This window comes from Erigeron canadensis, chromosome 4 (assembly GCF_010389155.1).
Source record: "Erigeron canadensis isolate Cc75 chromosome 4, C_canadensis_v1, whole genome shotgun sequence".
NCBI classification, from domain to species: domain Eukaryota; kingdom Viridiplantae; phylum Streptophyta; class Magnoliopsida; order Asterales; family Asteraceae; genus Erigeron; species Erigeron canadensis.
The window spans coordinates 13,344,155-13,416,243 of NC_057764.1; the positions used below are offsets into that span (position 1 = coordinate 13,344,155).

Here is a 72,089-nt window from a genome sequence, read left to right on the forward strand (position 1 = left end):
TATTGATGATATGACCAAGATACTCTACCTTATCACCTCCAAAAGAACATTTGGACTTCTTAGCCTTCAAAGAATTATTCCTCATAGTATCCAAGACAACCTCTAAATCTTTTAAGTGTTGCTTCCAATTACCACTATAGACCAATATGTCATCAAAAAAATACAAGGGTAGTTTTCCTCCGTACCCCCATAAATGTGTGATTCATAAAAGCTTGGAAAGTAGCTGGTGCATAGGTGAGGCCATAAGGAAGGACCAAAAATTCATAATGTCCCTGATGAGTCTTGAATGCAGTCTTAAAAACTTCTTCACCTTGCAATTCATCTAATAAGTCCTCAATAAGAGGGATTGAAAACACATCCTTAATTGTAGCCTCATTCAATTTCCTATAATCAATGCACATTCTCCAACTTCTATCCTTTTTCTTTACTAGTACTACAGGAGTTGCAAATGAGCTAGTACTACTCCTTATAACTCCTGAATCCAACAACTCCTCAGTCATCTTTTCTATTACATCCTTCTGCAATTTTGGATATCTATAAGGCTTCAAATTCACATCCTGAATTCCTTCCTTAAGGTTGATCCTATGATCAATGGTTCTAACTGGTAGCAGTCCTTTTGGGACCTCAAACACATCTGAAAACTTGTGTAGTAGAATAGCTAATCCAATCTATGTGCCCTGTGCTTGCTATACCTAGGGATGGCAAAATGATTCGTACCTGAGGGAGAAAACCGAAACCCGACATTTTTGGGCCGGGTTCGGGTCCGGGTAAGCGGGTCTAGGGGCGGGTATGGGGATGATATTAGTTTTTTTCAGGTTCGGGTCCGGGGATAGTTTTAGTTTAAAACCCGCATACCCGATCCGTATACCCGAAACTGCCCCGAACCCATATACCCGACCCATATATGTTACATTATATTATATTAATATTTCTATTTCTATTTTCAATATGTATATAAAACTATGTAACGCCATTTGAAGTTAATAGTAATCACAAATACACATCTATATAAATATGATAATATGAAATGTATGAATGCTTTTTTCTGTTAGCTTCATCGCGAATAGAAGACTTTGGCCACATTCTAAATTTTTAATTCATTGTTAACTTAGCATTTTGAATATACAATCTTTAAGACTTTAATACATTTATATTTTAATATCATAAGCACCTGTTGGACTATATAGTATATATGTTGCTTGTGAATGAATTTCAAAAACCCATAAATATCTTAACGGATCCCCGATTACCCGTGGGGAAACCCGTTACCCGAAAGTTAGTAGATAAATGGGGACCCGTCAGGTCTCGGTCCGGGTTTGGGACGGGGATTTTTTATCGGGTCCGGGATTACATATACCCGGCTCGTTGCCATCCCTAGTGTACCTCCACTACAGGCTGGTATAATTCACTCTCTTGTTATGAATTATGTATAGCAAATAATTGAGCCTAAGCCACTTTGGTAGAAGTAGATAATAATGATGTCAGCTTCTCAATAGAACATAAGCTCTTTCCTTGGTGTTGACTCCCCTTAAGGACCACATCCTTCTCATTTATCTTATATTGCATTGTCAAATGCTGGAAATTCCATATGATATCTCCCAATTGAGATAGACATTGTACATCAAGCACAATGTCATAATTGTTCAAGGCTATCACTAACATGCCATTGTACATCAAGCGATGTACCAATTACCCTGCATACTCCACTCAAATTCCTTATAAAGATTGGCACAATCTATACTATTACCATTTGCCACTGATACTAACATGTTAGAAACATGTTGTATACCCTGCCTCACCTTTTCTGCCACTCTTGTGCTCATGAAATTATGGGTGAAACCACTGTCAACTAATATGTGCAGTTTTCTAGTACCAATAGTTCCCACAATTTGCATAGTATTGAAGGAAAGGATTCCGAAAATAGCATTTCTGGAAATTTGTGGATTGCCTTGCATAGTTAATAATGTAGGAGTGTTTGGATCTATCAACACTCCTTGAGTCATCACCTCTTCCTCTTCATCCTGACAATCATCCACCTCAACCAAAAACAACTACCTTTTAACCTTACAGACTTTATTGTGGCCAGCCACAAACTTCTCATTGTAGTAAAAGCACTCACCCTTGGCTCTTTTCTCCTCCATAAACCTACTAGTAACGTTCTAAGGAACTAAGGCATTGGAACAAAGTATATTCACTAGGGTACATAGGAGAGATTGTTTGGCATTACTAGTCAATACATTAGTCCTAGTATTTGCATTTCTAGCAATAAAATTACTAGTAAATCCTTTATACTTGTTGCCTAGAGTTTTTGAGGCATTATCCTGTAATTTTGCTAAGGAATATGTTTCTCTTAGAGTTTTAGGCCTAAACATTCTCACTACACATTTGATTTTAGGCTTTAATCCTTCTATAAACAAGCTCACAGCCTACTCCTCACAAATTGTAACCTTATTTAATAGAGCATCAAAAACGTCTCAGAAATCATCGAGTTCACCTGTTTGTTGAAGAGCTTTCAAAGCTCCCATGGCATCTGTAACACCCGTGAGTTAACTATTTAAGTTTTCGAGACAAAATAAAGTTTTCAGTGAATACGACCTCGTAATTTGGACTCAGACTCGTATTTAAGTCGACATCGTAAATTAAGTGTAGCATCGTATTTGGAGATTAGCCTTGTATTTGTGCCGGCCTCGTATTTGGTTCGGCCTAGTATTAAGGCCTTGTATGGAATATTATATTTTATCCTACATAAAAGTACTTTTTTTCTTTCACCATTCCTCATTCCCACCAACTTAGCTTCCAAGAAAAACAGACACAAACCCTTACTACCTCCTTTTTTGCTACCCCAAATTGCTACCTTACTTTACTAACCCATTCTTACAACCTCACCATTATTATCCCATTTTACATCAAGTTTTATAAAAATCCAACCTTATTTTGTTTAGATTTAGCTTTAACAATAGTGTTTTTACGTCCTAAACATCTTAACAAACATATATTTTACAGATTCAAGGTAGAAAATCAAAACCCACTTTATGCTTTTCTTTTTGGTATTTTCGGTTTTTCTTTTAATACACACGCTACATCCGCCAAGTACCAAACGTTTTACGTCCAAAACGTTTAGAATCTGATTTGTCGTATTTTATACCCATTTCCCACGGTTAATATAGTTAAGTTAGCATGTTTGTTGAGTCGTTTTTGTATACAATTGTTGCGTTTATGGTATTTGTTAGTGTTTCAGGTATCTGACAAGTATGTGAGCGTAAATCTGGAAAAAATGACTTTTTGGAGCTAAAACAAGTGCTAACGGATGAATTCTAGAGCGTATGGATAAAGAAATCAGTTGGTCAACGAAAGTCAAATGCCATTGCGCCGCAACAATTAAGTTAGGGAATCTAGTTGCGCCACAATGAAACGATGTTGCACCGCAATACATCCAGTCTTCAGTCAGATCGAGTCAATGAAAGTCAAAATCAACGTGAAAGTCAAACTTCATTGCGTCGCAACCACTTGTTGCGCCGCAATGGGGGTCGGTTCTGCAAAGAATTTTGGAAACATATATATGGCGTTTTTCATTATTCTAAATCCCTATCTTGCTTCATCCAGCCGACCTTTAGCATACTTTTGAAGGGTTTTTCATCTGAAATTATTCTTGGAAGATTGCTAGCACGATTGGAGATTTGTTTAGCCATTGTTTATCATTATCAAACGATTTCTACATTCGGTACAATATGTTTTCATATATTATTGGTTGTTTTATTCGTACTTTAACATGAGTGGCTAATCGCCTTTTCATCCATCTTGATGGAGTGAGACAATATGTAAAGATTGCACAATATTTTATAATTCAAGTTGATTTAATTTAACATTGTGTCGTGATCTTAGTTTATTAATTCTTTGTTATTTAATTATTGGTTGCGGATAATTTTTGCACAATCTTAGTGGCAACTTGGGTTGGGTAGAAGTTATTTTGATCGCTTGGTTAGAAGCGATTGGTTCTATGACGGGTACGGTAGAAAGTACTTAGTAATTAATAATGATTAACGGGTTAATGGTTGGTACAATCAATAGACATAATTGTTATTTAAAATAACCAAAACCATTTTCAAATTAGTAAATTTATAAAAAGACGTCTCGGGGTACCGGTCTTAATAATGGAACTAGTTTAAACAAGAGAGTCAAATGAAATTATTAAGTTGACGGGTACGGGGTTGGCAATCAATTTGAGTCTCGGTTATTCAATCAATTAAATTGGATTTGAACTTCATCAAATGTGCAATCTTAACATATTGTCAAGCGAAATCAAGATGGGTGACCTTTAAATTATTGTTTTAATCAAAACTCTCTTTTTCGATTAATCCTGAGGGATTACTGACTGTTTTCACTAACTGCTTGCAACGTGGCAATTTGGCCACAAAAACCCCCCATTTTACTTGAATCACTTAATTTATACAATTGCATGTAAAAGTCCTTGTGAACGACCTCGGATTTACCGGTTTACCATACTGCATACGAACGGGTTCACTGCTTGTAAGTGTGTTGTAGTCAGTTTTCCAGTGATTTGTGTTTATAAATTTTATAACTAGATTTCACACATCAAGTTTTTCGCACCACTGTCGGGGACTTAAATTAAGTAGTTGTTCGTTTTGTGGTTCGATCCTTCCTTGCATTCATTTGTGAGGAAGTTATTTACTTGTTTTTTAATTGATAGATTTCTTTTTTGTTTTAGTTTTGTTTTTGTTAGTTCCTGGTGCGGTTAACGGTATTTCTTGTGGTGCGTGTGCAGGTGCTTTGTTAGTGGATGAACACAAGAGCCTCTAGTAGACCTTTGCTTAGTCCTCAGTCTAATCCCGGGAAAGCCAGAAGACACTTACTAAGATCAAACAACACGGAGCCCTCGAACACCGACAAAATAGATTCAGAAACCGAAAACCGTGACCAACCAGACGTAGACTTGGATCAACACTACTCAAAGAAGGATTCAACGTCCGAAGTTCACTTAAGCACCAAATTCTCCGAAGGTAGTGGTTTGTTCAAAACTAGTGATAGTTCAGAAGAAGAGAATAATCAGGACAAAACTCATAAACCAGATTCAACAGTAATTCCTCAAGCAAATCCTCGAGTAAATCAACCAGTTAGAGCAAGGAGAATGGGTGATCAAGAGCAACCGGTCAACCCCAACAACCGTCTCTACGGTGACCGAAGAAGAAATGTAACGACTAATTGGGGTACTCCCATTCGTTCTCCTACAACCGGAATAAACTTTTCGCTCAAGGGAAATCATTTGAAAAGTATTGAAGAGGAGAAATTCGATGGTGTAACAAACGGTGATCCTTATGGCCATTTAGAAAGATTTGAGAAAATTTGCAGGTTTTATCATTATGGCAAAGGACGGGATGATAACGTGAAACTGGAGCTTTTTCCACTTACTTTGTGTAGAGAGGCTAAAGAGTGGTTGAAGTAACAACCGGATGATATCTACACCACATGGGCTCAACTTCGTGAAGGATTCATTGACGGGTTCTATTCTGTGAGAAGTCAAAGACAGCTTCAGAATAAAATCAGAGCTTTCCTTCAGTTAAAGGAATGCTCAGAAATTGTCGTGGGCATAACTTGAATACTGAAGTAGTGGTAGAGATATTTTATGATGGGTTGTTAAGGAAGACAAGAAGAGAACTTGCAGGTGCATTCGGGGGTGGTTTGAATAATGTGACTCCGAGTGAAGGCTATAAAATCCTAGATGACATGGCTAAGGAGTTCTATGTTCGTGAGGAACCTAGAGATAGGAGATCTGTTGGTAAGACTGTTGCAAAGCTGGAAAGTGGTGAAGAGTCCAGTTTGGTTGCTGAAGTCAAAGGAGTCTCGAACCAGATGAACGAGAGATTTGACAACCAAGACATGACGTTCAAAAGCATTGAATGAGATGTGAAGGTGATTGCTGATGGGTGTAACTACTTTGGAGACATGCATTATTCAGAAGATTGCCTGGATAAGCTGGCCCAGGAAGTTAACTATGTACAAAATCAGCAAGGGAACTTCAACCAGAATACCGGTTATCAGAACCGGCCATTACTTCTTTTTCCTCTTCCTCATTTAATAATGCTAATAATTCTGGTTTTAGTGGAAACAGGTTCAGCAGAATTCAAATGCTAAATTAAGAGAGATCATGAAGGATTTGGTTGGCTCTCAGAAAGCCACCAATGAGAAGGTAGAAGAACAGAACAAGAAGATGGCTTCTAAATGGGATGCTATGACTACTAGATTGGACGGGTTGGCTAATAAGCTGGAGCAGAGTACAAAGAGTACTCAAGCAACATTTCAGGATATAGAGGCTAAGATTGAAAGGCTAGGAACATCAAACAGGTAGCCTGGTACACTACCGAGCAATACTCAACAGAATCCTAAGCCTCAGCAGAATAGCCAAGGATCTGGAGCCAAGTATAGCCACCCGAATGCTCGAAATGAGCAAGTCAATGCGATCACAACAAGAGCAGGTAATACTTATAATTCTGCAAATCCTTTGCCTAATGATGTTACTCCTCTTATGCAGGTTGAAGCCGATGAAGCTGTTGATGATGAGATTGAGATGGAGCCGAACCCAACCGTGAAGACACCGACCATTCCATCCAAGATTGCTGAGAAGTCTACTGTTGAGAAACCACCCGTTAAGCCGTATCAGCCGAAGATACCATTTCCTCAACGATTGAGGAAAGCGAAGATCAAGGAGAATTTTAAAAAGTTTGTTGATTTGATTCAAAATGTTAACATTACTATTCCTTTAGTTGATCTTCTTGCAGGTATGCCCAATTATGCGAAGTTTCTCAAAGATCTCATTTCGGATAAGAAGAAGCTAGAAGAAGGGAAGACGACAATTATGAGTGTCGAGTGCTCCGCCATAATAAAGAACGAGATACCCCTAAGCTAGATGATCCAGGTAGTTTTCTTATTTCTTGTTCTTTTGGCATTGAATTGTATAAAGCTTTGGCCGATCTTGGGGCCAGCATTAACTTAATGCCTTACTCGGTTTATAGAAATTGTCTTTAGGTGCTTTGACCCCAACCTGCATGAGCATTAGGCTTGTGGATAGATCATTCCAATATCCCATGGGGATAGCGGAAAATTTACAGATTAAGGTGGGTCATATGATTTTCCCGGTTGACTTTGTTATATTAGAAATGGAGGCGGATATTAATGTCCCTCTAATTCTAGGCCGACCTTTCCTTATGACTGCGGATGCTATCATCCGGGTCAAGGCTAAGGAAATTTCTTTGGGTGTTGGCGAGGACTGGGTTGTGTTTAATGTTGATAGAGCTCTTAAGCATCCTTACTCATGTGATGAATCTTGTTTCAGGATCGATGTTGTTGAAGAGGAAGATGTTTTAGAAAAGGAGTTTATGGACTACTTGGATATGGAAGAAGGACAAGCTTTGTTAGCTTGTAGTGAAGAAGAACAAGGATTAGTTGATGAGATGATGTAGAAGATCATGGCGTTGAGTGTTAATGAAACGCCACCGGAAGATGAAACATTTGAAGAGATCACCATTGATGATAGAAGACGAGTGCTAACTTCGGTAGAGAATCTTCCTACCGATTTGGAACTCAAGCCACTTCCGGACCATCTAGAATATGCATATCTTGAAGGTACCTCTTTCTTGCCCGTTGTCATTTCGTCCTCACTTTTGGAGGATGAAGAATCTAGACTCATGACCGTCCTTAAGGCCCATAAAAGGGCCTTTGCATGGAAAATTTCCGATATTCCGGGTATAAGTCCAGAATTATGTAAGTACACCATAAATTTTATTGATGATGTTAAATCGGTTGTGCAAAGGCAACGTAGGTTGAACCCGAACATGAAAGATGTGGTTAAAAAAGAGATAATTAAATTGCTTGATGCGGGAATCATATTCCCTTTTCGGATAGTTCATGGGTAAGCCCGGTACATTATGTACCGAAAAAGGGTGGGATGACCGTAGTTTTGAATGAAAAGAATGAACCGATTCCCACTAGAACTGTCATGGGGTGGAGGGTATGTATTGATTATCGGAAATTGAATGATGCAACCTGGAAAGATCACTTTCCCTTGCCCTTTATTGATCAAATGCTTGAACGGTTAGGCGGAAACGAGTTTTCTTGCTTTTTGGATGGGTTCTCCGGGTACTTCCAAATACCCATTGACCCCAAAGACCAAGAGAAGGCCACTTTTACTTGTCCCTATGGCACTTATGCCTATAGGAGGATGCCATTCGGTCTTTGTAATGCACCCGGTACTTTCCAACGGTGTATGATTGCCATTTTTCAAGACATGATTGAAACCTCCATGGAAGTTTTCATGGATGATTTTTCGGTATTTGGTAGTTCATTTGAGAATTGTTTAGAGAGTCTTGATAGGATGTTGGAAATGTTTGAACGGGCACACTTGGTTTTGAATTGGGAAAAGTGTCACTTCATGGTTAAGGAAGGTATTGTTTTGGGATATAAAGTTTCTAAAGCGGGTCTAGAGGTTGATAAAGCAAAAATTAATGTCATCGCTAAATTACCTCCACCTACTAATGTCAAGTCAATTAGAAGCTTTTTAGGTCGCTGGTTTTTATCGAAGGTTCATAAAGGATTTTTCAAAGATAACCCGGCCAATGACCAAGTTATTAGAAAAAGATGTCCCGTTTGTGTTTAATGATGAGTGTCTTAACGCATTTAACTTGTTAAAGAAAGAATTGATTAATGCACCAATTATGACTTCACCTAATTGGTTATTACCCTTTGAGTTAATGTGTGATGCAGTGACTATGCCTTAGGGACCGTTTTAGGCCATAGGGAGGATAAACATTTCCATCCCATTTCTTATGCTAGCAATACCTTGAATCCGGCCCAACAAAATTACAATGTGACTGAGAAAGAAATGTTGGCCGTTGTGTATGCTTTTGACAAATTTCGTCCCTACTTGGTCCTTAACAAGACCATTTTTTACACGGATCATTCTGCCCTAAGGTACTTGTTTTCAAAACAAGATGCCAAGCCCCATTTAATCCGTTGGGTCTTGCTTTTGCAAGAATTCGACATCGAAATAAAGGACAAAAAGCAGGCTGAAAATGTGGCAGCTGACCATCTAAGTAGGCTCGAAAACCCTCACCGAGAGGAGTTACAAGAGCATGAGATTAATGATAATTTTCCTGAAGAATTTTTACTGCAGATTGGAGTCGAGGAAGCACCTTGGTTTGCCGATATTGCTAACTATCTTAGTGCAGGTGTGATTCCCGAGGAGATAGCATGATAAGGAGGTGTGTGTCGGGAGGCGAGACCCGACAGATTCTTAATGATTATCACATGGGCCAACCGGTGGACATTATGGACCATCTGTCACCGGCAGGAAAGTGTATGATGCTGAATTTTATTGGCCAACGATCTTCAAAGAAGCTCAAACTTTGGTAGAGGTTTGTGATGTGTGTCAAAGACAAGGTAACATTTCCAAACGTGATAAAATGCCTCAAAACTTTATTCAGGTATGTGAAGTTTTTGATGTTTGGGGCATAGACTTTATGGGACCTTTTCTTGCATCGAATAGGAGTTTGTATATCCTTGTTGTTGTTGACTATGTTTCAAAGTGGGCCGAGGCTAAAGCCTTGCCAACGAATGATGCACGTGTTGTCATTTACTTTCGGAAACAACTTTTCTGTAGGTTTGGAGTGCCCAAGGCCTTAATAAGTGACCGCGGAAGCCATTTCGTGAATCACCAACTTGCTAAGGTGCTAAAGAGGTACGGTGTCAGTCACCGTTTTTCAACCTCTTATCACCTGCAAACGAGTGGCCAAGTTGAGAATACTAATCGGGCATTGAAAAGAATTCTTGAGAAAACCGTAGGAGACAACCCGAAGTCTTCGTCCACCAAGCTTGATGATGCTCTATGGGCATTTAGGACCGCCTATAAGACACCGAATGGGACTACTCCATTCCGGTTGTTTTATGGCAAGACTTGTCATCTACCTATAGAAATCAAGCATAAAGCCTATTGGGCGCTCAAGAATTGCAATATGGACCTAATGGAAGCCGGTGAGTTAAGATCTATGCAGTTGAATGAATTAGATGAACTTAGGTTGTATGCTTATGATAACTCTTTACTTTACAAGGAACGAACTAAAGTTTGGCATGACCGTAGGCTTAGAAAGAAGGAATTTAAAGCCGCTGATAAAGTTTTGTTGTTCCTTTCCATGTACAAGTTTAAGCAACCCAAGTTGACATCTAGGTGGACCGGCCCTTATGTGATCAAATATGTTTATCCGTCTGGTTATGTTGAATTGTTTAAATCGGATGGAACTACTTTCATTGTTAATGGTCACAGGTCGAAGCTTTATCATCAAGAAGAGGAGAATGTGGGAGTCGTCATTGACGAGCTTCCATATTTCGAAATAAAGCAATGATGAAGGACTTCGAGTCAAGCTAAAGACTCGTAAATAAATTAAGCGCTTCGCAGGAGGCAACCCGTGTTTCTTGTTTTGTTATTTGTGAACATTTTTGTTTATTTGTAATTGGTATTGTATTTGAATAAGAGTTACAGGTAGAAGCCGCTCTCACGCTGTACGGTAAGTTGTTTCGTGGAAGAAAGCAAAGGTAAGTGTGTAGGGGGGACAAGTTGCGCCGCAATGGTTTCTTGTTGCGCTGCAATGAAAGGATGTTGCGTAGCAACTACAATTTATGTAATATGCATTGCGCCGCAATGTATTGTATTGTTTCAGAAAATCAGGAAAAATAATAATAATAATAATAATAATAATAATAATAATAATAATAATAATAATAATAATAATAATAATAATAATAATAATAATAATAATCAAATAAGGGGTCATTGTGCCGCAACCCCAGTCAGATCTGGTCAAACATTTTTAAACAAAAAGGGACCGGCTTAGGTTTCTACACCTATACAAACACTTAGTAAATTCTTGGAGCCTCTTTTTCTCTCTTCTTGTCTGCCAATCGAATACCCTCCCTAATCACCTCTTTTAATTTTTCGAAATTTTAATCTTTATCTTCATTCCTAATCACCATGACAAGGCAAGGAAAGGTTAGTTCTTCTTTCTATTTTCTTTTGATTCTATAAAAAATGACTTCAATGTGTTCTAGTTGGTTAATTCGAATTTGTTTGGATTTGGGATAGATTGCCCTTTGAATGTGTGGTTAAAAAAGATTGAAATAATGAGGGGTGGGTAGATTTGTTTGAGAGATTGATGTTTTGATCTATGAAAGGTGCTTTGATAAATTAGGGTTTATTACTAGTTGTTTTTGGAGAAACCCTAGAAAAGATTTCAGGATTTGTATATTGGGGATTTTTGTTGTTCATCCCTGATGACTGCTCGTACCAGACCCAGAAACAGAGCCATTGCGCCGCAACACATTGTTGCGCCGCAATGAGGAAGAGAGGGAACGAGGTTGCGCCGCAACCATGGTGTTGTGCCGCAACAGACCAGCTTTCGACCCTGACCAATTTAAGCTTATTTATTTGTATGTTTATACCAGGGTTTGATCGTTTCAATGTTTCCTTGTATGTGTAGGACGCCGCTACTTCCAGCCGTGCAGGACGAGGTAGTTCTCGCACCTCGTCGGCTGTTGCACCTGTTGGAGGAGCTGCTACTGATCCAAATGATGGTCTCACACCTGAGGCTCTTGCCATGGGCACTCCTTCTCATACTTGGTTGACTTTTTCTCAAGTTGGAGCTGCCAAGAAAACTGAATTTACCAACAGGTTGGCCACTCTTTACTGCAAAGATATTGTTGAACCAAAGTATATGAAACATAGTATGTTGGAAACCCTTGAAATTCTTGATGATATTCGTAATTATTTGCGTGTTGTGGGGACTTCTAATGATCCTGATGGAAATGTAATTGATAAGTGTAACACCCCAACTAAGCAATTTATCACATTGAACATACGAAACAATTTCATTTCATAATCATATTATCAAAAATCATTTCATATATGTATATAAAAGCAATTTTCATTTATATATCATGCTTTTCACCCCTATAGTTAAACACAAAAAATAGTTTGAAAGGAGGCTATGACTCACCTTGATATGCCACATATTATATTCACTTATCCAAAATGGGTACTTCCCATCAATCGCTCCATCATACATCCGTCACATTTCAAAGCTAAGACTATCCCTACGATAGGACTAATACACGTAAGTTCCTATCTTAAGCCATCACTTAGAAATGCCACTTTTATTATGTTGCTATCAATTGTGGGATCCAAGTGTATTGCCAACATTCGCATCATTTTGGTTGTAGAGATTGATGGTGTAAAAGGTTACTTTCATTACATGCGTAGTTATAAGTTGTTAGATTTTCGGTAACTTGGCTTCATTTGTGGTTTCACGTGATATAATTAGGTTATCATATAGAGGTGCCATATTAAGTTGTGTTATCCTTATTCATCATTTGATGTGTAACCGATTTTAGCGTGAATTAACATTTGTGATATCAATATATAGCTTGGTCAACATAATTACTTATGTCTATCTCACTTAATTATTTTTTTTTTCATTTTGATTACACTTATCTCATGAAATTCGTTTAAGTGTTATGGGCCATTATCACTTGGGCCTAAATGATATGGGTTTTTAAGTGACTTGGGCTTAGTTTAGTTATTGGGCTTAATCTTATTTGGGTTATGTGCTTAATGGGTTATATTGGTTATTGGGCTATATGGTTTGGTTGGGCCAAGTGGGCCTACTGATTTATGTTCCTTATGGGCTCATTAATTGGGTCGGGCTAGCCCATTATGGTCTTTAGTCCATTACATAGCCCATTACACGAACCATTAGTTCACTTCACAATTTTCTGTTTTAGTTCACATTTTTATGAAATGTTGGCCACTATTTTGGAGCCAAGAAGAATTATTTGGACCTTCATGATTTTTACACAGTGACTTATATGTATCCATTATTTTTTTGAATTTTTGGTGAATTTTTAAGCATCGTTTACTATCTATAAAAATTCCATGAACTCAACCACTCAAGATTGTTGCGGTTTGCGCAACCAAAACTTTTATAAAAGTTCAAGGTCTAACATAGCTTTCAAAAATCCCATGATTTTATTTTAGCTTCTCAACACATCATATATGATCCCCATAAAGTGAAAAGTTCTGAATCTTTACAGATTGAAATAAAAAAAAATCCATGAACATGACCCATTTTAAAGGATAAAAATCAGTTTGACCATTGTGCACTTAAAAATTCATAACTTGAGTTTTACTTCGTCTTTTAATCAGATTCCAGTGGGAGGTGAAATTTAACTCAGGAGGCTTCATTTCATATTTTATGAGTTTCACCCAGTTCGTCCTTTTTGAACCACTTTTACATGCTCCAAGTTCAGATACAGATTCTGTGAATTTTCTTGATAACTCAAAAGCATATTTGCTTTATTTTAAATTACCCAATCACTTATTTTGGTATCCCCAATGCATTTTATTCATCCTCACTCATCCACTAACATTTCATTAGTGTATTTCCAGATTTTCTTTGTATTTTTCTTGAATAGATTGCTTATCAACAACTTCTATGCATCTGTTCTATTTGATACTGGTGCTGAAAAATGCTTTGTATCTGAAGAATTCACCCCGTCACTAGATACAATTCCAGATAAATTAGATGCTAAGTCTACAGTAGAATTAGCTAACGGAAAACTCATGTCTACCGACAAAATATTTCAAGAATGTACTATAAACTTAGCCGATCGTCCTTTTCCAATAGACTTAATGCCTGTAAAATTAGGAAGCTTTGACATAGTCATCGGTATGGATTGGTTGTCAAAACATCATGCCGAAATCTTGTGCCGCGATAAGGCAATCCGAATTCCTCTCCCGAATGGAGAAGTGATTATCATACAAGGAGAGAAAAGTGGCACACCACTAAACATCATATCGTGTATGAAAGCTCGGAAGTACTTGAAGAAAGGATACTTTTCTATCCTAGCACACGTGAAAGAAAAGAATTCAGATAAGAAACGATTAGAAGAGGTGCCAGTAGTCAAAGAATTTCCCGACGTATTTCCAGAAGAATTACCAGGACTCCCACCATCTAGACAAGTAGAGTTTCATGTTGATTTAGCACCTGGAGCGAAACCAGTAGCTCGAGCACCTTATCGTTTAGCCCCGTCAAAAATGCTTGAATTATCTAATCAGTTACAAGAAATGTTAGATAAAGGATTCATTAGACCAAGTTTCTCACCTTGGGGAGCTCCGGTCTTATTCGTTAAGAAACAGGATGGATCCTTTAGAATGTGTATCGACTATCGTGAGTTGAACAAACTAACGATTAAGAATAGATACCCTCTTCCGAGAATTGATGATTTATTCGATCAACTTCAAGGTTCTAAGTTCTATTCAAAGATAGACTTACGATCTGGTTATCATCAGCTGAAGGTGAAGGAAGAAGACATACCTATAACAGCTTTCAAAACTCGTTATGGCCACTATGAATTTCTAGTGATGCCATTTGGCTTAACAAATGCACCAGCTGTTTTCATGGATCTGATGAACCGCGGATGCAAACCATACTTGGATCAATTCGTCATTGTAGTCATCGATGACATTCTGATATACTCGAAAAGCAAGGAGGAACACGAACAACATTTGAGGAAAATCTTAGAACTGCTCAAGAAGGAGCAACTGTATGCCAAATTCTCAAAATGTGATTTCTGGATTGAGAAAGTACAGTTCTTAGGTCACGTTGTTACCAGCAAGGGTATTCACGTGGATCCTGCAAAGATAGAAGCTGTGGAAAAATGGGAAGCACCCAAGACACCATCAAAAATCCGCCAGTTTTTAGGTCTTGCTGGCTATTACCGACGATTCATCGAAGGTTTCTCTAAAATAGCTCAGCCATTAACCTCCTTAACTTAGAAGGACAAGAAATTCTTATGGACTGAGAAACAAGAAGAAGCATTTCAAGAGTTGAAGAAGATGCTTTGTAGTGCACCGATTCTTGCATTACCAGAAGGTAACGATTTTTTGTCGTATATTGTGATGCCTCCTATCAAGGGTTAGGTTGTGTTTTAATGCAATGACAAAAGGTCACCGCTTACGCATCACGACAGTTGAAGATACATGAGAAGAATTACACAACTCATGACTTGGAATTAGGAGCCGTGGTATTTGCCTTAAAGATGTGGAGACATTACTTGTATGGTACAAAGTGTACAGTTTTCACTGATCACAAAAGCCTCCAACACATCTTCGATCAAAAAGAGTTAAACATGAGGCAACGGCGTTGGGTAGAATTATTAAATGACTATGACTGTGAAATTCGTTACCACCCAGGAAAAGCAAACGTAGTTGCTGACGCTCTCAGCAGAAAAGAGAGAAACAAACCTCTAAGAGTTCGAGCAGTGAACATCATGATTTAGACAAATCTCACCTCTCAAATTCATGATGCTCAACAAGAAGCAATCAAGAAAAAACATGAAAAGGTAGAATCCTTACGAGGAATGGATAAGAACTTTGAAATCAAGGAAAATGGAAGTAGATATTTTATGGATCGGATATGGATACCTAGTTATGGAAATTTTAGAGATTTAGTGATGAATGAAGGACATCAAAACTAGGTACTCTATACATCCGGGATCCGATAAAATGTATGACGGTTTAAAGGAATTATATTGGTGGCCAAACATGAAAGCAGATATCGCTACCTATGTCAACAAGTGTTTGACATGTTCTAAGGTAAAAGCTGAATATCAAAAACCCTCAGGATTGTTACAACAACCAGAAATACCCCAATGGAAATGGGAGGGAATAACAATGGATTTCATCACAAAACTACCCAAGACGACTAATGGTCATGACATGATTTGGGTGATAGTCGATCGTCTCACCAAATCAGGACATTTTCTGCTAATGAAGGAAACCGACAAAATGGAGAAATTAACTCAGTTGTACTTGAAAGAAGTTGTCTCAAGGCACGGAGTACCACTTTCTATCATCTCCGATCGTGACGGTAGATTTACATCAGACTTTTGGAAGTCACTGTAGAAGCACTTGGTACTCGTTTAGATATGAGCACCGCATACCACCCTCAGACCGATGGTTAAAGTGAACGAACCATCCAAACCTTGGAAGATCTGCTACGAGCATGTACTGTAGATTTTGGAAATGGTTAGGATAAGCATTTGCCTTTAGCAGAATTCTCATATAATAATAGTTATCATACTAGCATTAAGGCAGCACCTTTTGAGATACTCTATGGAAGGAAATGTAGATCACCAATTTGTTGGAATGAGCTTGGAGAAAGTCAACTCACAGGTCAAGAAATTATACATGAAACAATGGAGAAAGTTGTACAAGTCTAGCATAGGCTAAAATCGGCACAAGATCGTCAAAAGAGTTATGCTGACGTTAGAAGAAAACCGTTGGAGTTCGAGGTCAACGATAGGGTGATGTTAAAGGTATCACCATGGAAAGGTGTTATCCGATTTGGAAAGCGTGGGAAACTAAGTCCCCGATACATAGGTCCATTCGAGATACTTGAACGTATTGGTCCAGTTGCTTACCGTCTGAAACTACCTCAGGAATTGAGTAGCGTTCATGACGTTTTTCATGTTTCAAACTTGAAGAAGTGTCTATCTCAAGAGAGTGTCATCATACCTTTAGATGAGATTCAAATCAACAAGCGACTCCACTTTGTTGAAACCCCGGTGGAAATCATGGACCGTGAGGTTAAACAGTTGAAACATAGTCGAATCCCCATAGTTAAAGTCAGATGGGATTCAAAGAGAGGTCACAAATTCACATGGAAACTTGAGGATCAATTCAAGAAGAAATATCCGCATCTATTTGTAACACCCCGACAGCGGCGGAAAACTCGGGATGTAAGACAAAGCACACGCGCACATGGATGTTACATAGGAATTCTAAATGAGTGCATACATTAAGCATAAATAGTCAATTTCATAACCAAACAAGCATAATAGTAGTCATCACACACAAGTTAAAACAAGTATTCAAATAGAGATGAGATAAGTTCCCACGCACGGGAAAAGGTTAGGCATATTGCCATCAAGCATAAACAAGAGCATGCAAACTTCAAAACCTAGCCTGCAGTCTGCTAAAAGTCCCATGCTACTGACCCTAGCCACGATTTGCTTGATTACCTGAAAGGCATACTTAAACGTGTCAACACAAAGGTTGGTGAGTTTGTAGGTTTGAGTACATAGATAATTTGTATAAATGTGTTTTATGCCGTCAATAGAATTTGAGAAATAAGTAGTATAATGTGGCTAGAGACCAACTTTGCACATAAATATGTGTTTGTGTATAATCGTGCACTTATGGTACCTGGCTAGCATAAATCAATCGTGCACACACAGTCATCAACATGACCGGCAAGTATATATATCAATCGAGCACTCACAGTCATTAATATGACCGGCTAATATGTATCAATCGAGCACTCACAGTCATCCGCATGACCGGCTAATATTTATCAATCGAGCACTCACAGTCATCTACATGACCGGCTAATATGTATCAAAGTAGTCAAACAGCCATAGCATGATGAAACAGTTACGGCATACATAAAAGCATATGTAGTATTCCTTTCACCCCAAAACATAAATAATAGAAAAAGGGGCTATGAAGACTCACAGTGGTCTGGTACAACATAGTTTACAAGCACAGAGAACAAGCACAGATATAAGTAGGATATATCTATTTGAATCCAAGTATGTCTTGATGTCAACCTAATCACAAGTCATTGAGCATAGATGAATACATGTATTAGTTCTTGTGATTACTTATTCACTGAGTTGTCCTTGATGAACTGATGATTTGGTCCTTTGAAAATTCTTTGAACATCTTGACTCAAAAGTCTTTTAAATGCGCTTTAAATACATGAACTGGACTCGAAATGAACGTCTTTGAACTCACACCTAAATACTTATCGTGTTAATGAGTTAAACATGACTTTAGTAATGAACTTTAGCCTTAGAACTTATCTTAGTTGTTCATAGAATTCGTACTTTAATGATCGAGATAGAACATCTCCTTAATGTACTCAATTAGGGTTTGCACTATAATCGTTGTTCTAGATCGATTCATGAATTAGTTTTGATGTTAATGTGTAGCCTTGAATGTGATTAATCATATGATAATGATGTTATGGATTGGTTTGGTGATCGAATACATGTTTAGATTGATTTAGGTTTAAGTATATGAAGTTATAGAATAAGTTCATGTTGTTTTATGTTTGCACAAAATCGTCCTAGGGTTTGGGATTCAAGACCGTCCTTCTAGCTTGGCAAGATCGTCCCATTGTACAATGCTCAGGATCGTCCCATCTTCCCCTCCAGATCGTCCTAGCTGCTAGCTCAAGGTTGTCCTAGTTACTTGCTCAAGATCGTCTCATGTGTATCAAGGGTTCAAGATCGTTTTAAGGCTTATGAAGTGAAGATCGTCCTAGCCTCTAACTAGCCAAGATCGTCCTAGTTTCCAACTATGAGGACAAGTGTACAAAATCGTTTTAAGAGCAAGTGTTTGAGCTAAACCAATCCAAAGGATCGATTACCCATTAAACGTACCATCAACCTCACAACACCACACGAGATCGAGCAAACAAAACCATGAACCAAAGGGCTGACCAGGACGATCTTGGGGACCAAGATCGTCCCAACAGGATCGTCCTAAGGTCCCAAACGGCTGAACAACATAAGAGCAAAAATACGAAGGTCTAGATCGATTCCGGGACTTGTTAGAACATGAAACTAGTACATATCTACATAATAACACTAACCATTAACACTTTTAACGATTTCATGACCATCTATAACATGAACAAGGTGTGGCACATCAAGAACAAGTTTTCCCTAATTTTCAAAAATGGGTTTGTAGATTTAGCATGTTATGACCCAAATTTGTTCACAAAAAGGTTACTAAACACATTTAGACACAAACCCATTAGCTATTAACACGTTTTTCATTCAAAAATTGAACCAAATCATCAAGAACATAAACTTGAAAAAGTACACTTTTAATTTGATCAAAAACTCAAAATTTGTTGTTGTTACCTGAGATTTAATGCTAGGAATATGTTTTGATTATCACAAGGATGCTAAAAGTACAAATGGAAATCAAAAGATGATTTTTGTGTGTGTGAATGTGGCTGCAAGTATGTGTTTTAGAGAGAGAGAGGTGAGATGAAGAAGATGAAGGAATGAGTTTCTCTCACTAAGTTCTTCTATTTATAGTTTTTCCAATAATAATGATCTTAATAATTGTAGGGACTATTTGTGAATATTTTAGGGCTAGAACTTTCATAAATACGATCGTTTACGACTCGAAATCTAGTATTTTATCATAATAAATTATGAACTCGTCTTAGAGTTCAAGGTTTAAGATAAAATTGACCTTCATGTGAGCACATATCTTAAGTCTAAAGCACGTCTAGAACTTAGATAAAATTTGTGGATTTTATTTACTACATTTCTAAGACGGTTGTTACATTCTCCCCTACTTAAAGGAATTTCGTCCCGAAATTCTGATTACACTTCATGTTTCATGTTTCGATTGCACACCAAGTTTACATGCATTAAGTTGCATGTTAAGTTTCAAGTATGTAATCACACACAAATAACAAGTAGCATGCTTCACATTGAGTTTCAAGTATCATATTGCATAGCAAGTGTCAAGTGTTAAGTTAGGAGCTAAGCTCTTAGGTTTTCTCACTAGTTTGAGGTATCGGGTTAAGCGAAAAGGTGTGGATACTTAAGCTTCATTTGATCTTCTCGTTCCCAAGTGAATTCTGGGCCTCTATGGGAGTTCCAACGAACTTTCACAATGGTATACTTATGTCTCTTGAGCTTTTTGACTTCTCGTTCCAATATTTCGACGGGTTCTTCTTTGAAGCTTAGATTACTATATACTCGTATCTCGTTCAAAGGAACATATGTCGTTTCATCGGCTAGACACTTCTTAAGGTTCGATACATGGAAAACATCGTGTATGTTACTCAACTCTTGAGGAAGTTTCAAACGGTAAGCTACTGCACCAATGCGTTCTACAATCTCAAACGGTCCAACATATCTTGGGGCTAGTTTCCCCCTCTTAATGAATCTGACTACGCCCTTCCAAGGCGAAACTTTAAGCATCACCCGATCACCAACCTGAAACTCTAAAGGTTTCCTTCGGTTGTCTGCATATTTCTTTTGTCTTTCTCTTGCTTTCAGAAGATTCTCCTTGATTTGAGCAACTCTTTTGGTAGTTTCGAGAATGATTTCTGGACCTATTAGGTGCATGTCTCCGACTTCGTGCCATGCAAGCGGGGATCGACATTTTCTCCCATACAAAACCTCAAAAGGCGGACACCCAATACTTGCATGATAACTGTTGTTATATGAGAATTCGACTAGTGGGAGGTGAGTATCCCAACTTCCTCCAAAGTCTATGACACAGGCTCTTAGCATGTCTTCTAGTGTCTGAATCATTCTCTCACTCTGTCCATCTGTCTGCGGATGGTAGGCTGTGCTCACATCGATTCGCGTTCCCAAGGCTCGTTGCAACGATTTCCAAAATCCTGAGGTAAATCGACTATCCCTATCACTAATGATCGATACTGGAACGCCGTGTTTAGATACAATCTCCTTAAGATACAGACGTGCATACTGCTCCATTGAGTAATCCTCACGTATGGGTATGAAATGCGCTGACTTGGTCAGCTGATCTACCACCACCCAAATTACGTCCTTACCACTACTTGTTCTTGGTAACTTCGTAACAAAATCCATAGTGATCTTTTCCCACTTCCAACTGGGAAGCTCTGGTTGTGTTAGTAGTCCTCCTGGTTTCTTATGTTCTGCCTTAACCTTCAAACACGTTAGGCAGTTGCTCACATAGACCGCCACATCGTTCTTCATTCCTGGCCACCAAAATAGATCTCGTAAGTCTTGATACATCTTATCTATCCCTGGGTGAATAGAATATCTTGCTTTGTTTGCTTCTACTTGTGCCCCAATCACTCTATCCTTCAGACTATTGTGCACGGTAATGCTCAAAGCTCTAATTCGTCTTGGTCTAACTCTCTCCTTCCTACTCAAGGCGTCTGCTACTACATTTGCCTTCCCGGGATGATATCGACTCTCACAATCGTAGTCGCTAAACAACTCTAGCCATCGTCTCTAGCGCATATTAAGATCTTTCTACGTGAAGATATGCTGAAGGCTCTTATGATCTGTGTATATCACACTCTTAGTCCCGTACAGATAGTGTCTCCAACATTTGAGTGCAAAAACGATAGCTCCCAACTCCAAATCGTGTGTCGTGTAATTCTTCTCATGAATCTTCAGTTGGCGAGAGGCATATGCAATAACCTTGCCTCGTTGCATCAGCACACATCCTAAGCCTTGACCCGACGCGTCGCAATAAACAATAAAATCTTCGGTTCCTTCTGGAAGACTTAAGACCGGTGCATTACATAACTTCTCTTTCAAGATTCTGAAAGCTTCTTCTTGTTTCTCTCCCCAATCGAAACTCTTATCCTTGTGTGTCAACAATGTAAGTGGTTGTGCGATCCTTTAGAAGTTCTCGATAAATCGGCGGTAGTAGCCTGCTAAACCAAGAAACCGTCTGATCTCAGTCGGCATCTCTGGCCTTCTCCAATTCTCTACTGCCTCCATCTTGCTGGGATCAACCTTTATTCCATCCTTGTCAACTACATGACCCAAAAACTTCACCTCTTCTAACCAAAATTCAAATTTCGAGAATTTTCCGTACAACTTTTCAGCTTTCAGAAGTTCTAAAGCTTCCCTCAGATGACCTTCATGCTCTTTCTTAGTCTTCGAGTAGATAAGGATATCGTCAATGAAAACTATGATGGACCGATCTAAATAGGGTTTGCATACGCGATTCATCAGGTCCATGAAAACGGCAGGCGCATTCGTCAATCCAAATGGCATCACTAAGAACTCAAAGTGTCCATATCTCGTGCTAAATGCTGTCTTTGGCACGTCTTCTTCTCGAACTCTTAATTGATGGTAACCTGAACGAAGATCGATCTTAGAGAAGTACTTGGCACCTTGCAGTTGATCAAATAAATCATCAATGCGCGGTAAAGGATATCGATTCTTAACGGTTAACTTATTTAGCTCACGATAATCGATGCACATGCGAAAAGATCCGTCTTTCTTCTTAACAAATAGTACCGGTGCACCCCATGGTGAAGAACTTGGTTGAATGAAACCCTTGTCTTGTAGCTCTTGTAACTGTGTCGTGAGTTCTTGCATATTAGAACGAGCTAAACGGTATGGTGCCTTTGCTACTGGTGTTGCATTAGGTAAGAGATCGATTCGGAATTTAACTTGTCGAGACGGAGGCAATCCCTGAACATCATCAGGAAATACATCGGGAAAATCACGGACTATTGGGATATCGGCCAGTTTGATTACTTCGGTTGCCGTGCTCATTAGGATTCGTTTGTGTGACTCGGGTCTTTCACCTTGGATTTCTAGTACGTCTCCCCAGTTAAGGGAATTCTAAGGATTTTTGCGCGACATAAAATCGTTGCATCTACCATGGATAACCAATCTATCCCCACTATTACATCAAAACTACCCATTTCAAATGGGACTAAGTCTATGTAGTATGAATGAGTATCGAGTGTTAGCACACATTTAGGCACAATTTGGTCAAGTTTAGAGATTTCCACCACTAGCTACCTCTATTTCATAACATGCATGTGTACGAATGGGTTTCACGTTAATAGTGCACACAAAGTTAGTGGAGATAAAGCTGTAGTCGGCACCCGAATCGAATAACACAGTAGCTAGATGATTGTTTAAGAGAAATGTATCCGTGACAACGTTCAGATCGTTAGCGGCTTCCACAGCATTCAAAGCAAAGACTCGGCCCCTGGCCTGCTGGGCTTGGTTAGCTCTTGGGATTTGGTAATGCAATCTGTAGAAGATTCTGATTGGCTGCGGCTGGGGCGGGTCGCCTAACAATTCTTGGGCAAGCATTGCAGTAGTGCTCAGTGCTACCACACTCATAACAAGCTCTTGGATTAAATGGAGGATTTGTAATGTTTCTTGGTGCGACATTCAGTGGTGCTGCGGGGATTCTGGCTGCTCTGCAATCTCTAGACAAGTGCCCAAATTTCTGACAGTTCTGACAAAATCGACATGGCACTGTTGTTGGATGATGATAAGTACAAGTAGCACACTGAGGAGAATGGCCAACATACGCCCTCTGTCCTGACTCAATTACTGCAAACACCTTTCCAACTCTGACTCTCTTGTCAGCTCTGAATTCCCTTCTTTTACTGGGTTCACCAAAGTCCCTCTTCTTCTCTCCAGATTTAGTCAGTGTTCCAGCTCTAACCAGGTCATCAGTCATAGCACTGGTCCTTCGAATGGCCTCTTCAATCGAGTAAGGAGGAATGCCAGTCATAGTGTTACGAATCTGAGGAATGAGGCCATAGATGTATCTCTTAATCAACTTAGACTCGGAAGTCACCAAATGAGGTACCAATCAAGCCAACTCTTGAAACTTGCTGGTATACTCTGCATGACCAGATCCCACCATGGTGTGGTGCCAAAACTCTTGTTCAATCTTCTGCATCTCATTCAGTGGACAAAAGTGGTTCTTCATCATCTCCTTAAACTGGTCCCATGGTGTTTCCAAGGTAGCAGTTCTTCCACGGGCTCCTAGCAAAGTATTCCACCATGACAGTGCATCATCGGTGAAGGAACCTCCAGTGAATCTTACTCTCTGATGGGATGGACATTCACTTATGTCCATGACTGCTTCCAATTTCTCTAACCACTTCATAAATACCCCTGCCCCTCCTTTTCCATTATAATCTGGTGGACCACACTTCTTGAACTCAGTATAACTACCACCTCTTCTCTCCACAGCATACTCATCATTCCTGGGAAACCATCTGGGTCCAGGGCCCACATAAACACCATCCCCAACAAACTCCACTTCGGGGTCAAAATTCTCTGGTTCTTGATTCACTTGTTGCGGTGCAACTCTTACTGGTTCAGCTTCAACTTCAGGTGCTCTTCGGTTCTGATTCAAAACAACACCCATTGCGGCAGTCACTTTTTCGATAATAGTAGGCATTGAAGCCGCCAACTGTTCAGCGATGATAGTGGCCAAATTAAGGTTTTCAACATGCCCCAAGCCATCACCACGGCCACCACGACCCCTACCACGGCCTCTCCCTTGCTGACCTCCACGACCACCTCTTGAATTGCCACGACCACCTCCAGGGTTACCACGACCAACTCCCTCAGCTTGAGCCTCGACATTCGGGTTTGCTCTTGCGCGCACCATTTTCCTATATTAGGAAAATACAGGATCAGTGTTAAAATGAGGAAATAGTCGTTCGTGACGTCATTTACGCACTCTCAAACACACTCGTGTTACTTTTCTAGAATCCTATACATTTATACTTCCATTATCGCATGTAACTCAAGAAATCAAGTATTACGTCTGAAGGTGAGCATTATCATCAATATCAATCATGCAGTACAAAGTAACATTACAATAAGATATTCAATTCATGAAGGATAGTTCGCAAGATGAATAATATAACCATTTCAACTTAAATTTAATTTTTAAATCCAATTAACTTTTGACAGCCAAAATGCGGTCCGGATCTAACACCTACATTCGTTGCACTAGCGGTGTATGTATACAGGGTGTACCAGCGGCTAACCCTCCACACCCCTAGTACATCTAATGCAAGGTCGGTTCACGGTACTGATATGCTCCCTAGGTATTGGCAAAGGTATGTATACAGGGTGTACCAGCGGCTAACCCTACACCCGACCAACACCCATTGAGCATCCCAAGATTGCTACCACACTCCAACCATCTTAGGCACGATCCATGTTGCCATCAAGTCCATAGAAAATTTACCACACGCGAAAAGTTGATCAGGCTTTTCTGTGATGATATATCGTCATACTTCCTTGCTAACAGCACGTCATTTCGCTAACTTATTATCATTATTTAAGTTTAACACATCTCATAGTTCGAATACCAATAGCATGAATGTACGTGGCAAGGTAGCATGGTTCTAAGGTCTGCGCATGTATGAATATAATAGCATGGATATCGCAAATATAGATAAAATTCATAGAGGTTGAATGCACACATAATTCCTATCATGCATGCTACGTGCGGTTCCTAAGTTATAGTCTAGGAAAATCCACCTAATTCACTATAACCACGGCTCTGATACCAATCTGTAACACCCCGACAGCGGCGGAAAACTTGGGATGTAAGATAAAGCACACGCGCACATGGATGTTACATAGGAAATCTAAATGAGTGCATACATTAAGCATAAGTAGTCAATTTCATAACCAAACAAGCATAATAGTAGTCATCACACACAAGTTAAAACAAGTATTCAAATAGAGATGAGATAAGTTCCCACGCACGGGAAAAGGTTAGGCATATTGCCATCAAGCATAAACAAGAGCATGCAAACTTCAAAACCTAGCCTGCAGTCTGCTAAAAGTCTCATGCTACCAATCCTAGCCACGATTTGCTTGATTACCTGAAAGGAATACTTAAACATGTCAACACAAAGGTTGGTGAGTTCGTAGGTTTGAGTACATAGATAATTTGTATAAATGTGTTTTATGCCGTCAATAGAATTTGAGAAATAAGTAGTATAATGTGGCTAGAGACCAACTTTGCACATAAATATGTGTTTGTGTATAATCGTGCACTTATGGTACCTGGCTAGCATAAATCAATCGTGCACACACAGTCATCAACATGACGGCAAGTATATATATCAATCGAGCACTCACAGTCATCAATATGACCGGCTAATATGTATCAATCGAGCACTCACAGTCAACTACATGACTGGCTAATATGTATCAATCGAGCACTCACAGTCATCCACATGACTGGCTAATATGTATCAGTGGTCCTTTCACCCCAAAACAAAAATAATAGAAATAGGGGCTACGAAGACTCATAATGGTCCGGTACAACGTACTTTACAAGAACAGATATAAGTAGGATATATCTATTTGAATCCAAGTATGTCTTGATGTCAACCTAATCAAAAGTCATTGAGCATAGATGAATACATGTATTAGTTCTTGTGATTACTTATTCACTGAGTTGTCCTTGATGAACTGATGATTTGGTCCTTTGAAAATTCTTTGAACATCTTGACTCAAAAGTGTTTTAAATGCACTTTAAATACATGAACTGGACTCGAAATGAACGTCTTTGAACTCACACCTAAATACTTATCGTGTTAATGAGTTGAACATGACTTTAGTAATGAACTTTAGCCTTAGAACTTAATTTAGTTGTTCAAAGAATTCGTACTTTAATGATCGAGATAGAACATATCCTTAATGTACTCTATTAGCGTTTGCACTATAATCGTTGTTCTAGATCGATTCATGAATTAGTTTTGATGTTAATGTTTAGCCTTGAATGTGATTAATCATATGATAATGATGTTATGGATTGATTTGGTGATCGAATACATGTTTAGATTGATTTATGTTTAAGTATATGAAGTTATAGAATAAGTTCATGTTATTTTATGTTTGCACAAAATCGTCCTAGGGTTTGGGATTCAAGACCGTCCCTCTGGCCAGGCAAGATCGTCCCATTGTACAATGCTCAGGATCGTCCCATCCTCCCCTGCAGATCGTCCTAGCTGCTAGCTCAAGGTCATCCTAGTTACTTGCTCAAGGTCGTCTCATGTGTATCATGGGTTCAAGATCGTTTTAAGGCTTATGAAGTCAAGATCGTCCAAGCCTCTAACTAGCCAAGATCGTCCTAGTTTCCAAGTATGAGGACAAGTGTACAAAATCGTTTTAAAAGCAAGTGTTTGAGCTAAACCAATCCAAAGGATCGATTACCCATTAAACGTACCATCAACCTCACAACACCACACGAGATCGAGCAAACAAAACCATGAACCAAAGGGCTGACCAGGACGATCTTGGGGACCAAGATCGTCCCATCAGGATCGTCCTAAGGTCCCAAACGGTTGAACAACATAAGAGCAAAAATACGAAGGCATAGGTTGATTCCGGGACTTGTTAAAACATGAAACTAGTACATATATACATAATAACACTAACCATTAACACTTTTAACGATTTCATGACCATCTATAACATGAAAAAAGGTGTGGCACATCAAGAACAAGTTTTCCCTAATTTTCAAAAATGTTATTAAACACATTTAGACACAAACCCATTAGTTATTAACACGTTTTTCATTCAAAAATTGGACCAAATCATCAAGAACATAAACTTGAAAAAGTACACTTTGAATATGATCAAAAACTCAAAATTTGTTGTTGTTACCTGAGATTTGATGCTAGGAATATGTTTTGATTATCACAAGGATGCTAAAAGTACAAATGATTTTGGTTTAGCAACCCAAAATCAAAAGATGATTTTTGTGTGTGTGAATGTGGCTACAAGTGTGTGTTTTAGAGAGAGAGGGGTGAGATGAAGAAGATGAAGGAATGAGTTTCTCTTACTAAGTTCTTCTATTTATAGTTTTTTCAATAATAATGATCTTAATAAATGTAGGGACTATTTATGAATATTTTAGGGCTAGAACTTTCATAAATACGATCGTTTACGACTGGAAATCTAGTATTTTATCATAATAAATTATGAACTCGTCTTATAATTCAAGGTTTAAGATCAAATTGACCTTCATGTGAGCACATATCTTAAGTTTAAAGCACGTCTAGAACTTAGATAAAATTTGTGGATTTTATTTACTACATTTCTAAGACGGTTGTTACACTATTTGAGAAGCCTATATCACCGGAGGCTACACTTTGAATTTCGGGACGAAATTCCGTCTAACGGGTAAATACTGTGGCATCCGTTAAATTTTCACTTTATTAATTTAACCTAATTATATGCAATTAGGGTTTGATTATATTAATTAGGGCATTTTAGGCTAAGATAGGGCATGATTAAGTGTATTAGTATGTAATAAGTTTTCTTATTTGGTTGTGTGATTAATCGAACTACTAATGAACTACCTTAACAAGTTTAAAAACCTTGATGATGATCAACTAGAAAATAAAAAGTTCAAATCTCCCGAAAATTCGTAAAACACCTATTTTTCGCATAAGCTTTTCTCGTATGAACTTAAGACTTGGGGAAACATAATTCCTAGTATTTCTACACTCGATTATGACTTTTAATCCATAAAATAACACACTCGAAAAATCGGAAAATCTAAATAATTATAGTGAATAGTAAGGAGGTTTAAAAGCTAGTTAACTTACTAGATATTTATTTACCATAAGAATTGACCACATCACCTCCTTTCTTTTACCACCACCATTTTTCTACCACATCACCACCCTAGTAGAAAGTTGATGAATCACCTCCCCTAGCCCTCAAAACCCACGGCCACACCACCATCATTTTTACCATTCATTTTCCAAATCTTTTTACTATAAATAGCAAGCATCCCTTTTCATTCCAATTTGCTAATTCACAACATCAAACTTCTTCTTCTTAAATCCCTATCATTCCAAGATCCATACTTGTTCAAGTTCAAGCATATCTCTCACAACCTTTTATCATCCCAAGCTTTCGATTCAACCAAAGTTGTCTTGATTTCGTTGGTTTCGAAGTTGTAAACACGAAGTTGTTATCGGGAATTCTTACAAGATCATCAAAAAGTCTAGTTATAATGGCCAATTGGAGTTAGGATTTATTCATTTTCTTCAAGTAAACAAGTCCAAGCTATATTCAATTTTCTCAAGATCTTCTTCGGAGCTCATTCCTAGATCGTTACTTTGATCATAGAATTTTTAATTCTCCGAACTTGTAAGTGTTTTCATAAAACCTTACTATACTTTTCTCTTTGATTTTAGAATTATATTTTATCTATTAAAATGCTTGTCAACTTATTTATACTCATTTTAATACATACTTGCATTTAAATACGTTGAATATGTCTTTTATACACATAACAAATTGTTGGTACTTTTATAGAATTGAAGTACATGATACTTACACTTATATAAATCTCCTTATGTAATTCCAATGAAGTATAAATGAATATTTATATAATCGCTATTCACCATCTGTGAATTATTTTCGTCTTCTTGAATTGTCGGATTTATGGATAGAATATATCCTTGATAGCCTTTTTACCATACTATATTTCTAAACGTGATTGCCATTGACCTTGGGCATCTTTGGGGTATAACAACGGAGCGGATTGTAGTTCGCAAACGGTTTGCTTTCGCATTCTAAACGCAACTTGGTTCACCGTTGGGATACTACATGACCCACGTCAACCCTAACACAACTTGAAATATAATATTGGTTTTTCTTGCCATTTAAGGTATCTCTTCATCCTATGATTAATACATTTTGTATTAATTATAGTCCTACTATTTAAAGTATCTCTTCGTTATATGTATATAAATATATACACACTCGTATTCGTCTTCGAATATATTTAATATCAATTCAAAGAAACACTTTCAAATGTTTTCTTATTCTCATTCATATCTAAAGCTAATTGATAGCTTAAATTTGTATTTTTAACAAAAACTTATGAAAGATTTTTATAAAGATAAAATGAGAAATCATTTATAAATATTTTAAAAATAAAGATTTTTTAGAGAACCCAAAGTTTCTTACGTTGACAAGCGTATTGATAAATAACATTATAAATAAATTAAGTTTAAACCAAGACTATAAATCAAATCATATTTCTATTAGGATAAATTGCTCATTCATCATCATCGTCATCCTCAACCTTTTTACGTTACTAATCAATCACCGATCTAAGGTGAGTTTCATGGATCGCTATTTACTATTTTTGGGACTGAGAATACACAACTGTTTTGTTTTAATGGTCACAATTGCTTAAAATGATCCATGCTTATATTTTTATTACAATGCTCTGGCTCGAAATCCCCTATATGGAACTTGGACCGATTAAAATTTACAACGCGAATGCGAATATTATAAATAGTACTACTGGGTTGACACCCCTATCCAGGTTAGTCGCACTAACACTTGCAATGGATAATTAATATTCGAAATATATCGTGATTGTGTTGAGCATTTTAGCATCACAAGAGGGGTATTATTTTTATATATACGTGAATCGTATGATGTTAAGGTATTCGGTTTCCAAGGTATAAGCATGTGATAAATATTATTGGTTTGAATAACCATGTTATCTTGATATTCGCAATGCATGCGATATCTTTATTAAATCTTGTGATCCAAAGGTAAATTCTTATTATAAAGACTATGAACTCAACAACTTTATGTTGACATAATTTAAAGAGTTAAGTACTTTTTTCGTCCCTGTGGTTTGTCGTTTTATCACTTTTCGTCCTCGCCGTTAAATTTTGGCTAAAATCATCCCCGTGGTTTGCATTTCGTCCTTGATCCATTAACCCAGGGGCATTTATGTCTTTTCATCCATCTTAAGTGCAAAATTTGTCCTTATGGTTTATCGTTTTTGCATTTTTCATCCTTATCTTTAACAAACCTCCAAACAAGAATTTAATCAAAAATCAAAACAAAATCAAATCAAAAACCTATATATACATACATATGAAGATGTAATTTAACACCAGCGGTACGACTAATTTAATTTAATTTATAAAAATGTTATAAAATTTACTATAATTTAACTCAATTGTCAAAATATAATTACTATTCACTCAAAAAATGCAAAAATACCAAATAGGTACTTTGTTATAAAGTATAAGTTTTAAAGTTAAAAAATTAAAAAAATATAATATTAAAATATTGCAAAAAAATTCTTAAAAAAATTCAAAAAAATAAAAAATGAGAACACCGGAACGGTATTACCGAAAAATATCAAAAATGCCAGACATAGTTGTACCGGAGTACCACCCCCATACCGGTATTGCCGGTAACACCGACCGGTATATACCTGTATTTAAAATATATATATGTATATATAAGTTTTTGTTTTGTTTGGATAAGTTGTTACCATTATTTTTTTTATTTTTTTTTTTAACGGAGAGGATGAAAAATGCAAAAATGAGAAACCATAGGGACGATTTTTGCACTTAAATGGGTGAAAAGATGAAAATGCCCCTCACGTGACTTGCATGTGAGGGGGTTAACGGCAAAGTTATAACGGCAGGGACGAAATGCAAACCACGGGGATGATTTTAGCCAAAAGTTAACGGCGAGGATGAAAAGTGATAAAATGATAAACCATAGGGACGAAAAAAGTACTTAACTCTAATTTAAATGTGTATTCTCAGGTACTTGAGCTATTTGATGCATATACGTGATGCATACTTTTAGAGTCACGACATATATTAGGAGAAAACATTTCGAGATGTCTTTAGTTTTTAAAGAATCTCATTTGTACTTGTTGTATGCTCATTTCCATCTTTTGTAAGAACAAATGGTCATTATTAATGAAACTTTCTAAGACGTCTCATTATAGAGGTCGTTTATTATAATTTGTGTTGTGATTTCCTTTATTGTTCACTCCTTCCGTTTCTGCAAAATAAAATATTTTGGGGGTGTGACAGATTGGTATCAGAACCACAGGTTATAGTGAACTAGGTTGCATTAGTGGGCTTAATATATATGAATTATTAAGTTGCATTAATAAACTTAGTCTATAACAGTTTTGTGACAATGTGCTCATACATGCTTAGAATATACATTTTCATGCCTTAGTTCACAAAAGCCTTAGTTCAATCATGCCTTAGTATTTTTGTAAATACATAAATGGCTGATAATCACTATGATTCAAACTCTGATGATAGCATCAACCAAGTAGTCCCTTATTTGGATATCAGTTCAGATAGTGACAATGAAATGGAAAACCCTCAAGATGAAACTAGTGATCTAGAACAACCCCTAGATGATGATGAATCACCTCCCGACTCACCAACTGTGATTGACCCTTGTGTTAATCCCGATGATCAAACTGAAGTCCCTTCAATTCTGGAAAAATGGAGAGGAACTATGGGATGGCCTGAATACAACAGAGCGCCATTCGAGCCAAGGGATTTTCCCATCACTCGTGAGCCACCTCAGCATGTTGTGCCCATTCTTGTGGCAAAAGTCCATGAATTAGAAGCCAAAAATTGCCACGACCAAATATGAAATGGAATGCCTAGAAAACTGACACAATGCTGCCATACAAAAGGATGGAGGTATGAGGGAAATTTTCACTAACTTCACTGGAGAGTACAATGACAACATGCATGTCCTAGATGAACTACAAGGAAATCATGAAAAGTTGCTCAAGGATCTCAACAAAGAGAGGAATATCGATGTTAGGAAAAAGAAAAAGATGTCTACCAAAATCAAGACTTTGCAAAAGAAGATAGATAATCTCAAAACCGAGTTGCCCTCCACATCTGGAACCAAGAAAAAGAAATCCCACTCTAAGAAAAGATCTTGAAGAATGAACAAGTTATTAGAAGCCTATTTATAGTAGGAAATATATAAAAGATGATGAAGTAGAATCCCCTATTAGGAAAAATATATATATATATATATATATTAGGATAACGTAATTTAAGTTCAAGAGTAGGCTAACTCTTCGGAAAGATACGGTTCTCTAAATTTTGATGTACTAGAGAACTCGTATATGTTAGATCAATGTACTATGTAAACTTTTCCAAGTATAATGCATGAGTACTTGGTTATACAAATGTGTTATATACTTGCAAGTCTTTGCTTTATTTTAAGAATTCTATTATTTTGGAATTTACTTGGTTAAGTATTATTTAAGTTACGATTTTAGTATATTTCTAACAAACTTACTAACTTGAAACATTTTCTTTATCTAAGAAAATGGCGCCTCCTAAGAACGCGACTCTACTAAGAAGATCATCCCGAGCTAACCCCGATCCAACAAAAAGAAAGTCGGAACCTGCTAAGAAAAAGAAACCTGAACCAGCCAAGAAAGTAACTCAACCTAAGCCGGCTAAGAAAACAAAACCAATTGTTCAGCCGAAGAGTTCTAGTGATGAAGAGGAAGAAGAAATCATCCCCATGACACAAAGTGAAATCGACAAACTAGTCGCCGAACAAATTAAAGACATCATAGCGGCTAAAGCAAGTAAAAACTCTGGAAAGAAAGAAACTGCTAGTCAGACGAAAGGAAAGGGCTTGGTTGCAAGTAAGACTAGTCAACAAGTAGGAGGAAATTCTAATAGGGTCGGTCTATACAAGGATTTCCTGAATTGCAAACCAACTTTCTTCCACGGTACTGAAGGGGCAGTAGGCCTATTACAATGGTTCGAGAAGACTGAGTTAGTTTTTCGATTAAGTGAGACTCCTGATGGAAATCGAGTCAAGTATGCCACTGGTACTCTTCTGAGTGGTGCTCTTACTTGGTGGAATGCATATGCTGTTGATGTAGAAATTGATAATGCTAATGCAACTCCTTGGGACGAAGTTAAGGAAATGATGAGGGAAGAATATTGTCCGAGGAATGAGATTCAAAAGTTAGAAATGGAGTTTTGGAGTTTGACGGTGAAAGGAAACAACATTGCTGCCTATACTAGGCGTTTTCATGAATTGTCGGTATTATGCCCTACAATGGTTAAGCCATTGTACAAACAAGTTGAGCGATACCTTTGGGGACTTCCTCAGTCTATCCAAGGGAATGTGATGGCATCAAAACCCGTTACGCTTGCAAATGCTGTTCGTTTAACTCATGAGCTCATGGATCAAGCAATTCGTCACGGAGCAGTAATCAAGACTGCGGAAGTTAGGAACTTTGATAATAAGAGAAAATGGGATGGGAACCAAGGAAGAAACTTTACTCCTCGACCGTTCAGGAAGCCTGATAATATAAGAGCCTACAACGCGAGCCTGAGCAATAACATGCCAAACAAGGGAAACTCGCCAGTTTGTGGCCAGTGCAAGCGTAATCATCAAGGACCTTGCAAGTACTGTGAAAAGTGCAAAAGGTATGGCCATCTTACAAGAGATTGTAAGACTACCCCACCTACTAATATCAGAACCGCACCTGGAGGTTGTCACCATTGTGGAGATAACGGGCACTGGAGGCCAAATTGCCCAAAGCTGAATGTCATGAATGTCCAACCAGCTTGTGGGAGAGCATTTGTTATCACACCAGAACAAGCTCGGAATGACCCTAACCTCGTTACGGGTACGTTCCTTATCAACAACTTCTATGCATCTGTTCTATTTGATACTGGTGTTGAAAAATGCTTTGTATTTGAAGAATTCACCTCGTCACTAAATACAATTCCCGATAAATTAGATGCTAAGTATACAGTAGAATTAGCTAACGTAAAACTCATGTCTACCGACAAAATATTTCAAGAATGTACTATAAACTTAGCTGATCGTCCTTTTCCAATAGACTTAATGCCTGTAAAATTAGGAAGCTTTGACATAGTCATCGGTATGGATTGGTTGTCGAAACATCATGCCGAAATCAGTCATTGGTGGCTACTTACTCCCATTGTCACGTTGTATACTTTCTTTTTTCGTTTTCTTTCCCAATCAAAGAATCGTTCCAACGACTTCTCGCCTACTTTCATCCCTCTTTGGCATGACGTTGGACATGCTTGCCGCTACTTGAAAATATTGACTTCTTGTGTGACTAGATTTACCCCCTTAACAAGAGTGATACTAATCCATCATGCCGGGTTACACTAAAATTTGCAAAGGTACATCTCTGTAGTACCTCATTTTAGGGTTTTCAACGTCGTCCTTGTTGTTTTATGGCGTGCAAGGGAAATCGGTCATGTATAGTTCCATTTTACTCCTCATGCTCGCCTTTGTCCTTCGACTTTGTCCCCTTTTTGAACCTCTTTCGTTATTCGCCAGTCACATAGTTACTCACTTCTATCTTGCTCTGGCTGATATTGGCTTTCAAATCCTTTTATGGGACCTCTAATAATGTAGAAGTATTACCCTTTATGACACATTTCAGGCTAACTCCTTTTCAACATTGCACATATAACCTCTTCCATTTCTACTCTATTCCTACGCAATCCTCACGGTAGAGTTTACACAATCCTTGTGCTTACAACTAATCATATCAAATCCTCACCATCTTGGTAAGCCGGACACTTCAAACCCTTATTAGTATGGATCCCTTCTCAAGGACAATTTTTCTTAGGTCCTTTCAGGCCTACACAAAACTTCCAATGACCTTGCTCTCTAAAGCCTCATATCTACTTTTAGTTTTCTAAGCTAAGCTTCTTTTCAAGTACACTAGCCTAATGCTTGTAGGATTCGCGATGTAACATAATTTAGGTGAAACTTCATGCCTCATCCTTCCCTCAAGCATTTAGTTTTCCCCATTTTTCTTTCGTGTTCTTGTGGATCACCATACTCCTTACCATTTCGCCACTCAGATCTATCTCTTACCGGAGTAATTGTCATCTTAGATGACACACGCGCAGTCGCTAGTCCTCGAAGTGAATTCAGGGGTACTTGTCAGATCATAGTTATAGGGACCCTTGAATCCCAACTCATCACAGATGTATGTTATCATTATCACACTTTCGTTCCAGTGTTCCATAAATAGCTCTTCCCGGAGTTTGTAGTTTCTTGAAAGTTAATTCAACGACCAACTCCCTCAATCGTTGTGGTGGTATGTGCCTTGACTTCTAATGTTATATTCCTTATTTGCTTTCACTACTAACTTAGCGATTTCATGTTGTTTTCATTCTTTACTTTTCTTGGTCGCACCACTTCGTGGGTCGATGGTTCTTGACTGTTCACCATGTGTTCTAAAATTTTCTCACTCGGGTTTGCCTCGTTTTAGCTTACTTCCCTATGACCGTTGACCTTGAGGGGATAACCATCACAGGTCATTGTCCTTCCTCTATTTATCGACCATACTTCTCCTTTTTAGTAAAGCTAGCTTCCATCGGTGTTAGGCACATACTGCTTTCTCTTGGCTTAGTTGATATGCTCTACTAATAGCTTGTCTTTCGAATGAGGCTCTCCAAGTGATATTTAAGGAATAACACGAGGAGTGCTATAAAGATGAATACCTCCAGCACTACATCTTGTAGGTGACGTCAATGTCCTCACTTTACAGTTTGGGTTAAATCGTCTTCCTTTACTTTACCTTCTACTTTACATCACCTTCAATGATGCTACTGAATAACTCTTCTTGAACGATAACGTATAGTCTCGCGCTTCATTCTCCATGTTCGAGTATCTTCTTTTGTTGTGATTACCCCCTTAACATTTTGCTTCTAGAAAAATGTAAGGGATTTCATGCTCTTCGTTTCATCTCGCTTTCCCCTCTAAGCAAGCTCATTACTCACCTTCTTAAGTAGGTTCCTTGAACCACCTTGCTTTCTTACGTTCTTTGGCAGTTTTCAATCCGTCAAATCTTCTTATCATTTTCGACTACCTTCAATTCGCCAGATTTCCTAATCCTACTTGTAACTACTCTTGTCCTCCAGAGTAGTCCCAAATCATTTTTCATTTATCTTCAAATCGCGGGGGTCACATAATTTTTATATAGCTTCTTATCCTCCTTAATTACATCTTCGCTCAATGGTAACTCTGGAATTTCTTCTAATTGCCGTCAAGGCTCCATTTTTACGTGGATAGAATGGACCTTCAATTCCTTTATCGATTTGAGGCCTCAGTTCAATTGCCTCTTCACTTACTCACATGTAGACCATATCCAAGGCATCGCTTTCATTAGGTATACTAGTCTATAGTATCTTCTATACTATACTTTTCTATCTCACTAGTTTCATGAACTTCCTTGTATCGAGTGGGTCCTTCTCTTAACGTTGTTGTGAGTGGGTGGTATTAGTTACTTGGTCTCAGCACTTTTCAGGTGTTGCGTCGAGTCATTCGTGGATTAATGGAATCGTAAATCTTTGGAAAAGAATAAGAACCATGCTTTCATCGTGTTTGGTCCTCCAGATTGTCGAAATTACTTACATAGCTCCAATGTGGAAGTGGGGAGTAAGAGTTCATAGCAAGAATAAGATGACTACTCAAATTGATATTCTTAAGTGAGTTAAACGGATTACTTCAACACCGCTTGTGAAAATTTGCTTCCTTGTACTTTGATTGTGCGTAGATCGCATAAAAAGGTTGTGCGTAGATATCTTCAAGCCGTGTCATATCTTGGGACTATAATCCTTAGAGTATATCGTCAAAAACTCGTGAGAGGATGCTTTATGGGTGATATCGCGTCGTCGTATGTAAATAATGAATAGCGGTGTCATAAGAAAAATGATATTGAATAGTTTCAAAAAGCACGAGTGAACGAATATCGGAGGGGTACTTAATGACAACTTTCATACTTAGAAAATTTCTAGTTTATAATGAATTTCCCAAGGGCAATCACTAGTTCTCAAGCAGTCGAATCTCAACATACAATATCTATCTTGATAGTAAGGACTAACCATATTATCATCATATCAAGCAATTACTAGTTCTCAATTGTCACATCTTAGAGCATCATAACTATCTCATAATTAGGCACAACTATATAGTCATTACATCATCTACGCACTAGTCCTTACATAGCTCAACCTTAGGGTGCAATAAGTATCTCAATAGTAAGGCATGACTACATAATCATCGCAATATTCACACGCAAATTTCAAATAGCTCGAACTTAGAGAGTAAGGGCTCTTATATCCATATTTCAAATAGTCCAAACTTAGAGAGTAAAAGCTCTTATATCCATATCGGCTATAGAATTTCATAGTAACTCGTCGTCATACCTATATCCCCTTTCGGTTCATTCTTAAATAATCAGTCTCATCACCCAATAACTTAAACAAGTCATATTCGAAAATAATTTCATGCTTCATAATAATCACATTATTTTATAGTGCATATGCTACTTAAAGTTCAACATCATAACTCATAAATCTTTTGCGCATGCATTTCTCACAAAAATTTCACATTGCACCTTTAAACTTTCACATTGAAAATACAAGCTTTCACATTGCACACTACAACTTTCATATTGTACCTTATAACTTTCATATTGCAATCAAATCAATCATGCCCAAGTTTGCATGTTATAGCATAGAGTAGCATGTATAAACAAATATATATTTCAATCTTAGATTCGTTTCACTTTTTTGGTTAATGGGTATACCCCTGTAAATTTTATACCATAACCAAACCTTACAAAACAAGTAGTATGGCTGAAGTACCATACTAGTTCATATGCATGACAGGCCATACATATGTGAAACAAATCAACTATCGAACACAATAAGACTACTACACATCAGCACCTAATCGGTAAATGTTATCATCAAATAAACTACATCAGATATGCGCCGATTATGTATGATCAAGCACCACAAGTTCACGTGGCAAATTCCAAGCTTTTATAAAGGATCCCACTTGAATTGTATTCGAAGGTCTCAATGTAACAAGCTTCAACCGAACCGTAGCAGCAATATGATCAGCAAGTACTTCTGGTGATCGAGTATTATTGGTAAATAGTCGTTGATTGCGCTCTTGCCAGACAAAGTATGTTGAGGCTGCTACAAGTAACCTTCCGATCACACTCTTTGCAGAATTTGAATTGGCTCAGCTACTTAGCTGAACATATATATCATCCCATTTTGAATCCACATGCTCCAATTGTGCAAGATGTCTAACTTTGACCCAAACCTGCGAAGAAACACTACATTCAAAAAATAAATGGTTATGTGAGTCCGGGCCTTGTTTGCATAAGGGACAACAAACAAGGTTGTAGTTCATATTTCTTCCACCATGCCACTGTATCATGATGTCTTGAGTTTTAAGTTTTCGATTTACAATAAGCCACATCAAGAAAGCGTGCCTCGGTATTATATGCTTCGACCAGACAATCTTGTACCATGGCACTTCTTCCCTTTTTTCTCGTAATGTATCCTAAGCGATTGACGAGTTAAAACTCACATCTTTCCCAATTGCATCTTTCCAATACAGTTCATCTTTTTTATTTGGGTTTAGTGTGACGATAGGAAAGGATATTAAAACTGGAAACAAGTCCAGCCAAGCCGTAGGCCATTGCCACTCCCCATCATAGCAAACATCAGCAACCTTCGTATTCAAGTTATACCCAGCTTGAACAATCTGTCTAAGGGATATATACGCATTTAATGGGCAACCATCTGCCCATTTTCCAAACCAAGCTGAGGTGTTACGACCATCACCGATTTTCGACCATAAATAGGGACGAATTTGATCTCTAAGTTGTAGCATTTTACGCCAACCCCAGCTACAATTAGATGGGATTCGAACATCCCAAAAGTTCCTGTCTTTTAACCGATAAGAATGTATCCATTTTACCCATAAAGATTCTCTACTATTCAAAATACTCCAGATATGGGTAACCATTAGTGCTTTATTTACATCCGCAATTCTCCTAATGCCGAGCCCCCCTTCCTCTTTTGGAACACATATCTTCTTCCAAGAGACCAGCATTTTACCTTTAATATACTGTCCTTGGTTCCAAAGGAAGTCCCGCATTTTAGATTCTAACTCATCGATAATGCGTTTCGGAAGAATAAATACAGATGCCCAAAAGATATGTAAAGATGACAATACCGACCTGATTAATTGAAGACGACCAGCAAATGACAAGGTCCTATTTCTCCAATCTGTTATCCTTTTCTCCATCTTTTCCACCAGCACTTGACAATCTTTATACAAGAGTCGGGATGAAATAAGTGGAACACCAAGGTATCTAACCGGAAGATTACCTTCAGCAAAGGGCATGATATCTAGGATCACCTGCTTTGTATGATCGGGAACATTGCAGAAAAACAAAGTACATTTAGGCAAGCTAGGAAATAGTCCCGACATATCACTAAATGACTTTAACGAATCCATAATGACCCTTGCTAATCTCGTATCACCCCTAGAAAACATGAATAAATCATCAGCAAAACATAGGTTAATCAATTCTTGTTTCTCACAATGTTTATGGAATCTAAATCCTCGTGTAATCTTAGCCGAATTCTGCAAAATTAATGTGAGGACTTCCATAACCATGGTAAATAAGTATGGAGACAACGGGTCTCCTTGCCTCAACCCACGCTTCCCTTGAAAGAAACCACATAAATTTCCATTGACACATATAGAGAATGAGGTAGTCATGACACATCCCATTATCCATTTCACCATAATAGGGTGAAACCCGAATCCCTTCAATACTATCTCAAGAAAATTTCAATCAACTGTATCATATGCTTTTAGAATATCAATCTTGAACGCATATCTGGGAGGACCATAATTTCTATGATAATTATGCATAAGCTCTTCGGTTAATAGAATGTTATCAGAGATTTTCCTTCCCGGTACAAAGGCTGATTGATTAATACTGACAATGTCACCTAAACCCTCCTTAATTCTATTAGTAATAATTTTGCTGATACATTTATAGAGTGTATTACAGCAAGAGATAGGCCGGTAATCATTAACAGAAAAAGGAGTGGTTACCTTCGGGATGAGAGCAATAATCGTATGGTTAATCTGCCGTAGTATAGTACCATTTCTAAAGAACTCACGAACAGCAAGACAAACCTCTTTTCCCACAACACTCCAAGCACAGATTCGTTTCACTTCTAATGTGCAAGAAGAGGAATCCTACCAACCTAGCATAATCCTCAACTAAAGCAAGTCTCGAATCCTTATATGTGCTTAGGTGAATTAGACAAATGCAACACGTATGCTCATAAAAACAGATTTAATAAAGATCTCTCTTTTTTTTGTTTTGAAAAGGAATCCTTTTAAACATAAGTCCAAGTGGTTGTTTGAGTTTTACATGGTTATCTCATAATTAAACATAGATTCATGACTCTATGTTTAATTAGGGTCCTACCATGTAAAGCTCAAACTAATTCACTTAACCTCATGCTCGACTCGACTATAAAAATCGTTTTGAAAAGTGGTTATAGTTTTGAAATTCCCGTAGGAACTCCAATGTTCTCTATAACCTTGGCTCTGATACCATTTTCTGTAGCACCCCAACTAAGGCGGAACAATGAGATGTACAGAAAGTCGAGTATTCAAAACAAAGGATTATAATTAACATTCAGCATAGCTTTATTTGATAAAAATAATTTACAAATGTACAAGCATGTGAACCAATTTCCAAGTACAAATGCGTCCACCATACTTGGATATTAAGTCCACAAAACAAATAACAAGCACATGGAATAGTAAGCTACAATGATCAAGGTAGATTCCATTGCCCATCACAAGGTTTGATCTTTGACTCCAAGGTGCAATGCACATAATCATGAAGCATATAAATCCTCAATGCTTAAGCTTATATCCTGAAAAGCATGAAGAAAAAGTGTCAACTACAAAAACGTAGTTGGTGAGTGCATAGGTTTTTTTTATAAATCTTGGTACATGCCCATTTTAACACTTAGAAAGTATATTATCATTACATTTTGAGATCTCAATCCATAAGACCGACAAAATCTCATATCAAACCATCAAGCTTTCCAAATACTATGATGTTATTTCAAGACTTGGAAGAATCCATGGTAACTTATAAGTTCTCATTTATCAAAATCATTATGAGAGAAAATATATCAATCGATTTATCGTATATCATACCTAAAATCATTCGGTTATCAATATTCCATTATCACCAAATTCAACAACTTTCAAGATTCCGCATAAGGTCCAATACCCAAACCGTATGTTCAATTCATAATATTCATCATAATAATATCAATTTCATTTAGCCACAAGGGCATAATTCAAGTAAACTTTGATGAGTAAATGCTTGAGCCACTACTACTACCATTTTATCAAGTCCAACAATATATATATAATTCATTTCATAGCATAAGCTGTCAATCAAGTGCCGTATTAATAATAATAGGGTCGTGCCATGGAGAAGACCATTTAAATTTAAGGTAGCTGGAGCACCACTATGGTCGGACTGGAAGTGAGGGTCGTCACAAAGGCAACCAACCTTCCACCGTTACACTTATGGGTGAGTGGACGAAACCTACTTGCGCAACTCTCTAACTACAGGCCTCCACTTTCGGAGTAAATAGTAGTTTACCGAAAGAAAACGAGTTGACAGAACTCAAGCTCATCTTAAAACATTTATCACATTGAACATACGAAACAAATTCATTTCATAGTCATATTATCAACAATCATTTCATATATATGTATATAAAAGCAATTTTCATTTATATATCATGCTTTTCACCCTGATAGTTAAACACATAAAATAGTTTGAAAGGGGGCTATGACTCACCTTGATATGCCGCATATTATATGTTGCTAAGACTCTAAGATCTGAGAGTGAACCTATGACAGCAGTGAAAGCATCTGAAGAAAAGGAAGAGTCATCGAGTCAGCTGATGACATTTCTATGAAAAGCATTGAAGAACAAATGAAGAACTTCGTGATACTTGAAGGTATGAAAACTAAAGACTTTGTTGCATACATGGTAGTTTGCAAGGCTGCAGATCAGAAGGTATCTTGTTCTTTGTTTTCTATAGTTGACGTTTGTAAAATGGTGTCAGATTTGAAACTTGAGGTATTAAAATTGAAAGAAAATTTAACTACTTAACTATTGAAAATGTTATTCTTAAGAAGGAAAGTAACGTGATTAAAGATTCTGATTTACTTCTACAAAGAGATCACCAACAAAGGAAATTAGATTTTAATCCAGATGAAGTAGTATACTACACATTGAAAGACTGTGATACAGTTTTCTATGATAAAGAAGTATCTATAAATAGGATTGAACCTAAATCAAAAATTGATAAAGTTTGGTGTGTGGAAAATAAATAAGAATGGTTAGCTGAACAAATTCTATATAAGGATATACATTATGCTCCTTTTAAACCAGCAAGAACTATGGAAGAAGCAATAGAGATGCTTGATACCATAAAGGAAATGAAGGAGTATGGTATACCAATCCCTGAAATAGAATATGGTCAATCTAGAAAACAACAAGCAAAAAAGTGTTATACTTGTGGTGAGAAAGGTCATATAGCTATTGAATGTCCAAATAGAAAGGTCAAGAATCCTAAGAATGACAGTCAAGTCAAGTCAAAGGATGTTGGTGATATTCCTAATACTAAAAGGAAGGGTAAATTAGTTGAACAAGTAGCTTCACCACAATTTATGAGTGCATATAAAAAAGATTATTATGAGAGGTATGCAAAAGGACATCCTAATAATAAAGATGCACAAAATTATGTTAAGTTACTTAAAAATGTGTCATATGGTGAGTCTATTGTTACAGATCAAAAGATTAATTTCAATAGATCTAAGACACCAAAACGACAGGGACCTTCACTGAATACTACTTCTAGTAGTATAAGTCCGAGTCGTTCTCTTACACCTCAAAGGAGTTATTCACCTAGGAAGGTGGCTCAACAAAATCGACCTCCTCCTTCTAGAATTAATAGTTCGTCTAAATTCTATGATCGATTAGGGAGTCAACCTAGATTTGGTACTCACTCACCAAGGAATTCACCTCCTAAGACTTGTTTCACTTCACCTAAGAAACAGTCAATGACACCATCTTCATCCAAGGCTCCATTACAGAGCGATGGATATTGGACCGAATTGATCATTAGAGATGAATTCGAAAAACCTAAACCTCAAAAGGTTTGGGTTCCCTTCAGAAACTAACCATCTTATTGTCTGATGTGCAGGGAGAACCAAGGAAGCCTATCAGTCTTTGGTATGTTGACAGTGGATGCTCTCGGCACATGACAGGGGACAAGAATGTTTTGTCCAATTATGAAGATGTAAATGGTTCGTATGTTAGTTTCGCAGGTCCCAAGGGCGGCAACATCTCGGGCCAAGCTAATGTTGTCAATGGGAAGATTATGTTGGAGAAAGTCAATTATGTGGAACAGTTAGCACATAATTTATTAAGTGTTTCTCAGATTTGTGACAAGGGAAACAATGTCCATTTTACTGAGAAAGTGTATATTGAAACCAGGATATGTTATTCCTAAAGACTGGATCCTGCTGAAAGCTCCTAGGAAGAGAGATATCTATGGCCTTGTGTTAGGTGTTGATGATCCTAAGGAGTCTGTTTGCTTATTAACAAAAGCAAACGAATCTGAATCTTTGTTATGGCATAGAAGAATGGGACATATTAAATTCCGAAAGATGAATGACATTGTCAAACATGGTTTGGTTGACGGCGTTCCCATGAAACAGTTTGGAATGGAAGACAAATGTGTACCTGGTCTGAAAGGTAAACAGCAAAAGTCTGCACATAAACCGAAACAAGAAAATTCTATTGCCAATCCTTTCGAGTTACTTCACATGGATTTATTTAGTCCAGTGAATGTAAGAAGTATCGGTGGGATGTATTACTGTTTGGTGGTTACTGATGATTACTCGAGATTCTCATGGGTATTCTTTCTTAAATCGAAAGATGAAACTCCGCAGATTTTGATAAATTTCTTTGTCAAAACTGCAAAACATTTATGGAGTTCATGTTAAGAGAATCAGGAGTGACAATGGGACTGAATTTAGAAATAACGTGATGGATGTCTTTTGTTTGTCAAAGGGAATCCAACATCAATACAATTCTCCGTATCGGTTCCTCAATATCGAATTAATAAGAATCATCCAGTTGAAAATATTCTTGGTAATGCTACAAAACCTGTTCGAACTAGAAATCAGCTGAATAAGGAACTGACTAGTTTGTTTTGTGAAGTGAAAGACACTAGATTGATAACTGAGTGTTTGTATTCTGGTTTCATTTCACAAGTAGAACCTAAGAATGTTAAGGCAGCACTTCAAGATCCATGTTGAGTTGAAGCTATGCAAGAAGAATTAGCTCAATTTGAAAAACTTGGAGTTTGGGAGTTAGTAGATGTGCCTAGAGGTAAAGAACCGATTGGAACTCATTGGGTATATAAATGCAAACGAGATGACAAAGGGATCGTTACTAGAAATAAAGCACATTTGGTTGTTCAGGGGTTTGCACAACGAGAAGGATATGACTATAACGAAACTTTTGCGCCAGTTGCTAGGATTGAAGCTATAAGGTTATTTTTAGCCTATGCAAGTTTCAAAGGTATAAAGGTGTATCAGTTAGACGTTAAGAGTGCCTTCTTATACGGTGAAGTCAAAGAAGAAGTGTATGTTCACCAACCACCGGGGTTTGAAGATCCGAATTATCCAAGAAGAGCATATCTGTAACAACACGATTTTATCACTCGAATTCACATCAACAATGGCGGTTTAGTGTGTGTGTGTGTTCTTGGTTTTTGTGTGTGTGTTGAGAGAGAATTGGGATCAAGTGTGTGTTATTCAGGTATAATGGTATGTCAAGGTTATGATCAGGTTATGCCAATGTTATGATTTCTAAGGAATTGAGGGCTATTTATAGTCTAAACTAACCAACTATGCTAATTATCACAATTAGCCCCTCAACCTTAGAAATCATCAACACATGACTTAACAACAAGTAAGTCCATAACTTAAATTACAATGTATCATTATTTTTGGATTTCTAACATTCTCCCCCTTAGTGATATATTGTAAGGTCTGAAGTACGTGCTGTTTTGTCTTGTAGGAATGAATTTGATGAGCCAGGTGGTGAAGACAATTGGTGTGTTGAAACAAGTCTTCAAAGCTTTCTCATTGTCTTTGGAGAACTTGATTCAGTCTTGGTCTTGGACTTCTTGAAGCTAAAATCATTTGTTGATTCTTAGTGTTCCTTTTTAAACAGAGAATGATGAGTGTGTGTGTATTAAATCTTCGAGGATTGTTGAATCAAAGATCAGAGTTGTCTTTTGAAATGCGGAAGGTATGAACTTGTCTTGAATTCTTCAATCTTCGAATCTTGAAGTCTTTTCTTTGAAGTCTTGGAATGAATTTTCAGAAATATGTACTCTCCCCCTTGATATGTGCAATGTAGCTTTTGGTAAAGTGTTGTTGTATGACTTGAAGATCTTTAATTTGATGAAGACTCTTTTTGAAGCTTTTCTTCTTTTGTCTTGAATCTTCAGCCTTTTGTCCTTTGAAGCTTTGATCTTTGTCACATCATCTTGAACACTTTTGAGAGTAAATATTTCAATAAGGTTTTGGAAATTCTTTTATGAAAGTAATCATGCTCCTCCTCAATTCATGAGTAATCACAGTCTTTGATTGGAGCATTTTTGAACTTTTTGTAACATCTTGAGTGAGCATCCTTTCATTATTGATCTTGATCTTCTTATCCTTAAAATCATTCTAATTTCTTCCTCAATCAAAAATCAATCATACTATTTTCTCCCCCTCATTATGACAATGTTGGGAACCAATGTCATTATGCAAACATTGATTGAATAGAATGTCAAAAGAAATCAAAAGAACCATAGCTCAATGGTGTTTACATAAAGATATATGAACTAACAACTCATCAACCCAAACCATTAATCCAACCCAAATAACCCTATGGGTGACTAAAATGTAAGGTTGAAGTTGTTGGTATAAGCATTTTATTATGGTGTTGGTGTTTTCTGTGTTGGGGTGATGAGAAAAGATACCGGATAAGAATGATCCGTTTACATTCAAAAATCAAAAGGATTAATGAAATGACCGAAAGAAATGTATACCATTTATCGGATTTCCTATGTATCATTGAGAAATGCACAAAGCAAACTTCTAACAGAGTTTGGTCTTTTGGCTTTCCAACCTCAAGATTGCTTCAAAGAATGTAAACCATGGTCAGTGTCACCTAAGCGTTCGATAACCATGTTCTACTATCCTTAAAGACTTTTAGGAAAAAATCCAAGGTCACAATAGACTTCTTGTTAACTCAATAATCACACAAATGCAATTATGAGACCTACGTTCAAAACTGGAAATGATGTTAGCAATGGTAGGATTTCCATTTGATCATCGTGAAATATCAATTAAGATATCACTACAAATGTTCTGGCTATATCACAAGGATAAGCATGTATATCACAAAGATATGATGCAAATGTGTCCTAAAGAATGAATAACGATCAAATTAATGATCAATCACGAGAGCTCTAGACACAAAGTGATCAAATGAAGTCGGGGACTGGAGCAAAGTGTCACCCTTTTTCAATATCAACGTCTTCCAAATGAAGAGTCAATAGAAATGAGAAAATCTCCGTGAGAAATAAAACAAGCATTTGTTAAGAAACACTTGAGTGGTTAGGTAAAGATGTGCATCGCTTCACTGGGTCCATGAAGGCTTCTTCAATACCGAGATATCAACAAATGACATCCGATAGAAATGTGTTTTACCCAGCGATTTGAGAATTTTAGAGAAGGGTATCAAGTCTTTTAACCCTTTTCTCACAACATTATCACCATATCCTCTCACTTTTCGACTGTACTCCCTCCAACTTAGTTGCACGAATTCATCATCACTCAAAAATACCCTCACTATCTAATGAAAGAAGTGAAAACTCCTGGGTTAGAACTCATCGGCGATGATGAAGTTCATGGAGTAGAATTTTGAGAAAAACCTAGTCGCTCATGTGCTAACTAAACACCGAACTTCTTTTGAAGAAAATATTTTGGAAAAAAATCATCAAATGTGAAGAAAAAAAATGTTTAAAAAACACATTTGAAGTTTGAAAGAGATTTGAAATCACAAACTCCCCCTTAATCTATGCAAAGATAGATCAAAAAGATTTTCATAGAAAAGGTGGAGCAAAAATAATTTGTGTGAAATCAAAACAGGTTTTATGAAAATTGAACTCAATCAATTGTTCAAGATGAGACAACTCAGGAGTACACAAGGGCGTTCAATCCTTTGCTTCTCATATCAACAATTGAGAGTTTTTGAAACAGGTGCAACAAAATTGCAATCAACATCTTGTGATACTCAGTTTATCATGATGAAAATCCAATATATTACACATATACATTCATATAAGACCACTTGGAAGTACACAAAGGCGTTCAATTCTGCATTATCTTATATCAATTTATATGTATAATAACATGAATTAATTCCAACTTTGAAACATAAATAATTTTTTCTTTTTAAAACCGGGTTGCATACAGAGTATATGCAAGCCATTATGAAATAAATAACACAAATAAGCACGGGTTATACACTGAGTGTGCATAAGCCACGAAGTAATAAATACATCATTTAAGCACGGGTTACATACATAATGTCATCAACATATATTTGGACAAGTAAAACATGCTTACCTTGCTTACGAATAAACATGGTAGGGTCAATAGTGCCTTTGGTAAAGCCTCCTTTGAGTAAGAAAGTAGTTAAGGAATCATACCATGCTCGGGGTGCTTGCTTCAAACCATAGAGAGCCTTGTCTAACTTGTAGACATGGTTTGGCTTATTAGGATCAACAAAACCTTCAGGTTGCTCTACGTAAACTTCTTCTTTGAGTTCTCCATTCAAGAATGCTGTCTTCACATCCATTTGAAACACTGTGAAGTTTCTGAATGCGGCATAAGCTAAGAATATACGAATGGCCTCCATTCTTGCAACAGGAGCGAAAGTTTTGTCGAAATCCACACCAGGTTGTTGGCAGTAACCCTTTGCAACCAATCTAGCTTTGTTCCTTACTACAACTCCATTTTCATCCTTCTTGTTCTTGAAAATCCACTTGGTGCGAATTGGTTCTTTCCTTGGATTTGGAACCAATCTCCATACCTTTAGTCTCTCAAACTGAGCTAATTCATCTTGCATTGCTTTAACCCACTCTGGTTCACAAAGAGCTTCAGAGACTGTTTTGGGTTCGATGTTACTCAGTGAAAGTGCAACAAGACACTCATTGACTGTAGTACGGGTAGAAACACCAGCTTGTGGATCTCCGATGATCTATTCTGTAGGATGATCTCTGCGCATACGCGACCACTTGTTGTCATGAGGAAGAGGATCTTGTTGATGAATGTCAACATTATCATCATTAAATCCAGGGTTCTATTGAGAAATGGAATCATAGCTCGGAAGAACTCTTTCCTCAAAATTTGGATGATCAAAATCCAGTGGTACATACACATTTGGAGTATTTGATGGATTTGTTGTTTGGGTGATTTGAGAAGGTTGTTCTTGAACATTCTTTTGAGAATAAATATCACTTGAAGATGATTCTTCTTGCTCTGAAGAATTTGAAGATGATTCACGATTGTTGTCAGGAACTGGTTCATTTGTTTGAATAGGATCATTGTTCGGAATTGGTTCATTGATGACTTGAGGTTCCTTTTCTTGAATCAGTTTTGAATTGTAGAATTCTTCGAAAAGAATATCTAGCTTTTCACTTGTTGGAGTTGGATATTTCTTGAACTTTGAGGCTAAGGTAGACGTCCTTGAGGAAGCACTTGAAGTACTTGGATCACTAATTGTTCGTAGCAAACTTTCTTGTTCAAATATCATGCTAGATATCTCGTCAAACCAAACATTCATGGTTTCTTGAATCGTGTTTGTTCGACGATTAAAGATGCGATATGCAATCGATGTCTTTGAGTAACCAACAAAGTAACCTTTGTCACCTTTCCTTTCAAACTTTCCAACATTTTCCCGATCATTCAAGGTATAACAGACACACCCAAAAATATGGAAGTAATTGATGTTGGGTTTGCGTTTGTTAATAACCTCATAGGGAGTCTTCTCATGACGCTGATTGTTGATGGACCGATTTTGTGTGTGACAGACAGTGTCAACAGCTTCAGCCCACATATTTGATGGTAACTTGGAATAAGCAAGCATTGTCCTTGCTGCTTCCACCAGCGTACGGTTTCTCCTTTCAACGACACCATTTTGTTGCAAGGTACGGACAACAGAGAATTGGTGAGTAATGCCTTTTGATTTGCAAAATTCATCGAAGATGGCATTTTTGAACTCAGTACCGTTATCCGAACGGATATAGCGGACTGGAAGTTGAAGATTCACTTGAGTGGAAGTGATGAAATCGATCAAAATTTGAGTTGTTTCATCTTTTGAAGCAAGAAACTTGACCCAAGTGTATCTTGAATAATCATCAATGATAACCAGAATATATCTCTTCCCGTTTCTGCTTTGTACTTTCATAAGCCCACAAAGATCCATGTGAAGCAAATGAAGAGGTGCCAACGTGTGTGGAATTTTCTTTGGTTTATGAGAAGTTCTTTTGATCTTCCCAACTGCACAAGAAGGACAGACATGCTCACTCTCATACTTGTAGTCAGGCAAGCCTTCAACAAGTTGCTTGTTGACTAAAGCATTGATGGTTTGATAATTCAAGTGAGAAAGCCTTCTATGCCACAACCAAGAATTTTTTGAAGTAGCTTTTGAAACAAGACATATATTATCAGTTGGTTGGTTATCATCAAGATTAACTGTGAAAAGATTATCTTCACGATCTCCGCATAGGATATCAATTCCATCTAGAGTTTGGACTTTGCACAGAGATTGTCGAAAAAGAACTTGAAGGTTGTTGTCACAGAATTGTCCAACACTGAACAAGTTATGACCCAGACCTTCAACATAATGGACTTTCTTAATGACAATTCCGTTTCTTTCAATATCTCCATAACCTAGAATTGGAGCGAAATTGTTGTTTCCGAAACGAACAGTTCCCACGAACCTTTCAACAAAATTCTTAAGCAATGATTTATTGCCAGTCATGTGTTTTGAACACCCGGAATCAAGTATCCATACACAGATGGTTATTTCCTGCAATCAAAAATTTTAACCGACTTTAGGTACCCACTTAAAGACGGGTCCTTTGTGGTTAGTTAACTCAGGCAGGGAGTATAACTTAGGATATGCATACAAACATGCTTTAGAATCAATATGAGCATTAACAAGCACACCATCAATAAGCACATTCGTATAAAAAGTACGCACATTCACATTTGAATTAAAAGTAACATGATTAACAGCATTCAAACAAGCATGACCATTATCATTGTTTACAGCCCTACAAGGCATAGCCTTGGATTTATTAACATTGTTCACTAAAGATGAATTGTTTGAATCAACAGAAACTCTTTTCTTTCTGTTACCAACACTCTTTCTCCTCCTCCTCTTCTTCTTTTCCTCAACAGACAATTGCTTAAAATTGATCTTAGGTTCTAATGACTTAGGAACCCATTTGGTCTTTCCACCTGTTGAATTGACACTAAGAAGATTAGAACGAGGGGTTTTAAACTTATTCATCCTTTTTGTCTCTTTTGGGGTTAAGAAAACTTCTTGCTTCTTAGGTTTGGTAATTGAAAACCATCCATATCTATCCCTATATCTAGTTACACCATTTGAAGTATCCCTAGTTAGCAAAACGGAGCTAGACTTAGGCACTTTAGAAATTGAACTAGATTGAGAGTTAGACAAAGAAGCATTTGGATTGTCATTTGAAAGTTTCACTTTGTGATACCTTGGTTTTGGTGAGGTCTCAGCTTGTTTCTTTTTAACATGTTTGTCGGGTTTTGGAGGGTTAGGACTCTTTTGTTCAGTCTTGACAGAAGGGGTAGAACTCTTTTGTTCAGCCTTGACGAGTTTGGGTTTAACTCGTTCTTGGAAGTAATATGATGTTGGAGCTTTCGTCACTGATTTTAGTTTTTGAGATTCTCCTTTTATTTCTTTTTGAAAATTTATGATTTTGATAGATTCAATATTTTTCTCAGTTTCTGAGTCAAAAACATATTCTCCCTCCATGAATTTATCAAAATCATCTTTGGTGAATTCATTCAAAAATGTAGAAATATCAGGAATCTTGTTGTCCAACATCATACCAGGGTAGTCTCAGGAATAAGGTCGACTTGGACTGAAACATCCTTGGTTTCACAAGAAAATTGAGTAGAAGTATCAACACCTATACTAGCACAAAGCTTAGGGTGAACAACTAGCTCATCAAGATTTTCGCATGTGAAAAATCTATAAAAGTACCATATCAAAACTAAGTTATGCGCAAGATCTTCATCAGATAAATCAGATTGCACATAATTTGTAGCTATAGAAGTAGCAGTAGTTTGACAAGTACATGCAAAATAGTCAGTCACGGTCTGGGTGGATGAACTTGTAGATGAATCACAAGTAGTCTGAGTGAAATGGTCTACTAAGAGACTGAAATCAGTTTGGGTAGAAATATTCACACAAACTTTCTTGATATCAACAACAACTGATTCATTCTTCGAATTCGGACTTTGAGACTGTAGATTATGAATGAGTTTTTGTTGAGATTCCACTGTTTGTTGTAAACCTTCTATTTGTTTTTCCAAAAATGTGGATGGAATATACAATTTAGTTGGTTTTGGTGGAGAAATGACAAATTCTTGGTTTTGAAAATTAGACGCAATCTCTTCTAATTCAAAAATTGTAGAATTTTTTGTTTCATAAGAAGTATTGATAGCATCATAATTAACCAAAAATTTATTCTTTTGAATCTTCTCAACTTCATCAGTCTCAAATTTGTCATCCAAAGGACTAATGAATTGTTGTACCATACCAAGTCTCAAAAATTTCTCATCATACAAAGGTATAATTTCTTCTTTTGCTTTTTGCAATGGAGTGATATTCTCAAAACCCAACCCAAGAAGAAGTTCCGATCTATCAATCTTTGATTTATTGAAATAGGCAGTGAAATCCAAAAGAGGATTTTGTTCAACTTTGTACAACTTTTCTTGATAGAAAAGTATATTCTTTTTATGTTCCTCAATTTGTCTTTCAAGGTTTTCAATCTCAATGCCTTTTAAAAAACAATTATGATTTAAATCAGAAACTTTTCTTTCGAGTTCAATTGTGTTTGGTGTAGCTTCTTGAAGCTTCTTATTCAGAATATCAACATCCATTTGTCTTGCATTTGCCCGAAGCCATTCATTGGTCTTTTGAACTTCAAGATCTTGATTGGCTTTTTCAAGATCAAGAATGGTCTTTTCTAAATTATGGCACTTTTCCAATAACTTAAAATCAGGAGACGCATTCATCTCACATTCTTTAACCAACATTTGTTCTTTATAGTTTTGAAATTCTTGTTTCATAGCATCATACTCAAAAAGTAGTTTAGAATTTTCTTCAAGAAGTTTGGTGTACTCCCTTTTTGAAAATAAAATGTTATTTTTCAATTTCTTGTTTTTGTTGGCTAAAGAAGTGTAATGATTCGTCAAGTTTGATAAGGCAATTCTACAAGACTCTTTATCCTTAATTGATGAAAAGTAGAGTCGAGATTTACCTCATCATCGGGATATTCCTCGTCAATGCTGTCAGTCTCCAACACTTTGTCTTTGCTCAACCTTGCCATGAAACATACATTTGCAGACAGATCTTCATCTTCATCATCAGACAACAAAAGCCACTTGTCATCTTCAGCAATCAAGGCTTGACCGGCTTCAACTTGCTTTGCCAAGAGCATCTTCTGCTTGTAGTATTCATAATTCTTCTTGGGAGGCAGCTTGCAATCCACAGCAAAATGACCAGGAACTCCACAGTTGTAACACTTTTTGTCAGATGTTTTTCCTTTCTCCACGATTTGTTTCTCAGTTTCTGCTTTCTTATCTCCGTTCTTGGAACCACTTGTTTCACCTTGTTCAAAACTCTTGTGATGATATTGTTCCTTCTTTGTAAATGCACTTGTTGATGAAGTACAAAGATTGTTGTTAGTTGGCCTCGCTTTGAAATACTTTTTCTTGAAATGCTTAGTCACAGCGGCAAGAGCTTGGTAGAATTCATCAGGAACACCATCTCTTGGAGCCAAGAAATCTTCTCCCTCCTCATCAGACGAAGAAACAACAGTCATTTGTCTTTTAAGAGCCTCAGAAACCTTTCTTTCAACAACCAATGCCAAAGGATCAGTAGATACAACTTCTGGCACTTTGTTGAATGAATATTTGCTTAGAACTTGATGCTCATTCAACTTGAAAGATTCATAAAGAGTATGAATGGTAAATTTGGTTAGATCTTGATGTTGCTTGATTTGAGTTCCATAATCTTCCCACTCGGGACCAAGTGCTTTGATGAATTTGATGTTCAGCTCAATTTCAGTTTTCTTGACCTTGTTCTTTCTCAGCTCATTGATTACATTGCAAAATCTGTAGTACAAAGACTCGAGAGATTCATTTGGTGATTTCTGAAAATTGTCAAACTCAGTTAAGACATTTGTCAGTCGGATTGTTGAGGTTACATCAGCACCTTCCATTTGTCTAGCAACTTCATCCCAAATCTCCTTTGCTGTGTCATAAGAATCAACTGAGCCATAGATCTCATCAGGAAGTGCTTGATACAAGCACGCCCTAGCTCTGTTGTCAGCAGCAGTACGATCTCTTTGTTCGGCATTCAAAAGATCAGGAGTCAAAATAGCACCGGTAGTAGGATGACGATGCATAGCAAGTCCATTCATGATTGAATCCTTAAGCATGTGACCATTAGTCTGACGTTCCACATAATCCATGAACCTTTTCTTCCAAAGTCCATAGTTACCACGATAAAGAACTGGAGGTCTTGTATCAGTACCCAGAGCCAACGCTTCACGAGTAGCCATTAGAAATTGATTTGAGAATTGAATTGATTTTTGAAGAAAGTATGAAACGATCTAAAATGAGATAGAATGAAACGATCTAAAGTTGGAAAGATAGTAAAACGATCTAAATTGATAAAGGAATTGAAACGATCTAAATTTTGATTGGAAATGAAACGATCTAAATTGAAGTTTGGATGAAAATTCTAAGTATTCTGAATGAATTTGGACAGAGTTTTGGTATGAAATGTAATGGAATGAATTGAGCAAAACCAATCACGAAGATCAGTTACCCAAGAAGTAATCAAACCAGGAATTGTTTGAGTGAAATATGAAACGATCTAAAAGAGATCGTTTTGGATTCACCAAAACTGAAACGATCTAAAAGAGATCGTTTTGGTTTTTCAAAGTCTGAAACGATCTAAAAGAGATCGTTTTAGATTTCTTCACAGAATTTCACCAAAACTTGATTATTTTCAAGAAATTGAATTGACCAAAACCAATCCAAAGGATCAGTTAGCCACAATGAACTCTTCACACCACAACCACACTTGTCAAAACGATCTAAATTGTATCGTTTTACAAGCCACAACACTAAAATGTAAGTATCAAGGAAAAAAACTGAAACGATCTAAATAAGATCGTTTTAGCTTCACAATGTTGTCTTCAACCTCTGAACATGAACAACTCCATTGACGATTTTCAAAACTTCAATATCTTTTGCTTTTCTGGGAATTGGAACATGAAACCACTTGCAAACAGTTTGTTTTCACCTTAGCAACGATCCGATTAACACAATTCAGCTTATAAGACAACAGAATCAAATCCCAAATTTTAGCGCCAAAAACTCAAAATCTGAACTTTTGATCCAGATCGAATTAGAACACGAAACTTGAGAGGATTATGTAATTAACTATGAGGAATCGAACGGTGAACAAACATTTGTGATTTTATGTGATTTGAGAGGTTATTTTTGAATTTTCAGTGATTAAAAAAAACGAACAAGAATAGGATTAAAAACAGAATTAAAGGTGATTGTTTGATGATTTGTGATTGAATTCAGTTATGGATCGAGATCAAAACGATGTTTTGCTCTGATACCACATGTAATAACACGATTTTATCACTCGAATTCACATCAACAATGGCGGTTTAGTGTGTGTGTGTGTTCTTGGTGTTTGTGTGTGTGTTGAGAGAGAATTGGGATCAAGTGTGTGTTATTCAGGTGTAATGGTATGTCAAGGTTATGATCAGGTTATGCCAATGTTATGATTTCTAAGGAATTGAGGGCTATTTATAGTCTAAACTAACCAACTATGCTAATTATTACAATTAGCCCCTCAACCTTAGAAATCATCAACACATGACTTAACAACACGTAAGTCCATAACTTAAATTACAATGTATCACTATTTTTGGATTTCTAACAATATCGTTCGGATAAGGCTCTTTATGGATTGCATCAAGCACCCAGAGTGTGGTATGAAAAGTTGTCGACACATTTGTTGACAAATGGATTTACAAGAGGATCGATAGACAGCACATTGTTTATCAAGTGGAAGAAGCGAGATTATCTAATTGTACAAGTTTACGTAGATGATATCATTTTTGGTTCATCTAATATAAAGATGTGCAAAGAGTTTGAAATGAGCATGAAAAATGAATTTGAAATGAGTGCTATAGGGGAACTTCAATTTTTCCTCGGACTGCAAGCCGATCAAAGGAAAGATGGATTCTTTATTCACCAGTCTAAATATGTCGATGACATCTTGGAGAGGTTTCAAATGTTAGAGTCCAAGACATATGGTACTCCTATTCAGCAAAATCATGGTTTAGGGGTTCTTGATCCGAAAGATGAACTTGTGGATGCAACTTATTATCGTGCTATTATTGGCTCATTGATGTATCTGACTGCTTCACGTCCAGATATTATGTTCGCTGTTTGTCTTTGCGCTAGATTTCAAGCTAGTCCGAAAGAGTCACATTTGGTTGCAGCAAAACGTATTCTACGTCTTAAGGGAAACCAAGGGCCCTTGGTCTATGGTATCCAATGGGAGGAACGTTTGATTTTGTTGCATATACTAATTCGGATTTTGGCGGTTGTAACAATGATAGAAAGTCTACGACTGGAGGTTGTCAGTTGTTAGGAGGAAGATTAGTATCGTGGCAGTGTAAGAAGCAGACATGTGTTGCTCAGTCTTCATGTGAGGCAGAGTATATGGCTGCTGGTAGCTGTTGTTCCCAGGTATTGTGGATTCAGCAACAACTTCGTGACTACGGTATGGATTTTCTTGATACTCCTATTAGAATAGACAATAAGTCAGCTATAGACATTACAAATAATCCTGTCATGCATAAGGTCACCAAGCATATTGATATTAGACATCATTTCTTGCGTGATTGTGCCCAAAAGAAGTTGATTCATTTGGAAAAAGTTATAACTGATGATAGTTTAGCCGTTTTGTATACCAAAGCATTTGATAAGGCTCGATTTGAAAAGTTAATTCTTCTCAATGGGATGAAGAATGCTGATTCATATTAAATCTCTCAAAGAACTAATTTTGTAAGTTTGAGTCTGTAAATAGCTAGAGTCATAAAAATACAAAAAGAGTTCTTAGTGTCATAAAAACCATATAAATGTGGAAAATCTGAAAATGACAAAAATATGAAGAGATTTAAGTTAATGTTGTGAGAAAATTAGAAGTGAGGATACTTAGTTTTTAAGTCTGCTTAATCGTAATATAACTGCTTAGTTCAGTGATTACAATTTGGGATATATTGGTAGACACAAAGTAGCAAGGTTTCCTTAATCTGAACTTAATTTATACAATGTTCTTGTGGGAAACATATTCAGATTTCAGATATATGGCTGAGAATGCTTGCTTTTCAGTAATGAATTGATCTAGTCCTTAAATTTTGTGAAAGATCTAGCATTACTATAGGATTTGTTCAATATATAGGCAAAAACCTCTTGTAATAACACGATTTCTGCTCTAGATTTAATCTCAACAATGGCGGATGTAAGTGTGTGTGTTCTTGGTGTGTTTAGTGTGTGTATTGAGAGAGAGTATGTGTGTGTGTGTTTTGAGACGGACTAAGGTGTAAGAAAAATTATGAGGGTTGTTATTGAAATAGTTATATGTACATGTATATATATGATGCCTAAGGAATGAGGAGTATTTATACTATAAGTCCTTACACATGCTAAACTTTATATTTAGCTCCTCATCGTTAGTTATCATATATCTATGATTTAACAACAAGTAAGTCCACAATCTTAATTACAATTTATCACTATTTTTGGATTTCTAACATTCTCCCCCTTAGTGATATATTGTAATGGATGAAGTACATGTTATTTGTCTTGTAGGAATAAAGTAGATGAGCCCGGTGCTGAAGACAATTGGTATGATGAAACAAGACTTCAAAGCTTTCTTTTTGGAGAGCTTGAATCAATCTTGGTCTTGGACTTCTTGAAGTTAAAACATAAGGTAATCCTCAATGTTCTTAATTGAACAGAGAATAAAGAGTGTCTTGAATCTTTGAAAATTGTTGAACCAAGAATCAGAGTTGTCTTTTGAAAATGCGAAAGGTATAAACTTGGCGTTGGTTCTTCAATCTTCGATTCTGGAGTGAAAATTGTTTTCTAGGAATAAAGTATCAAAAACTTGTACTCTCCCCCTTGATGTATGCATAGCAACATTTTTGAACAAGTGTAAATGAACAACTTGAAGATCTTGAATGAAATCTGTTGATGAAGACTCTTTTGAAACTTTACTTCTTGGTTTTGAATCTTCCAATCAATTTTCAACTTTTCGTAGCTTTGATCTTTGTTATATTTAACTTGAACACTATGGAGAGTAAATATTTGAATGAAATTTGGATAAATCTCTTATGAAATGATCATGCTCTCCCTCAATTCATGAGTATAAACATTTTGGAGCATCTTTGAACATTTGTTCCATCTTGAGATAATATCCTCTCATTATGTGTCTCATTTTTATCTTTGTAATCATCTTGATTTTCCTTTTCAAGTCAAGAACTCAGTCGACTAAAATCCAGTGAAAAAGTGAAAATCTGAGCTCAATTGACTGAACTTCCATTAATCCCATACATCCTTAACTCTAAATATTCTCTCTTATCTTCATCCCTAACCTCCATACACACACTACAGCCTTCTTACTAACTCCATGTTTGCACAAATCAAGCTCAAAATTTGCTCAAAATTTTTCTCTCAATCAATCATAATCGTTTTCTCCCCCTCATAATGACAAAGTTGGGAACCAATGTCATTATGCAGTCATTGATTGAGAAAATGTCACAAGAAATATGACAAACTAAAACTAGACACACATGGAGAAATATTAACCATCAACGTATCAACCCAAACCATTAGCCCAACCCAAAGAATCCTAAGGTTAACTAAAAGTAAGGTTGAAGTTGTTGATACAAATGTTATAGAGTGGTGTTGGTGGTTTTTGTGTTTGTGAGATGAGAAAAGAAACCGGATAAGAATGATCCGTTAACATGTTTAAAAATCAAAAGGATTAATGAAATGACCGATAGAAATGTATAACATTTTTTGGATTTCCTATGTATGATTGAGACATGCACAAAGCAATGTTCTAACATAGTTATGTCTGCGGCTTTTTGACCACTAGATTGCTCTAAAGAATATAAATCATGGTTAGTACAGCCAAAGCGTTTGATAACCACAATCTATTATTCTTAAAGACTTTTAGGTAAAATCCGAGGTCATTATTAGACTTCTCGTTCACTCGATAATCACATAAATGCAATTATGAGACCTACGTTCAATGTTTGGAAAAGATATAAGCATTGGTAGGATTTCCATTTGATCATCGTGGAATATCAATTAAGATATCACTACAAATGTTCCGGCTATATCACATAGATAAGCAAAAATATCACAAAGATATGACTCGAACGTGTCTTAAGAAAATGAAAATGATCAAATGAATGATCAAGCACGATAGTTCTAGACACAAATGTGATCAAATGAAGTCGGGGACTGGAGCAGAATGTCTTCCTTTTTCAATATCAACATCTTCCAAATGAAGAGTCAATAGAAATGTGAAAAATCTCCGTGAGAAATGAAACAAGTATTTGTTAAGAAACACTTGAGTGGTTAGGTAAAGATGTGCATCGCTTCACTGGGTCCATGAAGTCTTTATCAAGATATCAACAAATGACATCCGATAGAAATGTGTTTTACCCGGCGATTTGAGAAATTTAGGGAAGGGTATCATTTCTTTTAACCCTTTTCTCACAACATATCACCATAACCTCTCACTTTTTGACTTTACTCCCTCCAACCTATTTGCACGAAATCATCATCACTCAAAATATCCTTACTATCTAATGAAAGAATTGAATACTCCGGGGTTAGAACTTATCGGCGATGATGAAGTTCATGGTGTGAACGAATCGCTCATGTGCACACTAATCACCGAACTTCAATTGATGAAAAGTCATTTTGAAAAACATCAAACGTGCGTATGAAAAGATTTAAAACACATTTGAAGTTTTGAAAGTTTTGAAATCACAAACTCCCCCTTAATCTATGCAAAGGTATATCAAAATGTTTTTCATAGAAAGGTAGAGCAAAAATTGGTATTTGTGAAATAAAAAAAAAATCTTTGTTGTGATTTATACAGAAAAATTTGAAAGTCTAATGTGAACAAGATTTTAAGAAACACAAAGTTTTGCTTCAACAACAATGTTCATAGTAAGACTGCTAGGGAGAACACATAGGCGTTCAATCCTTCGCATCTTACATCAACAAGTTGGATGCAAAATAAAACATTTAAACACATTTAACTCAATCAATTGTTCAAGATGAGACAACTAGGGAGTACACAAAGGCGTTCAATCCTTCGCTTCTCATACCAACAATTGAGAGTTTTGGAAAAAACACTTTGTTTAACAATAGAGAGTAACAAAATCTTTTGATGGGAAAAATAATTTTTGCCTAGGGTTTTCAAAAGAAATCATGAATGCCTCTTTTGGAAATAAATAAAACAACGAAGCACGGGTTACATACATAGTATATGTAAGCCTCTAAGATATAAATAAAACTATGAAGCCCGGGTACATACATAGTATATGTAAGCCTCTTTAAAAAGAAAAAAATAAAGAAAATCTTTTTGTTATTTTTCAAAATTTTATATTTTTGTATTTGATTTTTGTCTTTTCAAATTTTGTATTTTGTTTTTCAAGAATGTATCAAGAACAAAATAAGTTAAGGTTCAAGATTTAACATGCCAAGCTTGGAGATAAGAAAATTAAACCTCTTTTCGTCCAATGGTTTGGTGAACAAATCTGTAAGCTGATAGTCAGTGCCCACAAAGTAGAGCTCGATGTCACCTTTCTCAATATGATCTTTGAGAAAATGATATCTCACATCAATATGCTTTGATCGAGAGTGGTTTACTGAGTTGACTGCAATAGCAATGGCACTTTGAGAGTCACAATAGATAGAGATATGATCATATTTCAGACCATAAACAGTTAGTTGCGTCTTCATCCACAACACTTGAGCACAACAACTAGCCGCAGCCACATATTCAGCTTCAGCTGTTGATAGTGACACACAATTCTGTTTCTTGGAAGACCAACTCACAATTTTATCACCTAAAAATTGTAAAGTACCGGAAGTGCTCTTGCGATCAAGCTTACAACCTGCATGATCTGCATCTGAATAGGCAGTTAGATTGAATCCAGTATCCCTTGGATACCAGAGACCTAAATTAGGTGTACCCTTCAGATAACGAAATATTCATTTCACAGCTTGAAAATGTAAATCTGTTAGAGCAGCTTGATACCTTGTTTACGAATGAACAGGGTAGGGTCTATTGTGCCTTTGGTAAAGCGACCTCTAATTAAGAAAGTAGTTAAAGAATCATACCATGCGCGGGGTGCTTGCTTAAGACCGCAGAGAGCCTTGTCTAACCTGTAGACATGGTTTGGCCTTTTAGAATCAACAAAACCTTCTGGTTGTTCAACATAAACTTCTTCTTTGAGTTCACCATTCAAGAAAGCTGTCTTCACATCCATTTGAAACACAGTGAAGTTTCGGAATGCGACATAAGCTAAGAAAATCCAAATGGCTTCCATTCTTGCAACTGGAGCAAAAGTTTCGTCGAAGTCAACACCAGGTTGTTGGCAATAACCCTTTGCAACTAGTCGAGCTTTGTTCCTTACTACTACTCCATTCTCATCCTTCTTGTTCTTGAAAATCCACTTTGTTCCAATAGGTTCATCTTTTCTTAGATTTGGAACTAATCTCCATATTTTCAGTCTTTCAAAATGAGCGAGTTCTTCTTGCATAGCTTTAACCCACTCTGGATCACGAAGAGCTTCAGAGACAGTTTTGGGTTCGATATTGCTAAGAGAAAGTGCAACAAGACACTCGTTTACTGAAGTACGAGTAGATACTTCGGCTTGTGGATCTCTAATAATTTGATCAGTAGGATGATTTTTCAGCATACGTGACCATTTGCGATCATGAGGAAGAGGATCTTGTTGTTGAACATCTACCTCATCATCATTAAAACCTGAGTTTTGTTGAGAGATGGAATCATAGCTTGGTAGAATAGCTTCCTCATAGGATGGATGATCGAAGTCAAGTGGCACATACACATTTGGTGTGTTTATCAGATTGGTAGTTTGAGTAAACTGGGTAGGTTGTTCTTGAACATCCACTTTAGAAGAAATATTAGGAGAGGGTGGTGAAGAAGAATCATTAGAAGAGGATGAAGAACTACTACTAGAAGATGTAGCACCTTGCTCAGAAGAACTTGATGATGATTCATGATTGTTGTCGGGAACTAGATTATTTGTCTAAATTGGTTCAACGATGATTTGAGGTTCTTCATCATGAATCGGTTTAGAATTGCAGAATTCTTCAAAAAGAATATCTAATTCATCACTTGTTGGAGTTGGAAACTTCTTGAATTTAAATGCTAAAGTAGAAGTCCTTGATGAAGTACTTGAAGCACTTGGATCATTACTTGTTGGTATCAAACTTTCTTGTTCAAAGATCATGCCCAACATCTCATCAAACCAAACATTCATTGTTTCTTGAATTGTATTTGTTCGGCGATTGTAGATTCGGTAGGCAATCGATCTCTTGAAATAACCAACAAAGTAACCTTCATCACCTTTCTTCTCGAACTTTCCAAGATTCTCCCGATCATTCAAAGTATAACAAACACACCCAAAGATATGAAAATAGTTAATGTTGGGTTTGCATTTGTTAACAACCTCATAAGGAGTCTTCTCGAAACGCTAATTGACAATGGACCGATTCTGAGTGTGACAAGCAGTGTCAACAGCTTTATCCCACATATTGGAAGGCAACTTGGAATAAGCAAGCATTGTTCTTGCAGCTTCCACTAGCGTTTGATTTCTCCTTTCAACGACACCGTTTTGTTGTGGGGTACGAACTGCAGAGAATTGGTGAGTAATGCCCTTGAATTTACAAAACTCATCAAATACGACATTCTTAAACTCAGTACCGTTATCCGAACGGATGTAACGGACTGCAAGTTGAAGATTTACTTGAGTAGAAGTGATGAAATCGATCAAAATATGAGTTGTTTCATCTTTGGAGGCAAGAAACTTGACCCAAGTATATCTTGAATAATCATCAACAATAACCAAGATGTATTTCTTCCCATTTCGACTTTGTACTTTCATCGGCCCACAAAGATCCATGTGAAGCAAATGAAGAGGTGCTAATGAATTTGGAGATTTCTTCGGTTTATGAGAAGCTCGTTTAATCTTCCCAACAGCACAAGAAGGACAAACATGCTCACTCTCATACTTATAGTCCTCCGGCAAGCCTTCAACAAGATGCTTGTTGACCAAAGTATTGATGGTTGGAAAATTTAGGTGAAAAAGCCTTCTATGCCACAACCAAGAATTCTTTGATGTAGCTTTCGAAATGAGACAAATATTGTCGGTTGGTTGGTTATCATCAAGATTGACAGTAAACAGGTTATCATCGCGGTCGCCACACAGAATGTCAACTCCATCTAGAGTTTGGATTTTGCAAAGAGATTGTCGAAAAAGAACTTGAAGATTGTTGTCACAAAATTGTCCAACACTGAACAAGTTATGACTTAATCCTTCAACATAATGAACTTTCTTGATGACAATTCCATTGCGTTCAAGTCTCCATAACCTAAGATAGGAGCGAAATTGTTGTTCCCAAATCGAACAGTTCCCATGAATCGTTCGATAAAGTTCTTGAGCAATGCTTTATTGCTAGTCATGTGTTTTGAACACCCGGAATCGAGTATCCAAACACAGATGGTTATTTCCTGCAATCAAAGAAATTTAACCGACTTTAGGTACCCACTTGAAGACGGGTTCTTTGTGGTTAGTTAACACAGGCGGGGTATATAACTTAGGAATTGCATTCAAACATTCTTTAGAATCAACATGAGCATTAAGAAGCACATTATCAATAAGCACATTTGGATAAAAAGTACGAACATTCACACATGAATTAAAAGTAACATGTCTACCAGCATTCAAACCATACAAACGAGAACAAGAATTAACATTGTTTACAACATCACAAGGCCTAGCCTTGGCACCATTAACATTGTTTTTCACTGAGGACTTAAAAGATAAACTGTTTGACTCAACAGAAACATGCTTCTTCTTACTACCAGTTGTTCTCCTTTATCTTTTCTTCTTTTTCTCAACATTAGTGAACTTAGGTACTAACAACTTAGCTACCCACTTAGTATCACTATTTATGCTCTTTCCACCTGTTAATTGACACTAAGAAGATTAGAACGAGGGTTTTGAAGTACTTTTATCTTTTTAGACTCTTTTGGAGGTATGGAAACTTCTTGTTTCTTAGGTTTATCATGAGAAAACCAGCCATATCTATCCCTATACCTAGTTGCACCATTAGAAGTATCCCTAGTCAGCAAAACTGAGCTAGACTTAGACACTTTAGGTAATGAACTAGATTGAGAGTTAGACGAAGAAACATTTGGATTGATTTTCAGAAGTCTCACTTTGTTGTACTTGTTTTTGGGAATGGTCTCAACTTGTTTGGCTTTGACATGCTTATCCGAGGTAAAACACTTTGTTTCTAACTTAATGGTTTTTGTGACGGTCTTTGGTTCAGTCTTGACGAGTTTGGAAATAACTCGTTTTTTTGAATAATATGAAGTTGGAACTTTGGAAAATGGTTTTTGAGATTCTTCTTTTATTTCAACCTTGATTTTGGTAGGTTCAATCTTTTTCTCAGTTTCAGAATCAAAAACATATTCTCCCTCCATGAATTTATCAAAATCATCTTTTGTGAAAAGTTTCACTGGAGAAAGTTTTGAAAATTCAGGAATCTTAGTTTTCAACTTCACATCATGGGTAGTCTCAGGAACTTGGTCGACTTGAACTGACACATCTTTGGTCTCACAAAAGATTTGAGTAGAAGTATCAACACCCATACTAGCACTAAGCTTAGGGTGAACAACTAACTCATCAAGAGTATCACAAGTGAAAAACTTATAGAAGTACCATATCAAAACTAAACTATGCACAAGTTCGTCATTAGATAAATCAGATTGCACATAATCATCAGCTATAACAGTAGCAGCATTTTGACATGAACAGTCAAGGTCTGAGTGGAGGAATTTGTAGATGAAACACAAGTAGTCTGGGTAGAATGGTCTACTGAAGCATTTAGGTCAGTTTGAGTAGAAACATTCACACAAACTTTCTTGGTATCTACAACAATCAATTTATCTTCTGAACTTTGATTTTGAGACTTGAGATGATCAATGACTTTTTGTTGAGAATCCACCTTTTGTTGTAACCCTTCTATTTGTTTTTCCAAAAATGTTGATGGAATATACATTTTAGTAGGTATAGTTGAAGGACTAACAGATTCTTGGTTTTGAAAATTCGATGCAATTTCTTCCAATTTAAAAATTGAAGACTCTTTTGTTTTGTATGAAGCATTTAGAGCATCGTAATTAACCAAAAATTCATCTTTTGGTTTCTCAACTTCATCGGTCTCAAATTCGTTATCCAATGGACGAATAAATTGTTGTACCATACCAAGTCGAAGGAATTTTTCATCATACAAAGGTTCTATTTCATCCTTGGCTTTTTGCAACGGTGTGATATTCTCAAATCCCAAACCGAGAAGAAGATCATCTTTTGCAATTTTTGACTTGTTAAAATAGGCAGTGAAATCCAAGAGAGGGTTTTGTTCAACTTTATATAACTTCTCTTGATAGAAAAGTATATTCTTTTTAAATTCCTCAACTTGTTTTTCAAGATTTCCAATCTCAACGCCTTTTAGAAAACAAGTATGATTTAAGTCAGAAATCTTCCTTTCGAGTTCAATGTTGTTTGGTTTAGCTTCTTGAAGCTTCTTATTGAGAATATCAACATCCATTTGTCTAGCATTTTCCCGAAGCCATTCATTGGTCTTTTGAATTTCAAGATCTTGATTGGCTTTTTCAAGATCTTGAATGGTCTTTTCAAGATTAAGACATTTTTCTAATAACTTAGAATCAGGAGAGGCATTCAACTCACATTCTTTAACCAACATCCTTTCTTTATATGATTGAAAGTCTTGGTTAATAGTATCATGATCAAAAAGTAATTTTGAATATTCTTCAAGGAGTTTTGAAAATTCACTTTTAGATAATGAAATACTATTTTGCAAATTTTATTTTTTGTTGGCTGAAGTCTTAATATGAGTTGTCAAGTTAGATAGAGCTAAATTAAGTGACTCTTTATCTCTAACTAATGAAAGAGTAGAGTTTAGATTTACCTCATCATCAGGGTACTCATCATCAGTGCTTTCAGCCTCAAAAGCTTTGTTCTTGGCCAACCTCGCCATAAAGCAAACATTAGCAGAAAGATCTTCATCTTCATCATCTGAGAGCAATAGCCATTTGTCATCTTCAGCAAGCAATGCATGACCAGCTTCTACTTGCTTGGCTAATAACATCTTCTGCTTATAGTACTCATAGTTCCGCTTACAAGGTTGTTTGCAATCAATAGCAAAATGACCAGGAATACCACAATTGTAGCACTTTTTGTCGGATGCTTTACCCTTCTCAACAACTTGTTTCTCACAGCCTTCTTTCTTTTCAACATGCTTTGATCCAGTTGATTCACCTTGTTCATAATTCTTGGAATGATAGTGTTCCTTCTCGGGAAATGCACTTGTTGAAAAAGTGCGGAGATTGTAATTTGTAGGCCTTGCTTTGTAGAACTTTTTCTTGAAATGCTTAGTTACCGCGGCAAGAGCTTGATATAGTTCATCTGAGACACCATCTCTTGTAGCCATCATATCATCTCCCTCCTCATCAGATGAAGAAACAACCACCATTTGCCTTTTAAGAGCTTCAGAAACCTTCTTTTCAACAATCAATGCCAAAGGATCAAAAGATACAACTTCTGGCATTTTGTTTGATGAAGCTTTGTTTAGAACTTGATGTTCATTGAGTTTGAAGGATTCATGAAGATTATGGATGGTGAACTTGGCCAGATTTTGATGTTGCTTAATCTGTGTTCCAAAATCTTCCCATTCAAGACCAAGAGCTTTGATGAATTTGATGTTTAACTCAATCTCTGATTTCTTGACATTGTTCTTCCTAAGTTCATTTATGACATTGCAGAATCTACAGTAGACAGCCTTTAGAGATTCATTTGGCAATTTGCTGAAGTTGTCAAACTCAGTCAACACATTTGTCAATCTTATTGTTGAAGTCAAGTCAGATCCTTCCATTTGTCTTGCCACCTCATCCCATATCTCCTTAGCTGTATCATAAGAATCAACACATCCATAGATTTCATCTGGTAGTGCTTTGTATAAGCATGATCTAGCTCTGTTATCTGCAACTGTTCGATCTTTTTGTTCAGCATTCAAAAGATCAAGAGTGAGTATTGCACTGGTAGTGGGATGGCGATGAACTGCAAGTCCATTAAGAATGGAATCTTTAAGTAGGTGACCATTCGGTTGACATTCCACATAGTCCATGAATCTTTTCTTCCATAGTCCATAAGAACCACGGTAGAGAACTAGAGGTCTTGTATCGGAACCCAATGCCAATGCTTCACGAGAAGCCATTTGAAAGAGATTTGTTTTGAAACTTGAAATGAGAGTTTTAAAAAAAATCAGGAAGTGAAACGATCTTGATGAAGATCGTTCTAGGTGAAGATCGTTTCTGGAAGATCATTTTATATTTGAGAAGAAAGGCAAGACGATTGAATGATTAAAGGAATTGAAAATGAAAAATTGAGAAATGAAAGACTTGGAAATGAAACGATCTTGTTTAAGATCGTCTTAGAATTTTGTAAGGAAAATGAGACGGTCTTGAGATGAAGATCGTCTTGGGTTACTGAGAAATTTTCTAAGTAATTTTTGAAAAATTTGACAGAGTTTCAGTATGACTTTGGAAGGAATGAATTTGAGCAAAACCAATCACGAATGATCAGTTACCCAGGAAGTGTGTGATTCCCAATCACAACAACTTCAATTAAACAACCAAAACACACCAACTTTTAACAGACACTGAGACGATCTTGGGCAAGATTGTCCTAGAGTCAGGTAACTGAGACGATCTTGGCAAGATCGTCTTAGTTTTCTGCCTTAATTTTCAAAGTAAACCACTTTGAATTGACCAAAACCGATCCTTACGGATTAGTTAACCACAATCAATGCTTCACACCACAACCACTTGCTAGAACGATGTTGTAAAGATCGTCCTACAAGCCACAAAACACAGAGTATGAACGAATGAAAATTCAAGCACTGAGACGATCTGCAGAAAATCGTCCTAGTGAGAATCGTCCTGAGATCATCTTCTTCAACACATCAGTTTTCAAAAACTCCATTGATGACTTTTTAAAACTTCAATATCTTACAAATTACTTGGAGTTAGAACGTGAAATTACTTGCAAAAGGTTTGTTGTCACGTCCGCAACAAATCCTTAAACAAAATTCAGCTAAAAACACAACAGAATCAAAATCCAAAATTTGAGCGCCAAAATCCACAAATTCAATCTCGAGAGTTAGATCGAATTGGAACCGGAAACTTAGCAGGATTATGTTTTAAGCTATAAGGAATCTAAATTTGAACAAAAATTGGTGATTTTATGTGATTTAAACGATGAAAAATGATGAAACAGGGGACGGTATGAAAAACGGTTTTTGAATTTTGATTTTTGATGAAATTGAGATCAAAATCAGTTATGGATCGATATCAAAGTGATGTTTTGCTCTGATACCACATGTAATAACACGATTTCTGCTCTAGATTCGATCTCAACAATGGCGGATGTAAGTGTGTGTGTTCTTGGTGTGTTTAGTGTGTGTATTGAGAGAGAGTATGTGTGTGTGTGTTTTGAGACGGACTGAGGTGTAAGAAAAATTATGAGGGTTGTTATTGAAATAGTTATATGTACATGTATATTTATGATGCCTAAGGAATGAGGAGTATTTATACTATAAGTCCTTTCACATGCTAAACTTTATATTTAGCTCATCATCCTTAGTTATCATATATCTATGATTTAACAACAAGTAAGTCCACAATCTTAATTACAATTTATCACTATTTTTGGATTTCTAACATTTTCTCCCTTAGTGATATATTGTAATGGATGAAGTACGGGTTATTTTGTCTTGTAGGAATAAAGTAGATGAGCCCCGTGGTGAAGACAATTGGTATGATGAAACAAGACTTCAAAGACCTCTTTTCCCTTTAAAATAACCTTGCAGTTGTCCATTAATACTAATAGAGAAAGACGTAGATGTCACACAACTCATAATCCAATTGACCATGATCCGGTGAAATCCAAATCCCAACAAAACAGCTTGCAAAAACCCCCAATCAACCGTATCATAAGCCTTTTGAATATCCACTTTGAATGAACATCGTGGAGGACCTGAATCTCTATGATAATTATGCATAATATCCTGCGTAAGAAGTATGTTATCCGAAATTCTCCTACCTGGTACAAATGCAGATTGATGGATTCCAACCACCTCCTTTAAACTATCCTTAATACGGTCAGCCAATATCTTGCTAATGCACTTATATAACACATCACAACAAGAAATAGGTCGGTAGTCATTAATAGGAGAAGGTGTCGATACCTTTGGAACTAGGACAATATATGTATGATTAATTTCTTGCAATAACTTCCCTTTCTAAAGAAATCGTGGACAGCAAGTAAGACATCTTTACCAACAATCGACCATGTATTCTTAAAAAATGCTGAAGTAAACCCATCAGGCCCCGATGCCTTGTTTTCGCCAATAGAAAACATAGCCGTCTTTATTTCATCATCAGTTACCTCACGAATCATACTACTAGCAGAATGTTCATTCAAAACGTTAGTGAATAATTCAGGAGATGGTTGAGAATTAACCTCGTACGCGCACCCCAAAAAATTCTGATAATGCTTGACCAACGCATTCTGAACATCGCTTCCTTCACAAACCACACCTTGGGAGTCTTTAATCACATCTATTCGACCTCTATGGTTCCTGCATTTAAGAGAGTTATGAAAATAAGAGGTATTAGAATCTCCAGTAGCAAGCCACTCCACTTTAGATTTTTGCTTCAAAAAGGATTCCTCATCGTGTGTAGCTTCAGGAAACCGCTTAAGACAATCACTCTCCTTCTCACGCAATAAAACATTTAACGGATCCTTGTCTATTTCTTTTTGAAGATCATCTAGTTCATTACGTAAGCATTCCACTTTTTTATGAAGGTTACCTTGTTTAAATAATAGTCCACGTAAAGGAGCTTTGAGGTTCTTCAACTTTTTCACCACCCTAAATTGGTTAACCCCATGTACATTGATATCCCAAGCTACTTCCACAATGTCTCGAAAACCTACTTTATCAACCAAAAAATTTGCAAATTTGAAAGGCTTGGATCGTGCTCTAGCAATACATGGCAGCTTCAAAACACACGGTGAATGATCCGAAACCCTATACGGCTGAAAAATAGCGCAAGAAGATGGAAAAAGATCCGTGAACTGCGTATTTCCCATGATACGATCAATTTTTTTCAGAATTCCCACTCCTTTCTTCGGCTTTTGAACCCACGTGTAATGTAATCCTACACTATTAATATCAAAAACTTCAATACTTTCAATACATTCTTTAAACTCACGCATACCAATATTGATAGTTAACGTCCCTGAAAAAGTATCTTCTAAATTCAAAGAAGAGTTGAAATCCCCAAGAATCACCCATGGGCGATCGATCATGCACAAACACTTTATGAACTTCCAAATTCTGCCACAGACTCCTCCTATCCTTATAATCATTATCAATATAGACGAACGAACAAAACATGGCTTTTTTATCCACTTTAAACATTAATTGAACATGCATGACTTGGTTAGTCTGAGATAACACCATGGCATCAACAACCTCAGGATTCCAACCAAGAATAATACGAGTACCCTTAGTACATAAACCCCCATTTGACGTCCAATCCCATGATCTACAAATTTTCTTACAAGCTATAAATTGCCGTGAGACATCCATATGCGACTCCAATATTGCACAAACATTAAGATTATTATCCTTAACTACCTGTCGAACCTCACTTTGTTTCAGGGGGCGGTTCAACCCCCTAATATTCCATGAGGCTATACTACCCATTGAAAACCCCTCGATCAGAAGTGCTTGCCCCTGTTACTTGTTTCCCATTATGAACTCCCGATGACATAAATGAGGCAGTTTCATTTTCAACAATATTAATCACCTCATCCCCCTCCGAATCAATAGATACATAAAAAGTATTATTGGTCAAATTTTTACCTGGCTCAGAGGCCTTACTGTCACCTTGAATATACTCGTCATTAAGCACCTCATACGAGTTACTTGTCGTGACAGTAGGTTGGGAAGATTTAGCCGCTCCAGATGTACTCGGTATATCCTTTTTCCCCGGTATGTTAACAATCGGTCTATACTGCATTCTGGTTTTCTGTTTGATGGGAAAACCAGTTCTATTCTTCTTTTTTCCTTGCACTTTGGTGAATCCATCCTCATCAATAACTTGTTTTTGCTTAACAGGAACCTGTTTAGGATAGGAATCTGTTTGGTGTCCAAACACACAGCAATGGGGGCACCTAGGTGGTTTCCATTCATACTCTACCTTCATTGTCTCCTTCGTAAAGCCATCCCCATCCAATTCTGGAATCGCAATAGATAGAACATCCTTAAAAGCATCATTTTCTGATATGTCAATAAGTGCACGAGCATAACTACTCCTTCCCCAAGCTTCAGTACACATAGAACTCGTATATGTATCTAGTTGTTTTGGAGTTCCTAGTTTTGAAGCCAACATGCTTAAGCCATCATCCGAATAAGCTGCAATTGGAACATTATGGATCTTGACCCACACATAAATCTCTTTTATCTCCTCTTTCTTTAGCTGAACAGTCGGGCTCCATTTCCTCAAGAAAATTGGTATATTACGAATTAACCATGGACCACCATCAAGGACTTCCTTCATCCCCTTTGCATCTGAAAACTTAAAGAAAAAGAAACCACTAGCGTTCATCATGACCTTTTGCAACCCAAATTTCGCCCACATAGATTTGACAAAGTACTCTACAACCGGATATGCAATTCTGTCTCCCAAGAAATACCCGTAAAGCGTATTT

The 72,089-nt window shown here is 36.9% G+C and overlaps 1 protein-coding gene across 1 annotated transcript; it reads left to right on the forward strand.

Annotated features, from left to right (window-relative positions):
- The first annotated feature begins 9,530 nt into the window (after positions 1–9,530).
- LOC122596990 lies at positions 9,531–10,409 on the forward strand. The gene has a single exon (XM_043769629.1). It carries the CDS (start codon positions 9,531–9,533, stop codon positions 10,407–10,409), a length of 879 nt encoding a protein of 292 aa, XP_043625564.1.
- The last annotated feature ends 61,680 nt before the right edge of the window (positions 10,410–72,089 follow it).

Excerpts from the sequence above, each read along its gene's own strand:
- LOC122596990 (XM_043769629.1), top strand. The coding sequence starts at position 9,531 with ATGGGACCTTTTCTTGCATCGAATAGGAGTTTGTATATCCTTGTTGTT.